We start from the raw sequence: 72,089 nt of genomic DNA, 5'->3' as shown, positions 1-72,089 counted from the left end.
ATCAGACGAAAGGTGTTAATAAGTATTTTAAAAGGGAATGGGCATTAGTTCTATGGGTGGACGCCTTTTCGAGATATCGCCATAAAGGTGGACCAGGGGTGACTCTAGAATTTGTTTGTACGATATGGGTATCAAATGAAAGGTGTTAATGAGTATTTTAAAAGGGAGTGGGCCTTAATTTTATAGGTGGACGCCTTTTCGAGATATCGCCATAAAGGTGGACCAGGGGTAACTCTAGAATTTGTTTGTACGATATGGGTTTCAAATGAAAGGTGTTAATGAGTATTTTAAAAGGGAGTGGGTCTTAGTTTTATAGGTGGACGCCTTTTCGAGATATCGCCATAAAGGTGGATCAGGGTTGACTCTAGAATTTGTTTGTACGACATGGGTATCAAATGAAAAGTGCTAATGAGTATTTGAAAAGGGAGTGGGCCTTAGTTCTATAGGTGGACGCCTTTTCGGAATATCGTTATAAAGGTGGACCAGGGGTGACTATAGAATGCTTTTGTACAATATGGGTATCAAACGAAAGTGTTAATAAGTATTTTAAAAGGGAATGGGCCTTAGTTCTATGGGTGGACGCCTTTTCGGTATATAAACATAAACGTGGACCAGGGGTGACTCTAGAATTCGTTTGTACAATATGGATATCAAATGAAAAGTGTTAATGAGTATTTTAAAAGGGAGTGGATCTTAGTTCTATAGGTGGACGCCTTTTCGAGATATCGCCATAAAGTTGGACCAGGGGTGACTCTAGAATGCGTTTGTGCAATATGGGTATCAAACGAAAAGTTTTGATGAGTATTTTAAAACGGAGTGGGCGTTAGTTCTATGGGTGGACACCTTTTCGAGATATCGCCATAAAGGTGGACCAGGGCTGACTCTAGAATTTGTTTGTACGATATGGGTACCAAACGAAAGGTGATAATGAGTATTTTAAAAGGGAGTGGGCCTTAGTTCTATAGGTGGACGCCTTGTCGAGATATCGCCATAAAGGTGGACCAGGCTGACTCTGAAATGTGTTTGTACGATATGGGTATCAAATTAAAGGTATTATTGAGGGTTTAAAAAGGAGTGGTGGTAGTTGTATATGTGAAGGCATTTTCGAGATATCGACCAAAATGTGGACCAGGGTGATCTAGAACATCATCTGTCGGGTACCGCTAATTTATTTATATATGTAATACCACGAACAGTTATCCTTCCAAGATTCCAATGGCTTTTGATTTCGCCCTGCAAAACTTTTTCATTTTCTTCTACTTAATATGTATGGTAAGTGTCACACCCATTTTACAAAGTTTTTTTCTAAAGTTATATTTTGCGTCAATAGACCAATCCAATTACCATGTTTCATACCTTTTCTCGTATTTAGTATATTATTATGGCATTATTTCATTTTTAGTAGTTTTCGATATCGAAAAAGTGGGCGTGGTCATAGTCGGATTTCGGCCATTTTTTACACCAATATAAAGTGAGTTCAGATAAGTACGTGAACTGAGTTTAGTAAAGATATATCGATTTTTGATGAAGTTATCGTGTTAACGGCCGAGCGGAAGGACAGACGGTCGACTGTGTATAAAAACTGGGCGTGGCTTCAACCGATTTCGCCCTTTTTCACAGAAAACAGTTATCGTCCTAGAATGTAAGCCTTTACCAAATTTCTCAAGGATTGGTAAAATCTTGTTCGACATATGGCATTAAAAGTATCCTAGACAAATTAAATGAAAAAGGGTGGAGCCACGCCCATTTTGAAAATTTCTTTTATTTTTGTATTTTGTTGCACCATATCATTACTGGTGTTGAATGTTGACATAATTTACTTATATTCTGTAAAGATATTAAATTTTCTTTTAAAATTTGACTTTAAAAATTTTTTTTGCAAAAAGTGGGCGTGGTCGTTCTACAATTTTGCTAATTTTTATTAAGCATACATATAGTAATAAGAGTAATGTTCCTGCCAAATTTTATCATGATATCTTCAACGACTGCCAAATTACAGCTTGCAAAACTTCTAAATTACCTTCTTTTAAAAGTGGGCGGTGCCACGCCCATTATCCAAAATTTTACTAGTTTTCTATTCTGCGTCATAAGTTCAAAAGTTCAACTCACCTACCAAGTTTCATCGCTTTATCCGTATTTGGTAATGAATTATCGCACTTTTTCGATTTTTCGAAATTTTCGATATCGAAAAAGTGGGCGTGGTTATAGTCCGATATCGTTCATTTTAAATAGCGATCTGAGAAGAGTGCCCAGGAACCTACATAACAAATCTCATCAAGATACCTCAAATTTTACTCAAGTTATCGTGTTAAAGGGCGGATGGATGGACGGACGGACGGACATGGCTCAATTGAATTTTTTTCGATACTGATGATTTTGATATATGGAAGTCTATATCTATCTCGATTCCTTTATACCTGTACAACCAACCGTTATACAATCAAAGTTAATATACTCTGTGAGCTCTGCTCAACTGAGTATAAAAGTGATCGAGTTGAGTTGGCTAAGCGCTTTCAGTTGAAATTGTCGACCTGATTGATAGTATTGTATAGTGTTGCATATTCAAAAATAGGGCACTATTGTGAACGAGCAAATGAAATGAACATACGAATGTGCAGATAAACAAAAATAACAAAATAACAGCGTGGCGGCAGGGTGACATACATACAAACAAACACACGCATTTCATGTATTTTGTTTTTGTAATTCTCTGGTTGAGTGTCAAAAACCAGGCATGCTTAACCAACGAACCGATATCATTTCGTTACGATAATTAACGTTAATGAACGAAACCAGAGAATTTATACACAATGAGAAGGAGTCTTTGCTAGATTCCAACTTTTTTGCATGTGAACACGTCTTGCACTTCACCACACATAATCCAATTTCAATGTTAACCAGTTAACAGCAGAAAATTCTCTCTCAACAGTTTCAGCTGGTGTATAAATTCTCTGGATTTTCTCTTAAGATGATTTCTTTGTGGGAATATAGGTATTTAGTAGGATTAATTATATTTAAATTTTACTATTTGTAGCAATATATTTGCATGTTTTATGATTTAATATGAATTTGAATTTAATTAATATAATTTAGAAGTTTTAAAAAAGGTAAAAAAAGCTTAATTTAAATGGTAAATGGAGGGTTGAAAATGGCCTTGTGGCGTTGCAAATTCGTATATACGGTCTAAGTAGCAGATAAGACAAAAAGAAAATTATAGCACGTTTGGCGCACCTGTTAGGCACTCGTTTAAGGCTGAAAGTACTTCAGGTTCAAGCCCAAAATAAAGTTTTTTTTTGTTTTTTTTTTTTTTGATGGAAAATCCCATTAAAATATCGAATTATGAATTTTCGGTAGGCAAAGGCCGAAAAGTCGATGTCATTTGTGTGTGTGTGTGTGTGTGTGTGTGTATGCAGCAATGCTTTGTGTAGGTATATTTAAATGTGTTATGAATAAATAAGTTAATACATATACATATGTATAATTAACTTCAAAAAAAGTTACAAATTTCGGAAGATCGAGGAAGTTGAAAGAGTACAGGCACAAATTGTAAATATGAACTTTTCAAGTTTAATAAATGTAATAATTACAAAAGATGTTTTTCATAAATATATACACACATATCGCATAAGTGGCATCATCGACATTCATGCTCACTGTGAATTTCTACGTATGTATGTATGAATTTACAATGTTCGTGAACGAGAAGAGAGAAAGAATAACATTAGATAAAACGAACTAAAAGAACAAATAGAACCGAAATCGAAGATCTAGTTCACTTGTTCAGTTGAGAGACCCGGTCAATTGAACAAGTTCAGAACGAAACGACCCAACTCTATACATTGCGCTTGCAAGTGCGAACGACCTCAAAAATTATTCGCTTTTGCTATTTTGTTTGTTGGTCAGGTGAAGGCGGCGAGGAAAAAGATTTTTTTCTCCTCATTCGAAGCTTCGAAATATCAGAACAGAAATGGAAATATGAAGTTTTGTATGGTATAGCCTCATGCGTAAAAGGAATAGCATATGTGCGTACGAAAGCCAAAAAACTATTTTCATACATTTCACACACGCGCCAATTTTTATGAGCGCCTGGTAATATAACAAGTAAGGAAGGCTAAGTTCGGGTGTAACCGAACATTACATACTCAGTTGAGAGCTATGGAGACAAAATAAGGAAAATCACCATGTAGGAAAATGAACCTAGGGCAACCCTGGAATGTATGACATGTGTATCAAATGGAAGGTATTAAAGAGTATTTTAAGAGAGAGTAGGCCATAGTTCTATGGATGGACGCCATTTAGGGATATCGCCATAAAAGTGGACCAGGGATGACTCTAGAATGTGTTACGATATGGGTATCAAATGAAAGGTGATAATGAGTATTTTAAAAGGGAATGGGCTTTAGTTCTATAGGTGCATGCCTTTTCGAGAAATCGCCATAAAGGTGGACCAGGGGTGACTCTAGAATATGTTTGTACGATATGGGTATCAAATGAAAGCTGTTAATGAGTATTTTGAAAAGGAGTGATCCTTAGTTCCATAGGTGGACGCCGTCTCGAGATATCGCCATAAAGGTGGAACAGGGGTGTCTCTAGTTGTACGATATGGGAATCAAATGAAAGGTGTTACTGAGCATTTTAAGAGGGAGTGGGCATTAGGTCTATAGGTGGACGCCTTTTCGAAATGTCGCCATTAGGGTGGGCCAGGGGTGACTCTAGAATGTGTTTGTATGATATGATGGTAATGAGTATTTTAAAAGGGAGTAATCCTTAGTTCTATAGGTGGACGCCTTTACGAGATATCGCCATAAAGGTGGACCAAGGGTGACTCTAGAATGTTTGTACGATATGGGTATCAAACGAAAGGTGTTACTGAGCATTTTAAGAGGGAGTGGGCATGAGGTCTATAGGTGGACGCCTTTTCGAGATATCGTCATTAGGGTGGGCCAGGGGTGACTCTAGAATGTGTTTGTACGATATGGGTATCAAACGAAAGGTGTTACTGAGCATTTTAAGAGGGAGTGGGCATTAGGTCTATAGGTGGACGCCTTTTCGAGATATCGCCATTAGGGTGGGCCAGGGGTGACTCTAGAATGTTTCTGTACGATATGGGTATCAAATGAAAGGTGGTAATGAGTATTTTAAAAGGGAGTAATCCTTAGTTCTATAGGTGGACGCCTTTTCGAGATATCGCCATAAAGGTGGACCAAGGGTGACTCTAGAATGTTTGTACGATATGGGTATCAAACGAAAGGTGTTACTGAGCATTTTAAGAGGGAGTGGGCATTAGGTCTATAGGTGGACGCCTTTTCGAGATATCGCCATTAGGGTGGGCCAGGGGTGACTCTAGAATGTTTGTACGATATGGGTATCAAGCGAAAGGTGTTACTGAGCATTTTAAGAGGGAGTGGGCGTTAGGTCTATAGGTGGACGCCTTTTCGAGATATCGCCTTTAGGGTGGGCCAGGGGTGACTCTAGAATGATTGTACGATATGGGTATCAAACGAAAGGTGTTACTGAGCATTTTAAGAGGGAGTGGGCATTAGGTCTATAGGTGGACGCCTTTTCGAGATATCGCCATTAGGGTGGGCCAGGCGTGATTCTAGAATGTTTGTACGATATGGGTATCAAACGAAAGGTGTTACTGAGCATTTTAAGAGGGAGTGGACATTAGGTCTATAGGTGGACGCCTTTTCGAGATATCGCCATTAGGGTGGGCCAGAGGTGACTCTAGAATGTTTGTACGATATGGGTATCAAACGAAAGGTGTTACTGAGCATTTTAAGAGGGAGTGGGCATTAGGTCTATAGGTGGACGCCTTTTCAAAATATCGCAATTAGGGTGGGCCAGGGTGACTCTAGAATGTGTTTGTACGATATGGGTATCAAATGAAAGGTGGTAATGAGTATTTTAAAAGGAAGTAATCCTTAGTTCTATAGGTGGACGACTTTTCGAGATATCGCCATAAAGTTGGACCAAGGGTGACTCTAGAATGTTTGTACGATATGGGTATCAAACGAAAGGTGTTACTGAGCATTTTAAGAGGGAGTGGGCATTAGGTCTATAGGTGGACGCCTTTTCGAGATATCGCCATTAGGGTGGGCCAGGGGTGACTCTAGAATGTTTGTACGATGTGGGTATCAAACGAAATGTGTTACTGAGCATTTTAAGAGGGAGTGGACATTAGGTCTATAGGTGGACACCTTTTCGAGATATCGCCATTAGGGTGGGCCAGGGGTGACTCTAGAATGTTTGTACGATATGGGTATCAAACGAAAGATGTTACTGAGCATTTTAAGAGGGATTAGGTCTGTAGGTGGACGCCTTTTCGAGATATCGCCATTAGGGTGGGCCAGGGTGACTCTAGAATGTATTTGTACGATATGGATATCAAATTAAAAGTATTAGTGAGGGTTTTAAAAGCGACTGGCCCTTAGATGTATATGTGAAGGCGTTCTCGCGATATCGACCAAAATGTGGACCAGGTGATCCAGAAAATTATCTATCGGGTACTGCTAATTTATTTATATATGCAATACCACTAACAGTATTCCTGCCAAGATTCCAAGGGCTGTTGATTTCGCCTTGCAGAACTTTTTCATTTTCTTCTACTTAATATGGTAGGTGTCACACCCATTTTACAAAGTTTTTTCCAAAGTTATATTTTGCGTCAATAAACCAATCCAGTTACCATGTTTCATCCCTTTTTTCGTAGTTGGTATAGAATTATGGCATTTTTTTCATTTTTCGTAATTTTCGATATCGATAAAGTGGGCGTGGTTATGGTCGGATTTCGGCCATTTTTTATACCAAGATAAAGTGAGTGTAGATAAGTATGTGGGCTAAGTTTAGTAAAGATATATCGGTTTTTGCTCAAGTTATTGTGTTAACGGCCGAGCAGAAGGACAGACGGTGGACTGTGTATAAAAACTGGGCGTGGCTTCCACCGATTTCGCCCATTTTCACACAGAACAGTTACCGTCACAGAGTCTATGCTTCTATCAAATTTGAGAAGGATTGGTAAATTTTTGTTCGACTTATAGCATTAAAAGTATTCTAGACAAACTAAATGAAAATGGGCGGAGCCACGCCCATTTTGAAATTTTCTTTTATTTTTGTATTTTGTTGCATCATATCATTACTGGAGTTGAATTTTGACTTAATTTACTTATATACAGTAAAGATATTAAATTTTTTGTTAAAATTTGAATTAAAAAAAATTTTTTTTAAAAAGTGGGCGTGTTCTTCATCCAATTTTGCTAATTTTTATTTAGCACATATATAGTAATAGTAATAACGTTCCTGCCAAATTTCATCATGATATCTTCAACGACTGCCAAATTACAGCTTGCAAAACTTTTAAATTACCTTCTTGTAAAAGTGGGCGGTGCCACGCCCATTGTACAAAATCTTACTAATTTTCTACTCTGCGTCATAACGTCAACCCATCTACCAAGTTTCATCGCTTTAACCACCTTTGGCAATGAATTATCGCATTTTTTCAGTTTTTCGAAATTTTCGATATCGAAAAAGTGGGCGTGGTTATAGTCCGATATCGTTCATTTTAAATAGCGATCTGAGATGAGTGCTCAGGAACCTACATACCAAATTTCACCAAGATACCTCAAAATTTACTCAAGTTATCGTGTTAACGGACGGACGGACATGGCTCAATCAAATTTTTTTTCGATCCTGATTATTTTGATATATGGAAGTCTATATCTATCTCGATTCCTTTATATATGTACAACCAACCGTTATCCAATCAAACTTAATATACTCTGTGAGCTCTGCTCAACTGAGTATAAAAATGTTTTTGCCCAATGAATCTTCTTACACTTTGAAGACAAGGCAAGATGGATTTTTACAATGTCTTTGAAAAAATTAATTCTATAAGTTTGCTTTTGGACAAGGTGTAGAAGGCGGGAAAGGAAGTTTTTCTCTTAGGTTGTAGTAGTTTTGGGCTATATGTACGAGGCCAGACAGAAACTTTGAATGTGTTAGTAAGCGGAATCAAGTAGAAATAAAAATTTTGTCTGACTTCGATTTTTTGTTCTTCCTCTTATGTTTGTGATTTTGTTGTTGAGACGTAAGCAGGAATGTAAGATTTCCTCGCCAAAATCTAAGGTTGTGTTAGTTTTGGCCTATATGTACGAGGCCGGACGAAATGTTTGAATGTGTTGGTAATAAGAATCGACACAAAATCAAAATTTAAGATTTTGTCTCTTGTTTGACTTTTGTGCTTGAGGATGAAGCGAAAGCGGGTATGGAAGTTAGGAAAAATGTTTGCATATTTTTAGCGACATTTGCTATTTTGTATGGTCGCCTATTACCATGCCAGCTTTCAATGGTCTTGAAATGCCCTTTTTAGCTTTGAGAACAATTTCCAACAATTAAAAGTAATTCAACAATTGTTTGAATTTGGTTAGCTTTTAATTTTGTCAAATGGTTTAAGCACATTTTTATATATTCTTGCAAAAAATTTTGCTTTGATATTGCATTGTAAGAAAACGCGCTTATCGACAAAATTTTGCTATTTTGGCGCATTATCAGCATTTTTCAAATTTCAGCAAAAAATAAAAAATAAAGCTAACTGGAGATGGCTTCGAACCCATGAAATCCTACAACAATTCACTTGCCCACACAGCTGCGCTATAATAGCTTGTCACGTTTGACAGTCTAACAGGCAGTTATAACCATGAGTTTCAATCTAGTGAGTGGTGAGTGGTGAGTGAATGCGTGGGACATATATATAACTAACGGTAATTTCTAACTTGGAAACATATTTATATGTTGTACAAAGGAGATAGCCCTATTATCCTCTATGGTTCGTATAGTACTTTTTTCTTAGCAGCATTCATTAGAGATGCCAAATGCAATTTATATTATCCAGTAACCCTACACATTTTTATGATGGCCTGGTGAATCGGGCTCTTTTTCAAATTTTCTGCCTTCCTCTGTAGCTTATAAAAAGAAACTTTTTATTGATTTTTGATTGATTTTCAACCACCAAGGCAGAAAAAATACAAAAATACAAAATCATGGAGTCGACGCGGTAGTCGAACTCAGAGTTTATAAAAGTTGTGCGCTCAGCATAAGACACTTAACCACATACCATATGATTTCAATAATTGGCTGAAGGGGCGTTAGGGAGGAAGAGGGAAAAATAAAATTGTATGCAGATGAGGAAGATGACAAGACAATATGGAAATGAGTAAATTCGACATTAATAAAATTGTATCAGATTGTATGCAAATGAGTAAGACGGTAACATGAATTGTCTGCAGGTGAGGAAAATGGCATCATGGAAATTCGATATTCGAAAGTTAGTAGAAGTTGGGGAATTTGTGGTAATATTATTCGAGCAGATATGTTGTTCCCTTTTTCTGATGGCCTGGTAAAATCGGCTGTTTTGGGAAAAATGGGCACCTTTCCTGAGTCATTTCAAATGGATGGAACCAATCAATATATAAATAATAAAACAACGAGCGGCATTTGAACCACAAGTTGGAAAAAGAAAAAATAAATTAATACAAGTGCTTTACACCTGCACCAAATATGCTATTAAATAATTGCCTCCTAAGACCTTACTTAATGGGGCAAGTCAATTTACAATGAAACAATACCAATCATCATAATTTATTTACAAAAAATCAGAGAATTAAAATTTGCAATATATTTGCTCTGATCAGAGAATTTTTTGGTAACAGACGAACAGAGAAAATCGTTAAGAGAATTTTATGTTACGTCTTGCACCCTGTTAAGTTAACATGAATTTGGGGAATATTGGTGAAGTGCAAGACGTGTCACATGCAAATGGATCGTAAGAAGTGGATGCCAAAAAAACTCCTTTTCATTGTGTTTAAATTTTCTGACGAAACAAAGTCATATTGTTTCGTTTATTAACGTTAAAAACGTCAAATTAACGAAATGATTTTGTTTCGTTTTCTGCCATATCAAAACGAAATCAAATCGTTTATGTTTGCAATGTTCACGTTAGTTTGGTTGTAGACAAAATGGGATGATTTTTATTATTCTTCTTCACATATACATATTACACACATATTAGCAAATGTCAATCAATAGGAAGTGTTCGGATAGTATATTACACGGTGTTCATATTGTATGCAATTTGGTATTAATATCCAACAACCCCTTTCTTAAGCTTTGTATACCTACTTATTATACATTACATTTTGGAATTCATGAAATTTTTAAACTTGTATATATATATACTTATGTATATCCTTATATACTTAGTATTTTAAGTGAATGAAAATTAAAAGTATTAGATATCCATTTCAACTATACCAGATTGAATGTTACGTTAATGAATACAATAAAGAATATAATTTTGTTATTTTTTTCGCATTGCCTCTATGGCTTTCTGCTTGCTACTTCTTATAGGCATTTGCCTAGCTTCGTTTTCCACCTCCTCTTGAGGTTCACTTGATACGGGTTCGCCATGATCCTCCATGCTGCCCGACTTAACTTGAGCAGGGCTAGCCGGTAATTCAACACCCGGTTCGTTGCGAGAAGCCTCTTCCCCACACCCGAGGTCGGCATTGCGGATCTGGTCGAGGTGTCGTTTTATTGAGCGGTTTTCGTTCGCTAGCATTACTATGTAATTACGCGGACCTAACTTTTTCTGTACGGTGCCTGGTGACCAACCAGCCTTGTTAGGATTCGAGTAATTTCTCACTATTACGTTCTGGCCTACGGTGAACGTGGTATCGCGCTTACCTCTACAGTTGTTAACAGCGGTTTGTTGGTTCGTTTTTATGACGTCTCTTACCAATGGTGGTTTGAGAGCGCTAAATCTCGATTTTAGCTCCCTTCCTAACATCAATTTTGCGGGGGACTCATTTGTTGTACAATGTTTAGAAATCCTATAGTCGAACAGAAACCTGTTCAATACATCATCAAGGCTAAAGTTAGCCTTGCCTGTAAAACTTGCTACTAAAGATTTTTTTAACGTTTTTACGAAGTTCTCCGCTTGCCCATTAGTGGCTGGGTGGCCAGGTGCCGTTAGCACATGTTTAATGTAGTTTTTACTCATGAAAGTTTTAAACTCCAATGACGTAAACTGCGTTCCGTTATCGCTAACTAGCGTGTCCACCAAACCAAACCTACAAAACACTTCGCGCAATTTACAGATTGTGAAAGCACTAGTCATTTCTTTTGTTTTAAAAACCTCCACCCATTTCGAAAAGGAATCTACTATTATTAACAGCTGAAAGCCTCGCACTGGTCCCGCAAAATCCACGTGTATACGCTGCCATGCCGACTCCGCTGCCGCCCAGGGCATCAAACTACTTTTTTCAGGACTGGACAGTACTGATTGACACGATTGGCAAGACTTTATAAGAGCCTCCACGTCATTATCTATACGCGGCCACCATATATACGAGCGAACCAACGCTTTCGTCTTTACGATGCCAAGGTGTGATTGATGAAAGGATTCCAGAATTTGCTTCTGCAACTTTTTTGGTATTACCGTCCTGTAACCCCATAAAACGCACCCTGCCTCAACACTTAGCTCTATCCCTTTTGTCCGAAATGCCTCAAACTCTTTGCCTTTTAAACCTGAAACCGTACCCTCTTGAACACTTTGCATCACTTTTGACAGCACCGGGTCTCTCCGTGTCTCAATTGCCACCTGTTTGTAATTTAACTCCGCTGAACTACAATAATTAATAAAAGTTGACTCTGATGACACCGCTGAAACACTCGTTTGCGAAATTCGCGATAAATTATCTGCGTAATTAATAGACCCCTTGACGTATTTAATTTTATAGTCAAATCCTGATAATATCAACGCCCAGCGCTGTATTCTGGCCGCAGCTATGGACGGAATACCCTTATTCTCGCCAAACAATGTAAGTAACGGTCTATGGTCTGTTTCCAACGTAAATGATACTCCCAGCAAGTATTGTCTTAACTTGGTCACACTAAAAACAATAGCTAGGGCTTCCTTTTCCATAGCACTGTAGTTTAATTCAGCCCTGTTTAAAGCCCGTGAAATAAAAGCTATGGGTCTCCTCACTCCGCTGTCATATACGTGCGATAACACGCCTGCTACCGCGGTGTTACAGGCATCTGTGGTCAAAATAATTGGCAACTTAGGATTAAAATGCACCAGCACTTTATCTGACCCGATCTCTGTCTTTAGCGTATCGTACGCTTCTTGACACTTCTTGTTCCAAATAAAGGGAACGTTTTTCTGTAAAAGCTTATATAGCGGAACCATCTTCTGTGCGAAATTGGGTATAAACCTTGAATGGTAGTTCACTAAACCAATAAAAGCGCGTAATTGAGGCACTGAATTAGGTTTCGGGGCGTCGAGAACGCATTGCACGCGTTCTTTATTTTCTTTTAAACCGTCCGCGTCAATATCGAAACCTAAATATGAAATTTTACTTTTAAAAAACTCGCATTTGTCAACATTTAGTCGCAATCCTGCCGCCTGAAGTTTCCCCAATACGCGTTTAAGAGTCAGAACATGTTCTGCGAAGTCTTTGCCGGTAACGGTAATATCGTCGAGATAACAAAGTACATTCGGAATACCTCTTAACAGACCCTCTATAGTTTTCTGAAAAATGGCCGCCGCGGTTTTTATGCCAAACGGCAACCGCGTCATCTTAAAAATACCTTTATGCGTGCTCCAAGTACAAATCTTTTGTGACTCTTCATCCAGGACTAGCTGATTGTACGCATTAGACATATCTAGCTTAGTAAAAAGTTTCCCACCCTGCATTGACGCAAAAATTTGGTCTATCCGGGGTAATGGGTACTTAAAATCTTTAAGGAAACGGTTTACGGTAGTTTTGTAATCCCCACAAATTCTTATTTGACCGTTCTGCTTTAATATAGGGACCAACGGCGTACCCCAATCGGCACTATCAACTGGTATCAAAACACCCTTTCCGACTAAATCTGCTAATTGCTTTTCAATGGACTCACGCCAAGCCAGTGGAACTGCTCTAGGCTTGCAAAATACCGGGTTGCACCCTCTTTCCACCTGTAACTTGACTACGGTTAAATTACACTTGCCCAACTCGCGACTGAAAACTTCAGCATATTCGCTTTTCAACTGGTCCAAAACTCTATTACACGGCTCTACATAATTAACGTTATTAGGCTCGGTAACCGAACTACGCACTTTCAACTCTAAACCAAAACTACGCAAAAAATCTCGTCCTAACAAGGTTGGTCGATTTGTGTTGGTCACTATAAATTTTCCGTTTACACTCCGCTCTCTATAACGAACTGTAGTAAGAAACTCACCGATAACATCGACCAATTCACCACCGTATCCCGTGTATGAGGTTGAGCATTTCCGCAGCCATTTGCGATCGAAAAATTTATCAAAAATTTTGATTGACATCAAGGAACACGGCGCACCCGTATCGCACAGGACGACAAGCCGATAACCACCTACTTCGATTGCAACTTCGTACTGGTTACCACCTTCTCTCCGATCTATATGTGAAATATTAAAAACAGAGTCGAAAGTATCATAATCTTCTTTTACATTTACAAATTGTACGTTATTTTTATTAACCTGGCATACATTCGCCAAATGGCCCACCTTGTTGCAGGAGTGGCACACGCTATTACGATATCTGCATTTGCTTGATTGGTGATTTTTCCAACCACAATGCGCACATGGTGTCTTCTTCATACTTCCAACGTTGTTGTTTTTGCTGCTGGAATTCGCACCGGTTCTTTTTCCGCTACGCCTGCCTGGAATGTTGCTGCTGTTGTCGTTGTTGTTGTTGTAGTTACGGGAATTTTGCACTTGTGACTTCACGAAATTAACCTCATTTTTTACAGCTAATTGCTGAGTAATCTTCGACTCCATCACCAACGCCTTCCTTAGCGCCTTTTCTATCGTTATCTCTTCGTCCTCTTCGCAAAATTTCTCGAAAATTTTTTCTGGTAGCTCAACGACAAATTTATCTAGAATGATTTTTTCTAGGGCCGCCCCGAATTTGCATTGCAACGCCAATTTTTTAACTTGTGCGTACCATGCTGCTACCGTTTCGGTGTCGGCTCTTCTTGCGGCGTAAAATTTACGTCTTTCATGAAATAAAATGACGGGGGGAGTAAAATGGCGCTCCAAAATTGTGCACAACTCCTCGTACGTTTTTTCGCTGGGAAGCTTCGGGCTGCAAACGCTATGCAAAATTCCGTATACTTCCCCGCTAATATTCCTCAGTAGGGCCGAAATCTTCCCCGTTTCTTTCGTGCACTCAATTTCTAACAAGTGCAACTCTAACCTTTCCCGCCATATTCGCCAATTGTCTGCTACCGAAAACTCCACGATATTCGGAGTATAAATCATTTTGGTGGTGGTTGCCGTCATTGCTGCCCCTCCAGTCATATTTCAAACACTTGAATTGGGTTTTCTCCCGTTTTCTTAGTTTAAATAAAATTTTAAGTCCAATTTTAGCTTTTTTTCTTTTTTCGTTTTTTTTTCCTCGTCGCCACTGCAATGTTCACGTTAGTTTGGTTGTAGACAAAATGGGATGATTTTTATTATTCTTCTTCACATATACATATTACACACATATTAGCAAATGTCAATCAATAGGAAGTGTTCGGATAGTATATTACACGGTGTTCATATTGTATGCAATTTGGTATTAATTGTTGGATGTTGATTATTAATTTCAAACTATGCTGGCAAAGCTGATTGATGGCGGAGTCATTAAAGGTGAAAGCATTAGCCAAGCTGATTGCAACTTTTCTCATGAATTTCGAAAGTACGAACATTTCTCAGAGTATTTTTGACGTTACCACCAACGAATTACACAAACAAATTACATGGAATTTGTGTGTGTATGTCCGCTCGCTGTTACCACCTTACGGCTTCACCATGGCTATAGCATTGCCAGCACAATTCAAACATAAAATATCACGGTTTTGTTAACGTTTTTAACGTTAACGAAAGCTTTTCGTTTCGGTTAAAAACGAGATACAATCTATCTTGATAATTTCTTTATCGATAATATTTCGAAGTGTTTCAACGGAAACGGTGGAAATTTTTTGATAAACGATTAGCTTAACGTTAAGATGCATCCCTGTCAAAAACATACTGCGCTAGAAGTAGAAATGTCATAGCAGCGAAAAAAGTAACAATTAGCTGATAAACCTCCAACATCTGTATGGTTTTGGCATAATGAAACTGTTTAGCTAGTTGAAGTGTTTTCTTCAAGCTCGCTTGAAAAAAAATACACCTAATACAAATATACTCTTTATCCCTTCATACAATAGCAATATCAGAGATCAAGCAATAACATGATAACGTTTATATAAGAACATGTAAACATGTTTTAACAACCTCATCGCAAACTAAACTATATATAGAAATAGAATAAATAGATGTAAGCATAAAAATATAGAACTAATTCTGAAAAAGACGAATCAAATAAAGGAGCTCTTGCGCGGAGAAAATACATGTTCTATTATTTTCCACGCAGATGCTTAACTCGGGCGAAGAAAGCACATGTTCCTTTGTTGATGGTAAAATCTAGATAAACATTCCACGTGTAATCCCTAGGTATTTTGCTATCAATGAAAACCGGGGAGGTTCTGGATTGGATAGTCTTATTTTTCATGTAAAAGGCATTAGGACAGTTTTGTTAAGTTTGATAGACACCCTTCGCTATCACATCACCTTTCTATGATGCGCCAGGCTTCTTGTATGCGATTGGATATTGCTTCTTCGTGCATCCCTGTTACGCAAAGTCATCAATAACCCTAGTGCTCCACATCCTTGGGTTTTCTATGACTAGGGTTCAGCGTCCAGCGAATGTTAATTGGGCTTATACCCTTTCCAAACATAGCTTATTCGATAGCTCTTTGTGTCGTGTTATCGAAAGCCCTGAGGTGTAAAAACAATTTCAGAGGATTCTTTTTTAGACTCCAAAGCCTTCCCAATGTGCGAGGATATGATTAGATGTCTCCGCGGATTTTCTTGTCTGATAGGAAATTGATTTCTACACAGAACAATTTTTTCCCAAATTCCATATCCTTTAGAATAAACGAAATGAGGCTAATTGATCGTTAAGATGGGAGCATTTTCCCTGGATTTATTACGAATACTATATAAACTTCTGTTCACCTGTTTGTAATGTAGTAGTACTAGGAGTAGAGACGGGTGGTTACAACAAACTAAATTGGGTTACGACGTTCGATAAGGATCTACATTTTGGTGAGCATGCAGCCGCAATTATACCGAAAATCCAGAGCCGCAATAAAATGCTCAAATCTCTTGCTGGCACTACTTGGGGCAAAGATAAAAAAAAAAAACGCTCATTACCACTTACAAAGCAATTGGCCAGCCGATTGCATGCTACGCGTCCCCGATATGGTCGCCAAGCCTAAAGACTTCTCACTGGAAGAAGCTACAGGTCTGCCAAAATACCGCCCTCAGAACCGCAACGGGTTGTCTTCTTATGTCCCAGAACACCATCTACATAATGAGGCGAAAAATACTCCCCACTAGGGAGAGAAATTAAATACTAACTAAACAGTTTCTGTCTGATTGATGAGCCTACACCGCTCAGGGGCTTAAGGAGTAACCTCGGTAAGCATTATGGGGAAATACGGCACCTGAGAACACAGCCGTATGAAGCTAAAAAACACAAGAAGGTCCTTAGTGAACTCCACAAACAGGTGCCGGACCTCTATGCCAGAAATTGCCCGCTGAATCCTGTACTCAAAGAACAATATCCAAAACTATCAGAGGAGGAACGTATTCTCCCTAGAGAAACGCGAGTCACTCGAGCTCACCTTCGATCTGGATACTGTAACAGGTTAAACTCTTACCTATCCAGAATAAACCCCGACATACAAACATATGTCCTGCTTGTAATGTGTCCCCACATTACACCAACCATCCGTTTAACTGTATTATGGAATCAACGCCACTAATACCTCATTATGGTCCACCCTGTTGAAACAGCAAGTTTCCTTGGACTGCCGTTAGAGGACATTGCTGACAATTTGTGATCGGTGGCACCTATCGGATGGGGCGAAGCACTGCTATAACAGCAACAACAACAACAAGGAGTAGAGATGCCTTATAAAGGTTGGATCAGGCTGGGGCCATATGGTTTATTCACTACTTTAACGACAGGAATAGACCCAAGCCGGTACTGGTGACTTGATTGGAATTAAAGTAGACATAGCCCGTTGCACTCCCTAGACATTGTGGAGATTTGTTGCTAAGCTTTATTATCTATGATCAATGAGACTGTTGATAGCCTGGTATACCGTCCGGGAAGTGATTTTTAATATGTTTTTCCAGCTGGTTAGCGTAATTTCCATTTGTCATTTTCATTCAATAACATTTCTTTTTATACCTTTCATGAAATGAAATGGTATATTAATTTCGTCACGAAACCGAAAATTGTAAGTCCTTAAAGGAAAATACATAGACCCACCATTAAGTATACCGAAATAATCAGGTTGAAGAGCTGAGTTGATTTAGCCATGTCCGTCTGTCCGTCTATCCGTCTGTCTGTTTGTATGCAAACTAGTCCCTCAATTTTTGAGATATCTTGATAAAATTTGGTGAGCGGGTGTATTTGGATATCCGATTAGACATTTGTCGGAACCGACCGGATCGGACCACTATAGCATATATCCTCCATACAACCGATTTTTCAGAAAAAGAGGATTTTTGTAATATCTTACCCAATTTAACAGATTGAAGCTTCAAACTTCACCATATACTTTCGTATATTGCACGTATTGTTGCCTGAAAAAATTGATGAGATCGGTCGTATATATAGTATATATCTCATACAACCGATTGTTCAGATAAGAAACTTTGCGCAATTTCTGCGCCGTTTAACAGCTGCAAGCTTCAAATTTCACAAAATGCTTACGTATATATTATATACTTCATATAAACTGTCATTTTTGCCCCTTTTTTACGGCTAGAAGCTTCAAAATTCATCAAATTTCATCAAATAGTTACGTTTACGTCATATATTTTTGAAAGACGTTATTCGGACTCATAGTTTTTACATGCAGACCACAAAAAACGTGAAGCTTTGCATCCTCACACAGATTACCTACCTATTTTTATACCTTTCATGAAAATGAAATGGTATATTAATTTCGTCACGAAAACCAAAATTGTAAGTCCTTAAAGGAAAAAAGATAGACCCACCATTAAGTATAACGAAATACTCAGAATGAAGAGCTGAGTTGATTTAGCCATGTCCGTCTGTCTGTCTGTCCGTCTGTCCGTCTGTATGTTTATATGCAAACTAGTCCCTCAATTTTTGAGATATCTTGATAAAATTTGGTGAACAGGTGTATTTGGGTGTCCGATTAGACATTTGTCGGAACCGGCCGGATCGGACCACTATAGCATATATCCTCCACAGAACCGATTTTTCAGAAAAAGAGGATTTTTGTAATATCTTACTCAATTTAACAGATTGAAGCTTCAAACTACACCGTATACTTTCGTATATTGCACATATTGTTGCTTGAAAAAATTGATGAGATCGGTCGTATATATAATATATATCCCCCACAACCGATTGTTCAGATAAGAAACTTTTCGTAATTACTGCCCTATTTTAAGAGCTAGAGGCTTCAAATTTCAACGAATGCTTACGTATATAGCATATATTGTTGTCTGTAAAAATCATACAGATCGGTTGTATATATAGTATATATATGGTGGTATATATAGTATATATATATAGTATATATATATATATTTTCGCAATTTTAGCCCCATTTTAACAGCTAGAAGCTACAAATTTCACCGAACGCTTACGTATATGGCATATATTGTTGTCTGAAAAAATCATAGAGATCGGTTGTATATATAGTATATATCTCATACAACCGATTGCTCAGATAAGAAACTTTTCGCAATTGCTACCCCATTTTAACAGCTATAAGCTTCAAATTTCACCGATTGCTTACGTATATAGTATATATTGTTGTGTCAAAAAATCATAGAGATCGGTGATATATATAATATATATATGATGGTATATATAGTATATATATATTTTTTTTTTTGCGATTTCGGCCCCATTTTAACAGCTAGAAGCTTCAAATTTTACCAAAGGCTTACGTGTATAGCATATATTGATGTCTGAAAAAATCATTGAGATCGGGTGTATACATAGTATATATCTCATACAACCGATTGTTCAGATAAGAAACTTTGCGCAATTTCTGCCCCGTTTTAACAGCTAGAAGCTTCAAATTTCACCAAATGCTTACGTATATAGCATATATTGTTGTCTGAAAAAATCATAGAGATCGGTGGTATATATATCATATACTTCAGACAAACACTAATTTTTGCCCCTTTTTTACGGGTAGAAGCTTCAAAATTCATCAAGTTTCACCAACTAGTTACGTTTACTTCATATATTTTTGAAATACGTTTTTCGTAGTCGTAGTTTTTACATGCAGACCACAAAAAACGTGAAGCTTTGCATCCTCACACAAAGGACATACCGATTTTTTATTTTATATTTATCTTAAAAATCGTTTAGATATGTTCAAATTTCACCAAATGTTTACGTGTATAGCATATATTGTTGTCTGAAAAAATCATAGAGACCGGTGGTATATATAATCTCATACAACCGATTGTTCAGATAGGAAACTTTGCCCCATTTTAACAGCTAGAAGCTTCAAATTTCACCGAATACTTACGTATATAGCATATATTGTTGTCTGAAAAAATCATAGAGATCGGTTGTATATATAGTATATATCTCATACAACCGATTGTTCAGATAAGAAACTTTTCGCAATTTCTACCCCATTTTAACAGCTATAAGCTTCAAATTTCACCGATTGCTTACGTACATATATAGCATATATTGTTGTCTGCAAAAAGCATAGAGATCGGTTGTATATATAGTATATATCTCATACAACCGATTGTTCAGATAAGAAACTTTTCGCAATTTCTACCCCATTTTAACAGCTATAAGCTTCAAATTTCACGGATTGCTTACGTATATAGCATATATTGTTGTCTGAAAAAATCATAGAGATCGGTTGTATATATAGTATATATCTCATACAACCGATTGTTCAGATAAGAAGCTTTACGCAGTTTCTACCCCATTTTAACAGCTATAAGCTTCAAATTTCACCGATTGCTTACGTATATAGCATATATTGTTGTCTGAAAAAATCATAGAGATCGGTTGTATATATAGTATATATCTCATACAACCGATTGTTCAGATAAGAAACTTTGCGCAATTTCTGCCCCGTTTAACAGCTGCAAGCTTCAAATTTCACAAAATGTTTACGTATATAGCATATATTGTTGTCTGAAAAAATCATAGAGATCGGTGGTATATATATTATATACTTCATATAAACTGTCATTTTTGCCCCTTTTTTACGGCTAGGAGCTTCAAAATTCATCAAATTTCATCAAATAGTTACGTTTACGTCATATATTTTTGAAAGACGTGATTCGTACTCATAGTTTTTACATGCAGACCACAAAAAACGTGAAGCGTTGCATCCTCACACAGATTACCTACCTATTTTTATACCTTTCATGAAAATGAAATGGTATATTAATTTCGTCACGAAAACCAAAATTGTAAGTCCTTAAAGGAAAATAGATAGATCCACCATTAAGTATACCGAAATAATCAGAATGAAGAGCTGAGTTGATTTAGCCATGTCCGTCTGTCTGTCTGTCCGTCTGTCCGTCTGTCCGTCTGTCTGTTTGTATGCAAACTAGTCCCTCAATTTTTGAGATATCTTGATAAAATTTGGTAAACAGGTGTATTTGGGTGTCCGATTAGACATTTGTCTAAACAGGCCGGATCGGACCACTATAGCATATATCCTCCACAGAACCGATTTTTCAGAAAAAGAGGATTTTTGTAATATCTTACTCAATTTAACAGATTGAAGCTTCAAACTTCACCGTATCCTTTCGTATATTGCACATATTGTTGCCTGAAAAAATTGATGAGATCGGTCGTATATATAATATATATACCCCACAACCGATTGTTCAGATAAGAAACTTTTCATAATTACTGCCCTATTTTAAGAGCTAGAGGCTTCAAATTTCAACGAATGCTTACGTATATAGCATATATTGTTGTCTGTAAAAATCATACAGATCGGTTGTATATATAGTATATATATGGTGGTATATATAGTATATATATATAGTATATATATATAGTATATATATATATATTTTCGCAATTTTAGCCCCATTTTAACAGCTAGAAGCTTCAAATTTCACCGAACGCTTACGTATATGGCATATATTGTTGTCTGAAAAAATCATAGAGATCGGTTGTATATATAGTATATATCTCATACAACCGATTGCTCAGATAAGAAACTTTTCGCAATTGCTACCCCATTTTAACAGTTATAAGCTTCAAATTTCACCGATTGCTTACGTATATAGTATATATTGTTGTGTCAAAAAATCATAGAGATCGGTGAAATATATAATATATATATGATGGTATATATAGTATATATATATATATATTTTTTTTTTGCGATTTCGGCCCCATTTTAACAGCTATAAGCTTCAAATTTTACCAAAGGCTTACGTGTATAGCATATATTGATGTCTGAAAAAATCATTGAGATCGATGTATACATAGTATATATCTCATACAACCGATTGTTCAGATAAGAAACTTTGCGCAATTTCTGCCCCGTTTTAACAGCTAAAAGCTTCAAGTTTCACCAAATGCTTACGTATATAGCATATATTGTTGTCTGAAAAAATCATAGAGATCGGTGGTACATATATTATATACCCCATATAAACTGTATTTTTTTGCCCCTTTTTTACGGCTAGAAACTTCAAAAGTCAAAACATTTCATCAAATAGTTACGTTTACGTCATATATTGTTGAAATACGTGATTCGTAGTCCCAGTTTTTACACGCAGACCACAAAAAACCTGAAACTTTGCATCCTCACACAAAGTACCTACCTATTTTTATACCTTTCATGAAAATGAAATGGTATATTAATTTCGTCACGAAACCGAAATAATCAGGTTGAAGAGCTGAGTTGATTTAGCCATGTCCGTCTGTCCGTCTGTCTGTTTGTATGCAAACTAGTCCCTCAATTTTTGAGATATCTTGATAAAATTTGGTGAGCGGGTGTATTTGGGTGTCCGATTAGACATTTGTCGGAACCGACCGGATCGGACCACTATAGCATATATCCTCCATACAACCGATTTTTAAGAAAAAGAGGATTTTTGTAATATCTTACCCAATTTAACAGATTGAAGCTTCACACTTCACCATATACTTTCGTATATTACACATATTGTTGCCTGAAAAAATTTATGAGATCGGTCGTATATATAGTATATATCCCCCACAACCGATTGTTCAGATAAGGAACTTTTCGTAATTACTGCCCTATTTTAAGAGCTAGAGGCTTCAAATTTCAACGAATGCTTACGTATATAGCATATATTGTTGTCTGAAAAAATCATGAAGATCGGTGGCATATATAGTATATATATTTTTGTATTTATTTTGTATTTATTTATTACGGCTTTCCTAAGCCTAACTTAAATCTATTTTACATGTTTATAATTGTCTTCTGGACTATGCAATCTAGAATAGTTACATCTATGTCCTACCTTGGAGTACTATGGATGGGAGACTTCCAGATCATGCGAACAAAGCGTTGTGCTTGTGTAGTATGTAGGCATTTTACGCATGTTAGTAAAGCGCGAAGGCAACATCTGCACGGCGATGCACTGAGTTAATCGAGTGATGCGCCTCAGTATGTGCTTCGGCAACCTTTTTTGTATGCGTACAAGAGCTTGGAAGTCTTGGCGCTACATAGCAATATAGAGTATAGTTTCGCTGCACTTCTATCGATGCTATGGAAGTCCGCCTGTCCAGCACTAAATTGGTAGTGTTCTGCAATAATTGTACAATTTTTGTGGTGGTATATATAGTATATATATATAGTATATATATATATATATATTTTTGCAAATGTTAGCCCCATTTTAACAGCTAGAAGCTTCAAATTTCACCGAATATTTACGTATATAGCATATATTGTTGTCTGAAAAAATCATAGAGATCGGTTGTATATATGGTATATATCTCATACAACCGATTGTTCAGATAAGAAACTTTTCGCAATTTCTACCCCATTTTAACAGCTATAAGCTTCAAATTTCACCGATTGCTTACGTATATAGTATATATTGTTGTGTCAAAAAATCATAGAGATCGGTTGTATATATAGTATATATCTCATACAACCGATTGTTCAGATAAGAAACTTTTCGCAATTTCTACCCCATTTTAACAGCTATAAGCTTCAAATTTCACTGATTGCTTACGTATATAGCATATATTGTTGTCTGAAAAAATCATAGAGATCGGTTGTATACATAGTATACATGTCATACAACCGATTGATCAGATAAGAAACTTTTCGCAATTTCTACCCCATTTTAACAGTTATAAGCTTCAAATTTCACCGATTGCTTATATAGTATGTATTGTTGTGTCAAAAAATCATAGAGATCGGTGATATATATAATATATATATGATGGTATATATAGTATATATATATAGTATATATATATTTTTTTAACGATTTCGGCCCCATTTTAACAGCTAGAAGCTTCAAATTTCACCAAATGCATATATTAATGTCTGAAAATATCATTGAGATCGGTGGTATACATAGTATATATCTCATACAACCGATTGTTCAGATAAGAAACTTTGCGCAATTTCTGCCCCGTTTTAACAGCTAGAAGCTTCAAATTTCACAAAATGCTTACGTATATAGCATATATTGTTGTCTGAAAAAATCATAGAGATCGGTGGTATATATATTATATACTTCATATAAACTGCCATTTTGACCCCTTTTTTACGGCTAGAAGCTTCAAAATTCATCAAATTTCATCAAATAGTTACGTTTACGTCATATATTTTTGAAATACGTGATTCGTAGTCATAGTTTTTACATGCAGACCACAAAAAACGTGAAGCTTTGCATCCTCACACAGATTACCTACCTATTTTTATACCTTTCATGAAAATGAAATGGTATATTAATTTCGTCACGAAACCGAAAATTGTAAGTCCTTAAAGGAAAATAGATAGACCCACCATTAAGTATACCGAAATAATCAGGTTGAAGAGCTGAGTTGATTTAGCCATGTCCGTCTGTCCGTCTGTCTGTTTGTATGCAAACTAGTCCCTCAATTTTTGAGATATCTTGATAAAATTTGGTGAGCGGGTATATTTGGGTGTCCGATTAGACATTTGTCGGAACCGACCGGATCCGACCACTATAGCATATATCCTCCATACAACCGATTTTTCAGACAAAGAGGTTTTTTGTAATATCTTACCCAATTTAACAGATTGAAGCTTCAAACTTCCCCATATACTTTCGTATATTGCACGTATTGTTGCCTGAAAAAATTGATGAGATCGGTCGTATATATAGTATATGTCCCCCACAGCCGATTGTTCAGATAAGGAACTTTTCGTAATTACTGCCCTATTTTATGAGCTAGAGGCTTCAAATTTCAACGAATGCTTACGTATATAGCATATATTGTTGTCTGAAAAAATCATAAAGATCGGTTGTATATATAGTATATATATGGTTGTATATATAGTATATATATATAGTATATTTATATATTTTCGCAAATTTTAGCCCCATTTTAACAGCTAGAAGCTTCAACTTTCACCGAATATTTACGTATATAGCATATATTGTTGTCTGAAAAAATCATAGAGATCGGTTGTATATATAGTATATATCTCATACAACCGATTGTTCAGATAAGAAACTTTTCGCAATTTCTACCCCATTTTAACAGCAATAAGCTTCAAATTTCACCGATTTCTTACGTATATAGCATATATTGTTGTCTGAAAAAATCATAGAGATCGGTTGTATATATAGTATATATCTCATACAACCGATTGTTCAGATAAGAAACTTTTCGCAATTTCTGCCCCATTTTAACAGCTATAAGCTTCAAATTTCACTGATTGCTTACGTATATAGCATATATTGTTGTCTGAAAAAATCATACAGATCGGTGGCATATATAGTATATATATGGTTGTATATATAGTATATATATATAGTATATATATATATAAATTTTCGCAAATTTTAGCCTCATTTTAACAGCTATAAGCTTCAAATTTCACCGAATATTTACGTATATAGCATATATTGTTGTCTGAAAAAATCATAGAGATCATAGAACCGATTGTTCAGATAAGAAACTTTTCGCAATTTCTACCCCATTTTAACAGCTATAAGCTTCAAATTTCACTGATTGCTTACGCATATAGCATATATTATTGTCTGAAAAAATCATAGAGATCGGTTGTATATATAGTATATATCTCATACAACCGATTGTTCAGATAAGAAACTTTTCGCAATTTCTACCCCATTTTAACAGCTATAAGCTTCAAATTTCACTGATTGCTTACGTATATAGCATATATTGTTGTCTGAAAAAATCATACAGATCGGTTGTATATATAGTATATATCTCATACAACCGATTGTTCAGATAAGAAACTTTTCGCAATTTCTACCCCATTTTAACAGTTATAAGCTTCAAATTTCACCGATTGCTTACGCATATAGTATGTATTGTTGTGTCAAAAAATCATAGAGATCGGTGATATATATAATATATATATGATGGCATATATGTTATATATATATAGTATATATATATTTTTTTTACGATTTCGGCCCCATTTTAACAGCTAGAAGCTTCAAATTTCACCAAATGCTTACGTGTATAGCATATATTAATGTCTGAAAATATCATTAAGATCGATGGTATACATAGTATATATCTCATACAACCGATTGTTCAGATAAGAAACTTTGCGCAATTTCTGCCCCGTTTTAACAGCTAGAAGCTTCAAATTTCACAAAATGCTTACGTATATAGCATATATTGTTGTCTGAAAAAATCATAGAGATCGGTGGTATATATATTATATACTTCATATAAACTGTCATTTTGACCCCTTTTTTACGGCTAGAAGCTTCAAAATTCATCAAATTTCATCAAATAGTTACGTTTACGTTATATATTTTTGAAATACGTGATTCGTAGTCATAGTTTTTACATGCAGACCACAAAAAACGTGAAGCTTTGCATCCTCACACAGATTACCTACCTATTTTTTATTTTATATTTATCTTAAAAATCGTTTAGATATGTTCAAATTTCACCAAATGCTTACGTTATAGCATATATTGTTGTGTGAGAAAATCATAGATACCGGTGGTATATATAGTATATATCCCATACAACCGATTGTTCAGATAAGAAACTTTGCGCAATTTCTTCCCCATTTTAACGGCTAGAAGCTTCAAATTTCACCAAATGCTTACGTGTATAGCATATATTGTTGTCTGAAAAAATCATTGAGATCGGTGGTATATATAGTATATATCTCATACAACCGATTGTTCAGTTAAGAAACTTTGCGCAATTTCTGCCCCTTTTTAACAGCTAGACGCTTCAAATTTCACTGTATGCTTACGTATATAGCATATATTGTTGTCTGAAAAAATCATAGAGATCGGTGGTATATATATTATATATCCCATATAAACTCTAATTTTTGCCCCCTTTTTACGGCTAGAAGCTTCAAAATTCATCAAATTTCATCAAATAATTACGTTTACGTCATATATTGTTGAAATACGTGATTCGTAGTCATAGTTTTTACACGCAGACCACAAAAAACCTGAAACTCTGCATCCTCACACAAAGTACCTAACTGTTTTTATACTCAGTTGAGCAGAGCTCACAGAGTATATTAACTTTGATTGGATAACGGTTGGTTGTACAGGTATAAAGGAATCGAGATAGATATAGACTTCCATATATCAAAATCATCAGTATCGAAAAAAAATTTGATTGAGCCATGTCCGTCCGTCCGTCTGTCCGTTAACACGATAACTTGAGTAAATTTTGAGGTATCTTGATGAAATTTGGTGTGTAGATTCCAGGGCGCTCATCTCAGTTCGCTATTTAAAATGAACGATATCGGACTATAACCACGCCCACTATTTCGATATCGAAAATTTCGAAAAACCGAAAAAATGCGATAATTCATTGCCAAAGGCGGTTAAAGCGATGAAACTTGGTAGATGGGTTGACGTTATGACGCAGAATAGAAAATTAGTAAGATTTTGGACAATGGGCGTGGCACCGCCCATTTTTACAAGAAGGTAATTTAAAAGTTTTGCAAGCTGTAATTTGGCATTCGTTGAAGATATCATGATGAAATTTGGCGGGAACGTTACTACTATTACTATATATGTGCTAAATAAAAATTAGCAAAATATGATGAAGACCACGCCCACATTTTAAAAAAATTTTTTTTAAATTCAAATTTTAACAAAAAATTTAATATCTTTACTGTATATAAGTAAATTTAGTCAAAATTCAACTCCAGTAATGATATGATGCAACAAAATACAAAAATAAAAGAAAATTTCAAAATGGGCGTGGCTCCGCCCATTTTCATTTAGTTTGTCTAGAATACTTTTAATGCCATAAGTCGAACAAAAATTTACCAATCCTTCTTAAATTTGGTAGGGGCATAGATTCTATGACGGTAACTGATCTGTGTGAAAATGGGCGGAAATGGGTGGAAGCCACGCCCAGTTTTTATACACAGTCCACCGTCTGTCCTTCCGCTCGGCCGTTAATACAATAACTTGAGCAAAAACCAATATATCTTTACTAAACTTAGCCCACGTACTTATCTGAACTCACTTTATCTTGGTATAAAAAATGGCCGAAATCGAACTATGACCACGCCCACTTTTTCGATATCGAAAATTACGAAAAACGAAAAAATTGCCATAGTTCTATACCAAATACGAAAAAAGGGATGAAACATGGTAACTGGATTGGTTTATTGACGCAAAATATAACTTTGGAAAAAACTTTGTAAAATGGGTGTGACACCTACCATATTAAGTAGAAGAAAATGAAAAAGTTCTACAAGGCGAAATCAACAGCCCTTGGAATATTGGCAGGAATACTGTTAGTGGTATTGCATATATAAATAAATTAGCAGTACCCGATAGATAATTTTCTGGATCACCTGGTCCACATTTTGGTCGATATCGCGAGAACGCCTTCACATATACATCTAAGGGCCACTCGCTTTTAAAACCCTCATTAATACCTTTAATTTGATATCCATATCGTACAAACACATTCTAGAGTCACCCCTGGCCCACCCCAATGGCGATATCTCGAAAAGGCGACCACCTGTGGAACTAGGGATCACTCCTTTTCAAAATACTCATTAACAGCTTTCATTTAATACCCATATCGTACAAACATATTCTAGAGTCACCCCTGGTCCACCTTTATGGCGATTTCTCGAAAAGGCGTTCACCTATAGGACTAAGGATTACTCCCTTTTAAAATACTCATTACCACCTTTCATTTGATACCCATATCGTACAAACATATTCTAGAGTCACCACTGGTCCACCTTTATGGCGATTTCTCGAAAAGGCGTTCACCTATAGAACTAAGGATTACTCCCTTTTAAAATAATCATTACCATCTTTCATTTAATACCCATATCATACAAACACATTCTAGAGTCACCCCTGGCCCACCCTAATGGCGACATTTTGAAAAGGCGTCCACCTATAGACCTAATGCCCACTCCCTCCTAAAATGCTCAGTAACACCTTTCATTTGATTCCCATATCGTACAAACACATTCTAGAGACACCCCTGGCCCACCTTTATGGCGATATCTCGAAACGGCGTCCACCTATGGAACTAGGGATCACTCCTTTCCAAAATACTCATTAACAGCTTTCATTTGATACCCATATCGTACAAACATATTCTAGAGTCACCCCTGGTCCACCTTTATGGCGATTTCTCGAAAAGGCGTTCACCTATAGGACTAAGGATTACTCCCTTTTAAAATACTCATTACCACCTTTCGTTTGATACCCATATCGTACAAACATTCTAGAGTCACCCCTGGCCCACCCTAATGGCGATATCTCGAAAAGGCGTCCACCTATAGACCTAATGCCCACTCCCTCTTAAAATGCTCAGTAACACCTTTCATTTGATTCCCATATCGTACAAACACATTCTAGAGACACCCCTGGTCCACCTTTATGGCGATATCTCGAAACGGCGTCCACCTATGGAACTAGGGATCACTCCTTTTCAAAATACTCATTAACAGCTTTCATTTGATACCCATATCGTACAAACATATTCTAGAGTCACCCCTGGTCCACCTTTATGGCGATTTCTCGAAAAGACGTCCACCTATAGAACTAAGGATTACTCCCTCTTAAAATGCTCAGTAACACCTTTCATTTGATACCCATATCGTACAAACAAATTCTAGAGTCAGCCCTGGTCCACCTTTATGGCGATATCCCTAAATGGCGTTCATCCATAGAACTATGGCCTACTCTTTCTTAAAATACTCTTTAATACCTTCCATTTGATACACATGTCATACAACCACATTCCAGGGTTACCCTAGGTTCATTTTCTTACATGGTGATTTTCCTTATTTTGTCTCCATAGCTCTCAACTGAGTATGTAATGTTCGGTTACACCCGAACTTAGCCTTCCTTACTTGTTTATTTTATATTTATCTTAAAAATCGTTAAGGTATGTAGATCTGTTCACTATATATTTCTTATCTTATACATTCGGAGATTACGAACGGGATAAGATTATTGTTCAGCCCCATTCATGAAAGGTATGAAGTCTTCGGCACAGCCGAAGACAGTCCCGTTCTTACTTGTTTATTTTATATTTATCTTAAAAATCGTTTAGGTATATAGATCTGTTCACTAGTTATTTCTTATCTTATACATCTGATTATTCGGAGATTACGAAAGGGATAAGATTATTGTTCAGCCCCATTCATGAAAGGTATGAAGTCTTCGGCATAGCCGAAGACAGTCCCGTCCTTACTTGTTTATTTTATTTTTTTTTAATAACATTTCTGTGATCTCTAAAGAGGCTTTTTGGAGTTGCACCTCTGTTGCAAGATCATTAATACTGTCACAATGTTCTCGCGTCTCCAAAGGAAGCCCTCAAGGATCTCCAAAGTTTTTTGTTGTATGATTTTAGAGCGATTATGTACGGATCCCAATCGGCTGTAGCTCTTCTTCTAAGAAACAGCTTCCTACCTTGGTACCTCAACTGTCCAGTTGTCTCACTACTGCAAATCAGGTTGAATACGCATATTTTATTGGGACAACTCTCATTGAAAGCAGTTTTAATATCTGAGTGGAGATGGTCAGCTTCCTTCGCAAGCTCCTGCGCCGAGGTTATGAGTCGCTGTGAACTATTTCCGGCTTCTTGAAGGATAAATCGGAGGTTAGGTTGGCTTGAACTGGCCGGTCTATGAGACCCTCACATAGACTGAATGAGTCCGCAATGTTAAATATCCTATAATATTCTATTAATATGATTTCGCTTTACTGAATGAAATTACAATATTATAATATCAATATGCTCATCACAGAATGCACCCTCCAACACGTCCTTTGGAATTAATTTGTCTGTAAAGCACTGTGCCTTGTTTTTTTTGATTGTGACATACCCAAATTATGGCACATAACTATCAGAATGTATACCAAGAGGCGAAGCACAGAATAATATTTTCTTGCAAAAATTTAAATGTACAACGATGGAGCGATTTCTTGACAATTCACAACTGAATAAATGTGACTCTTGATTGGATATTTTTAATGCCAATAGACATATAAACAATGCTAACTAAAAAGCTAAAATCAAAGAAAATCAGTCTTGCCATTGTAAGAGTAGGTCACTTGTGTAGCTGCTCTGACCATAACAAAATATTTGGTCAGTATGTAAATGAATGCGTATAAAGACAATACTACGTGACGTGATACTACACGAATTACATGTCTTACTCAATGGTTTATTTCCAGTGAAATCTGTTTAACGACCAAACTGAAAAAACCCTTTCAAAAACTATGACCTATGTTATAAATCACCCCCGTCTTCTTGGCAAATACTAGAAGCTTTCTAGATTTGACAGCCCTGTCAATCCTAATGCCTGGAGCCTTAGCCTGTCAAGCGCAGGGCACGAGCACAAAACGTGCTCGATCCTTTCCTCCGTCCACCTGCACTTCCTACATCTGCTATCACTGACTAATCCTAATTTAAAGGCATGTGACGGCAGAAGACAATATCCAGTCAGTATACACTTATTGAGTCTACAATCCTCCTTTTTAATGATAGGAGTAACTTTGTTAGGTCGGTGATGTACACCCTCACCTTCTCTTCATCTTGCCGAATATTATTTGGACATCTACGGAGCAAGCTTTAAGAGATGCGCCCATATCCGGTAGTACATCCGCTTTTTCATTCCAATTTATTCCCATATGGCCTGGAACGCAATTAAGATGCATGCTTCTTCCTGTCCCGATTCTTTCCAGGAACTGCTTACACTATAACACACTTTTAGATGCTATGCTAAGCGAGATTATTGCTTTAATTACTGCTTGGCTGTGAGTATAAAAGTATAAAAAAGCGCGGCTGCTCTCTAAGATAATATTTTCTAGTGTTTCTACTGCTTTAGTAATAGCTACTATTTCCGCCTGGAAAGCGCTACAGTAAGCTGGCAGCTTGTAGGGTCTGTTTGTTTTCGGATCAGCACAGTATACAGCATACCCCACTCCTTCCAATACTGTGGAAACATCGGTGTACACGTGTGTAGCCTCGTCCGACATTTGAGCACCCTTACGCCAACCGTCCACCTCTATTGTGACTTTAAGAGACCCTTCGAAGTGGATATACGGAATCAGTTATTCTGTTCGCCCAGTAATTGATGACGCTGCGCTACTAGTTCCAGTTCTTAATGCTTTCTTCTTTGCCACCAGGTTCACAGATGGAAGGTGCAGAATGGCACACAGTGCGGCCGTTGGGGTTGTTTTCAGGGCTCCCGTAATGCTAATCTAATTTTTCAGGAAGTTTTCTTTTTTGTGGCTGTCTACCAAACAATTACTCCATAGTAGAAGATAAACTTTACAATCGCTGTAAAAACCCAATGAAATAGAGAAGGAAATAAGCCCCACGTTCACCCCAGCATTCGTTTACATGCCCTCGAGGCCTTCTTCACTCTCTCTTCCACGTTAAGCTTCCACGACTACTTGTTGTCTAGAATTATTCTTAGAAATCCAAAAATACACATTTATAATTTAACTTAAAAATTACTTTCTTTCAATTTCCCAACCTCTTCCCTATTTACAGGAACCCTGCACTTACCGAGCTCACCCCAGCACTGAGAAAGTCCTTCACACTTTGGTGCTCGAGCAGGCACAGCTAAGCGGTGGAACAGCCAGGTACATACGCCACAACAACGGACCACGTAAGAAGTGGGGCGTAAAATTTGACGGAGGCAAATATTCCCTTGGCTTCATCGAAAGTGTCGAGGAGCTGGCAGTGAAATCGACCGGAACTCCGTCAAAAGAGCATTACCAGAACTTCTGAAGGACAAAGCGCAAGTGTGGGATGGGTTTAAAAAAGACTTCTTAAAATTCTTCATAACTCCCCATGTTTTAAGCAGTTGAAAGTGAAATCCGGATGGGCGTGCAAAACCGGGTGAGAATTTTAAAGATTATGTTCTCGCAATACAGGGACTCATGCGCCATGCGACCTACGCGGAAGAGCAAAAACTAAGTCGGATTTACAGAAAAACAGAAGAGAATACCAGTTTTACATTAAATGAAGCGAAGTCGGCAGTGAGGAGCTGGTAATTTTAGCGGAAGACTTCGGAAATATCACCCCAGGAAGAGAATCAATGCGGCCAAATTCGAGACCATTTATACGTAGGCTTCCGGAACAACGATACCAGAACCTACAGGTAGAAGACAGAAGGAAAGAGGAATTTCCCAAGTACAAAGATAGGAGCGTACTCACACGTGATTGTTGCTGCAAATCGCAAAAAAACGATCAGATACCACATTGGCATCGAGGGATAGAGTCCTACGAAGCGGTAAAACTAACATTACAACATACAAAGGACCCGCGCAAGAATCGTTGAACAAAAAAGAGCCGGTGGCTGCGATCGACAAAGAGCAACTAGGACCTTTGTTAGTGAATCAATGGCAAATAGATTGAAGACAGGAAGAGTTAAGGAAGTGAATAACAGAGTGATAGTGGGCGACGGCAAACCCAAAACGATCTTGGATGCAATAGATGCAGAGGAGAAAATGGGTATCAAAGTACAAAATGTTGAAATGTTAATCTTACCATGACTGGTCGACGAGGTGGTAATCGGGACAGACTATTTGGCGAAAATAAATCTGGTGTTCAGTTGCGGTGGTGAAGAACTTCCCATGAGAACAAAGGAAAGGGAGCAAAAAGTAGTACCACAGTGGTCGATACGACAAGCGGTGGCATCAGAGAGCACAGTCTGACCACTCCGAACCACTTAGAAATACATATGCAATGGTGAGTGTTAAGGGGAGCTGGAAATACAAAATTTACCTTCCTTTTCTGGTGTATGTGGCTGCTACTGATGGACACAGCTGCTGCGGTTGCGGCGGTGATGTCGATGATGTGGTGGTGATATGGTGAGGATGATGGTATGATGGAGTACGATGGCGGCGACAGGGGCAATAGACCCTTTGGTGATCAATACAAATTTTAACCACTTGGTTACGCTTTGGGTGAAACGAAATTTGATCGAACTTCACTTCGATTTGCCCGACTTGGACTTATATATGCCAAAAGAGGTTAAATAAAGAGTTGCACAGGTTTAATAATTCACACACTTCTTAAATATTTTATTAAATGGTATTTTTTCTAATTTCCTTATAAAAAAGGGTTTAAAAAGAGAAATGGCACAACCGAGATGGTTAAAAGATGTCGAATTAAAAATGTGTAAAAGCAAATGTCAAAAACAATAATAAATATATGTATGTGTGTACATATTCACATCTGTCAACCCATTGTTGGGGTTGCCAGAGAGGTGAAATACGCTTGCGTGTTAGCGTACAATACAAACATTTCAAATACTTAAATTTAATAAAGAATATGTACGTAATATAGGATATTACGTATTTGTACGTGCAAATAATTCAGGATGCGTACTTATACGTAAAAGGTACATATGGAAATAAATTCAATATAAAATTCAGGTAAAATTCAAGTTTAGGTTTTTAACTAGCTATAAATTATGTTGATGCAGTTGGCTGTTGATGACTGTGTAATAGTCGCTCAGCCATCGTTCCCGCCCTAGACGCGTTCAGCGGCTAGAACCTCTTGTAGTTCCTTAAGGGTCCGCAACGCATCTCGCACGAGGATTTCGGATACTTTTCCTCTGGCGTTGGTGGTCTGCAGCCCTTGTACGGTGTATCGAATGGTGCGTCGGGCGATGCTTGGTGCTGCTGAGGGAATGTTGTTTCCCGGGCGAGAACGATGTCGCCCGGTGGCGGCGGGGGGTGCCGGTACGGCTGATCGATCAGGCCGGGATGCCTGGGCGGCGCGTGCGGGTGCCGGAGTTGGTACGGCGGATCTGCCAGGATGGGGTGCCTGGATGGCGCGTTGGGCGTTTGGGGTAGCGTCCCGCCGATGGAGCAGGGAGTGCTGTCGGGCTCCACAGATCCGGCATCTGTCATAAGAACTGCACTCGCTGGTGACGTGGGATAATGCCAAGCAATTTAGACAGAACTTATGGGCTCGTGCAAGCATCCATCTCTGGGGTGGTTTCATTTTTTTGAATATGACGCAGTTCCGAAGAGCGTGCTGACGGGTGCATATGCGGCAACGTCGGTAATCAGTTAATAGCGTCGAGCTGCGTGATTCATTGGCGCGGTTGGGAGCAACGATCTCCGATCGGTTTTGCATTTTCCAAGCATGCTTTTTCGCGAGGAAAATATCGGGTTTGCGTTAACGTCACAAGTTTATTTTTCGTTTTGCGGAGATCTTCATGAGACAGAGAGGGAGTGTAAGCGGGTTTAATGCCTCGAATTCGGTTCTTGAGATTATTAATGAACCTAAGGGCATGTGCCATGACCCTGAGGGCGCGAGGAAAAGAGGAAAATCGATCCAGTACATCAGGGTCATCTTCAGCTGAGTGTAGTGCTTCGACTCGGCGCATTTCAGGGGGATAATGCTGCGGGTAGATGGTTTTGGCCAGGCTTCGGGGGGCTGGGTTAGCCACGCAGGGCCATTCCACCACAGCGAAGAATTTGCCAAGTCCATGGGTTTGCATTCTCTTGTGCCCATATCTGCTGGATTGTCGCGACTGCCTACATGCTTCCAGGAGGCACTTCCGACGAGATCCATAATTTCAGCTGTTCGTTTGGATATGAAAGTTTTCCAAGCGTGGGGACCCTATCGAGCCATGCTAACACAATTTCCGAGTCAGACAACATGTAAAGATTTTTTAGAGAGAGCTCAAGATGGGATTGTACGACGGCGATTAGTCGGGCAAGGAGTAGAGCTGCACATAGTTCTAGTCTTGGAAGACTGGTAGTGGGGCAACCTTGCCTTTAGCGACCAGAAGCTGGGACGACGTGGTGGCACCGTGGGTTGTTCGCAGATATATAGTGGCGCAATATGCCTTTTCTGACGCATCGCAGGAACTATGCAATTCAACCTGCTGGTTCGGCATGTAGTCAACCCATCGAGGTATCTTTATATTTGAGATGTTGGGTAAATTTTTTGCGAACTGCGTCCATTTAATGAAGCGGAGTGGCTTCACTAGTTCGTCCCAGCCAGTTCCGTCTATCCATAACTCTTGGAGTAAAATCTTGGCCTGAATCATAATCGGCGTAAGCCACCCTGCGGGGTCAAAAAGTTTTGCGACCGAGGAGAGAATTTGTCATTTCGTACTAGCGGACGAGAGGGGTATTGAGTCCACAGTATACGAAAACGTGTACGTGCAAACATTTCTCAGTAAAGAATTAAGTGGTCGTAGAGATGTCAAGTGTTTCCAACGTAGCCACGCACAAGATAGGGATGAGAGACGACCGCCCGATAAAACAAGGGTATAGTACCTACCCGAATAATCCAAAGATGCAGGAGAAATTTCAAGAATACGTGATCGAAGAAGGAAAGCTAAACGTGGTGGCAGATGCACTTCCCGATGGAGGAGCATCTGGTAGCATTCACGGTGGAACATGACAAGGGCGAGTGCAGATGGCTAAATACAACGATGGGAGACGTAAGAAAGTATTCGGAGAAATTTCCAGAATAAGTGATCGAAGAAGAATAGCTGTATAGAAGAATTGAAAGTAAATTGAATGGCGAAGACGCAGTGCCATGGAAACACTGTATACCGACACAACAAACACGAAGGGTGCTAGAGGAGATTCATGACACATCAAGCGCAGGACACATGGGTATACGAAAAGCAATTGCATGGGCAACGACTCGTTATTACTGGCATGGGATGTTGAGAGATGTAAGGAAATACGTACAACAGTGTCACGCATGTCGGATATATAAACCTAGTCAGCAGCAAGCCGCGTGTAAGATGCTAAGAGAAATTTTAGAAGAACATTGGGCAACAGTGTGCGTAGACTTTTTGGCCCAATGCCGTGATCGAAGCAGGGAAATGCGGTGAAATCAAGGCGAAATCATCGCAGAGAATCAGGTAAAAACCATTGGAGAAAATTTAATACAATCCATGTCAGAGAATCAAGTAGGAATCTCACAAGAAAATCCGTTACAGATCTTCAAAGGTCAAAGTTAAGAATCAAGTTTGGAAATGGCTATGCAGTTCGTCAGGAGAAATTTGAGTTATCACGCAGTCCGACACAAACAGGGAGCCACGAACTACTACATACGTAGGATTATTTTTCATTCAAAAACGCACAAGTAGTAATGGACATACACAATCGGAAAGTTGTTACATAATATACGAGGAAATATCGTTTCGAGGATCATCAGACCACCTTAGAGTACCTTTACCAGAAGTAGCCAGCCGTGGTAATAAGGTCATGAGCACTAGGAAATGACTCGACAAGTAAACTTGCAGAAGCTACGAAGAAACAACAATATTGCACAGAAAATCACAAGGAAATACTTTCAAGAAACCAATTTCGTAGAAATTATTTAACACGTGGTGGCCATACCGTGCTATGAAATTCACTTCTCTTCCCAAGCAGTTTTATTCGGCAACAACGAAGCGCAAAGGGCTGAAGGGTGAAAATGAAGCAATACGGGTGAGAGTCAGAAACAGTGTAAATAAATCATATAAGCTCTAAGCAACCACAAGGAACAGAAATAGTACAACGATAGTTTCGGTATAAAACCGGTTCAAGAAGAAAAAATCACCAACTAAGAATATTCAAGTTTCACAATGGTGACAGTAAGACTCCAAAAGTTGAGGACTTTTTATTAATCCTCGCAACACACATATTTTGTCTTGTATATATATTTATTTTCGAAACAATGAATTATTTTAATAATTGCATAATTTGAATTATTAGTCATAAAAATATACATACATATTTACATATAAATTTGAAATATTTTCATTTCGCACCTAAAAAAGTCAGTTAAAGAAGTCAGTTAACTGTCTTCGGGTGCAGACCTTTTTGCTCCTCGCGCTGTGAAGATAATTTCTTTTAATATATTAATATTGTATTAGCACTGCTGCTATGTCTTTCTGCCTTAAATGCAAGACGAAATGTTTGGCTGATGACAAAATCACCTGCGGTGTGTGTTCTCTATATCTACATCTTAAATGTGCTAAGATAAATACTAGCTGTGCGAATCTATTAATTAATAATAAGAATGTTTTCTTTAAATGTGACAATTGCATAAATCGGCTATCGCCTTTTACTCCTGCCAAGTTAAATGAGACCATTACAAACTTAAATAGTATAAGCGAATTCGTTCAAACAATTTCAAATATATATTTGCCGTGTGTCGAGTCTTCACCTACTACCAACAACAACTCGACAAGCAATAGCAATGCAAATAACAATAGCTCGAAAAACAACAACTTTGCTCAACCTAGCGACATAATTACCAGTTCCAAAGCTAAGTTCGATGCACCTGCCTGCAGTCTTAGCTCTCACTCACCATTATTCACCAACAAAAACAATGATAAAACCAATGCTAATTCTTCCTCTAATGGATATCAACCGTTGCCTACTCCGACATCAAACACAAAAACATTTAGAAGGGAGCCCGGCTCAAAAAAATCGACTCTCACAGTTGATGTTGATCCGGAAATTGTTTGCATAAATGAAAATCAAAATCAAAACACAGATGACGATAACCATAGTTCTCGGCGTGCTGCTGATGCCAGAGAAAACAACAACGGGAATATGTCTTCTCTCACATATTCCACTGTCACCGCCGCCGCTGCTCACGATTTCTCGCATGCTCAATCTACTCAGCATAGCAGAACTACTAATGCTTTAATGAAGTCTGCTATTGTTTTTGGTTCGAGCACTAATACTGATCTTAGCGTTGCTGCTCGCAATTCATGGTTTCACCTCTCTTCTTTTATGCCTTCGGTTACAGAGGATGACATAATAAAGTATGTATCTAAACACGCAGGCATCAATGTTGATGAACTATGTTGCAACAAATTATTAAAGAAAAATGACCCAAGTGGAATGAGCAATCGTAAGCACATACATTTTAAACTTGGTGTCCCATCAAAATTTAATGATAAAGTTCTCGATGCTTCGGTGTGGCCGAGGGATGTAAAAATCAAACCTTTTCAATTTTTTTCACCGGCGGAGGCCCACAACGCCAAAAACCGAAATTTCAATACCACTCCAACTGATCTATACTATATGCAGCGATCTCATGATAAGCCCTGTGGTCTAAAAATATACTTTCAAAACATATCTGGTTTAAGGACAAAATCTGATATTGTTAGTTCATTTAGTGCACAAGTGGACTATGACATATTTGTCATCGTGGAGACCTGGTTGCATTCTGGCTTTCATGACAGTGAGTTCTTTCACCCTAATCTTTTCGATGTCTTCCGTAAGGACAGGGATCCTTCTAAAACAGGCGCTTGTAGAGGAGGAGGAGTTCTTCTTATTGCTGTACGCCATAAATTTCGCGCATACGTCGTCACCCCTATGAATGAAAATTCTTTATTGGATCAATTGTGTGTATATATAAGTACGTCCTCAAAAGTGACTCGTATATTGTAGCATCCTACATTCCACCCAATAGTGAGTTTGAATTGTATAAAATGCATGCGGATAATATTGTATCTCTTGGGGTTAATAATAATCCGGACGGTCATCTTTGTATTTTTGGTGATTTTAACTTAAGTAGTGTCCGTTGGACTTCCAGTTTTTGTAATTTAGATCTTACTCCATCTAATGTCACGACTTCTTACGAGTCCTACTTTATTGATTCTATTCTCAGTCTATACTTGAAACAAATAAACAAATTTGTTAATTAAACAAAATCTTAGATCTCGTATTTGTAAGCGATAATTTTAATTACAGTATATTTAATTGTTTATCTCCTATAACTCCGTGTGACAAACATCATGTTCCCTTAGTTGTAAGCATTGATTACTATAATTATTTGCCTATTTGTGAAGCCAATAATGATAAAATCGTATTTAATTTCTCAAAATGTGACTTTCTAAGTTTAAATAGCTCGTTGCTTGAGATTAATTGGGATTCTTTCTTATCTGACATGTCAACATCTAAATCTTTTCTGAAATTCAAGAAAGCTGCAAATGAGCTTTGTTTAAAGTATTTACCTTTAAAAAAAAATGCCATACAGAGTGCCATGGTACACGAAAGGTTTAAAAAAGCTAAAAAATCTTAGAAATAAATATTATAAAAAATTTCTGAAATCTAAATGCCAGAATTTTTTTGTCATGTATCAGCGGTACTCAAAAGAATTCACAAGGGTAGATAAACATCTTCGAAAAAATTACACTCGATCTGCTGAGTCCAGCATTAAATATAATCCTAAATTCTTTTGGACTTATGTCAAATCCAAGAGATTGTGTTCAAAAATCTCTAAATCGGTTTTCTTAGATGATAATTTCTCTCTTCGCTGATTTTTTTATGTCCAACTTCGTATCGGATGATACCGATGCTTTACCAAGCTTTTCTTCTGACGAAAACACGTGCCTCAACTTCGGTTCCCTCACACTTTCTTCTGAAGATATCTCCAACGGGCTATCGTTGCTAAAGCCCTCTTCGGAAACTGATGTCGATGGTCTGTCTGCGGTCCTCTTTAAAAGTTGTCCAGCTTTTGTTGAGCCTTTGAAAATCTTGTTTAACAAGTCGCTGGCGTCTGGTAGCTTCACTGATGACTGGAAAGTCACTTACATAACTCCCATTCTAAAAAGTGGTAAGAAAAATGATGTTAGAAATTATCGTCCCATATCAAAACTTTCAACTCTATCTAAACTTTTTGAGTGTGTAGTAAAAGAGAAGCTTTATTTTGCTACAAAGTCCATTATATCTCATAACCAACATGGCTTTGTTCCCGGAAGGTCTACAGTTTCGAACTTAGCGGCTTTTAGTGACATGCGCATAACAGCGTTTTCTGATGGTCATCAAGTAGATTGTATATACACAGACTTTTCAAAAGCTTTCGATAATGTCTCGCATAAAATTCTAGTTAAAAAACTGGCTTGTTTAGGTTTTCATTCCTACTTCTTGGAATGGATCAAATCCTATTTATCGAATAGACGCTGTGTTGTTACTATTGACGGCATGTGTTCCGAATCTTTCGTGGCCACATCAGGCGTACCGCAAGGAAGCATTCTTGGACCTCTACTGTTTGTCTTATTTATTAATGACATTGGAAGTTGTTTTTCATTCGCCAAGTGTTTGCTTTATGCAGACGATCTTAAGTTATTTGCTGTAGTCAAAGATTCTCTCGATGAAGCAAGGCTGCAGCAGGATGTTAATGCTCTTTATCTATGGTGTAGTAAATCACATTTATCTATGGTGTAGTAAATCACATTTATCTAAAAATATAGAGAGACGTTTCAAAATGACTTTTGCGAAAATTTTTAATGTACTTAGTACGTCTTACAGCATTTCAAATGTTACTCTGCTAAATGTTAATGAAGTTAAAAACTGAGGAGTTATATTTGACACAAAACTCTCTTTCAACAGCCACATTAATTTCATTATCGCGACGGCATACTCAGTTCTGGGGTTTGTACGTCGTAACAGCACTAATTTCTCAGACCCATATACCTTGAAACTTTTATTTACAAGCTTTGTGCGCTCGCATCTTGAGTATGCTGTCTTCGTGTGGAGGCCCTATAATCAACTTCCGATTAAGAGGATTGAGCGTGCACAAAAGGTTTTCCTTAAATTTGCCTTACGGTTTCTGAATTTCGTATTTTCGTTATGTAGTCTGTAAGAAACATTGTATTTCAAAGATTACTATATTAAATAAATAATAATAATAATAAAATATTATACATACATATCAAACAAAAGGCAACACGGAGGCTGGCGACTGAAACTACCATGCGCATGACGCAGGTTCGATTCCAGGTCTTTAATTTAACCCAGATAAACCCGACAAATTTTTTTTTTTTTGATTTTTCGAATTGTATGGTATTGTAGACTCGCACCAAATAATTAACACATTTTATGCTAAATTAAACTATATTTATTTTGTGATAACAATAGGGAAAATGTAAATTTTATGAATTCGATGTCTCAACGCGCACTTCTCGGTCTGACGAAAACGAATAGAAGAATAACGAGAAAGTGCGAAGAAAAAGAATAAAAGCAATGTCATATCGCAGTGCTGTATTTTCGATGTACTATTTTTATTATACTTATTTGCTGAGCTTGTTCAGCTGAGTGCGCCACATCACTCCCCCCTTAACGGAAAGCGAAATTTAACTCTACGTCCGGATCGTGTCCGATACTCTTCGGGTGCCGGTAGTGACGGCGGTGTCTCATTTTCATTGATAACATATGCTGCTTTCAGTCGATCGATGCTGACGTTCACATGTTTGCCATGAACATTGACTTTAAAATACTTTTCGTATCGTTTTATTACCGGAAAAGGGCCTTCATATGGTGGTTGAAGTGGTCGACGAACCGAATCTGTTCTTATAAAAACAGCTGACGTAGTAGTCAAATCAGTCTCGATGAATGGAGATGATCGCGTATGATTTGTCGTTTGCGAAGGCCTCAGCTGACGCATTTTGCAACGAAGGTGGTTTGTAAACTCATGTTCGGAGGTCATCTCATTGCTTCCCTGGGATGGTTGCAAAAATTCTCCTGGTAGACGAAGAGAGTCTCCATAGACCATCTCCGCCGGTGTAGATTTAAAATCTTCTTTGTATGTCGATCGATAACCTAGCAGGATTATGGGCAAAACATCGACCCATTTTTCCGTCTGGTGAGATTTGATGCTTGTCTTTAGCGTTCTGTGCCAACGTTCTATTATGCCGTTTGCTATCGGATGGTACGCCGTGATTCTTAGATGTTGTATTCCCAAAATATTGTTGAGTTCACGGAATAAGGATGATTCGAATTGCCGCCCTTGATCCGTAGTGACTCGGAGGGGAACACCAAATCTGCTGATCCAATTCGAATTAAATTTATGGGCTATAGATTCACCCGAAATATTTTCAATAGGATACGCTTCTACCCATCTCGTATAACGATCGATGCACGCAAGGCAATAACGGAATCCTCTGCAAGGTGGTAAAGGTCCGACTATGTCGATGTTCACATGTTCGAAACGCTTATTTGCAAGTGTGTACGTAGATAATTGGGCTTTATTATGTCGAAATACTTTTGCTTTTTGGCATGCGATGCACGCTTTGGTCCACTGGCGGCAGTCTTTTCTGAGGTTAGGCCATATGAACCTTTCCGCGACGAGTTTGATGGTTTTTGCCGCTCCACTATGACATATGTTGTGCATTGACAAAAAACCTATTTTGCGAAATGGCTGGGTTAGAAATGGTCGAATCTTACCTGTGCTAACGTCACAATAAATTTCGGTATTTACATCAAATGATGAAAATGGCTTAAGGACTAAGCTTGACGTATTATGGTGAAGTAGTTTCTGTAGCTCTTCATCGTTACGTTGACTTTCTGCCAATTTATGGCAATCAATGTGACTATTGACATGTACTGCTTCAATGCGTGATAAGGCATCGGCGATGACGTTGTCTTTTCCTGGTAGATGCCGAATATCTGTAGTAAATTGGCTTAAAAAATCGAGGTATCGTATTTGTCTTGGCGATGCTTTTTCCAGCTTTTGCTGGAATACGAACTGGAGCGGCTTATGATCCGTGAATAAACAAAAACTTTGACCTTCAAACATGTGTAGAAAATATTTAACTGCTTTGTACGCGCCTAATAATTCACGGTCATATGTACTGTAGCGTTGCTGCGTCGCTGTAAAGCGTTCAGAATAGAACCCGAGTGGCTGCCATTCGTTGCCATTTTTTTGTTGTAAAACGGCGCCGACAGTGTGGCTAGAGGCGTCTACTGTAAGTGATAGAGGTGCACCTGGCTTCTGAAAAACTAACGAAGTTGCTTCAGAAAGCTCTTTTTTGCACTGCTCAAAAGCACTAACTGTGGTTTTATTCCATATAATTCTCGTAGTGTCATTTTTTTTGTTGCCTTTTATTAGCCCTGAAAGTACGCCTTGACTTACTGCTGCCTTTGGCAAAAAACGTCGAAAGTAGTTGAGCATACCCAAAAATCGCCTAAGAACGCAGATTCGTTTGGGCAACTAAAACTCGTTGATAGCCTTCACTCTCTCAGCTGGTGGCGTAACCCCGTCTTTGCTGACAACGTAACCCAAAAATAATATTTCTGGCTTGCCCCAAATGCATTTAGATGGGTTTATTATAACATTATACTCACGCAATCTTTTAAGTACGGTGCAAAGGTGTTGCCGATGCTGCTCTTCGTCCTTAGATGCAACTAGGATGTCGTCTAAGTAAGCCCATGCAAAATCCAAGTCTCTTAGTATGCGGTCCATAAACCGTTGAAACGTTTGACTCGCATTGTGAAGCCCAAAGCACATGAAAACAAATTCGAATAACCCAAAAGGTGTCGTGATCGCCGTTTTGGGAATGTCTGCTGGCTCCACTGCCAGTTGATGGTATGCACGGCGTAAGTCTAATATCGAAAAAAAATTGCAACCGTGCAAGTTGTGCGTGAAATCGTGCAGATGCGGAACCGGGTAACGATCAGGCTCCGTTATACTGTTCAACCGCCTAAAGTCTCCACACGGCCTTCACTCGCCATTCTTCTTTCGCACCATATGGAGCGGACTTGCCCAGAGGCTTCTTGATGGGCGACAAATACCTTTATCCGGTGCTAAACCTCGAGGTTTGGAAAACACTGGGGGTCCTATAGTTACAATATGATGCGTGACGTCGTGTTTTATATTCATAGGCGTTCTACTTGCATGCGCAAGGTCTTTAAATTCTGCCAATATGTCCTGAAAAGGCATATCGCTTTTGATGAATGATAACCGGCCTGTGTACCCGTTTAATATTTTGACGGAGCAAAGTTGCGATACGTTCGTTGTGCTGTCGATAAGTTTACGCTGATGCAAGTCGACGAGAAGCTTAAAATGTGCTAGAAAATCAGCTCCTAATATGGGCTGAGAAATGTCAGCTACAATAACATTCCATTGAAATTTCCTCCGTAAACATAGATTTAAACATACAATACGTTCACCAAAAGTTTGTATTGCCGTATTGTTGGCTGCGTATAGAAACGTTTTATCGTGCGGATTTTTACGTTGCAAAGATGTTGGAGGTATTACGCTAACTTCTTCCCCGGTTCCTACCAAAAATTGCAGTTTACTCTCTCGGTCGACAATTAAAAGGCAGCGGTTTTTCGAAGGGGCCCTGTCACATACCGCCGTTTGTGCCAGGGTTTTCAGTTTAACGACTGCGAGCAAGGTGCTCGGCATTTGGTTGCTTTTTCACCGAATGTTTTATGGTACCAGCAAATCGTATAGCCTTTGTGAGGGGTACTCGAGCGCTTCCGCGAGACCGACCGTCGTGTTTGCCTGCCACGTTGCTTTATCTGTGCCTTCAATTCAGCAACCTCTTTTGTTAATGCCGCCATTTTGCGGGTCATGTCCGAGCGGCCATCATCGTTGTGTTCTGCGACTGCATGTATTTGCGGGCCGTCGCTAACCTCAATTATTTTGTCGGCTAACAGAGCGACTTTGTCGAGTGGCTCGCTGCTAATTGAAATGATAGAGCGCACATTCTGTGGTAACCTGTTCAGCCAAACTGATCTCAACATGCTGTCATTCATTTCAGATCCTGCCAAATGGCGCATTTCACGTAGCAAATGTGACGGTTTCATGTCGCCCAGCTCAATATCTTGTAGTAATTTTTTTATTCGTTTTTGTTCCGAATCGGCAAACTGCTCAAAAATGCGCGTTTTAACGTTCGGTACATGTCATTAGCCGGTGGGCGCAATATTAAATCGCTTATTTGGGCGAGTACATTACTCTCGATAGCGGCTACCACGGTATGATATTTTGATCTATCGCTGCCGATTCCCGCTGCAACAAATTGTGATTCCACCTGTGCTAACCACAACTCGGGCTTTGCATGCCATAATGGTGGAATTTTCACAGTAACACGTGATATTTCGTTTCCATTAGCTACAGGGGGTGCCGTTGCCGGGGAGAGTGTAGAGTTTTGGGATGTCGTCTTTTCGGTGCTTTCCTTTGATTCATCAGTAGGCATTTTGATTGTCGGGGTCACCAATATGTAGACTCGCACCAAATAATTAACACATTTTATGCTAAATTAAACTATATTTATTTTGTGATAACAATAGGGAAAATGTAAATTTTATGAATTCGATGTCTCAACGCGCACTTCTCGGTCTAACGAAAACGAATAGAATAATACCGAGAAAGTGCAAAGAAAAAGAATAAAAGCAATGTCATATCGCAGTTCTGTATTTTCGATGTACTATTTTTATTATACTTATTTGCTGAGCTTGTTCAGCTGAGTGCGCCACAGTATAATTCTTTTTAAATAACCTTCAAATAAAGTGGAAATCAAGTTTATTATGTTTTTGTCCCCACCCTTGTGTCATAGGGCCCCATCCTTCTGGAAGGTCTTTGGGATGATACCACAATAATTTGTAAAAACAGTTTTCCTACACAATTTGGTTTAGAAAATCCATTACTTAATTTAGTGTTTATTTTTTAGAAAAAACAGTGGTATAAATTAATTTTTTTGTTAAAATTTACATGTTGTACGAAAGTAATTGTTAATTGATTCATAGATATATGTATAGCATGGAAAAAGGAAGTAAATAATACTAATAGGTGGTAATTGATAAAACAAACCACATATAAAGGAACATTGCATTTGATGCATTTCGTTGTTGGATTTTTGGAACATTTTCGGCAAACCAGTTGCTGCTTTTTACCTGTTTGCAGCAAAGGTAAGCTGCTTATAAAATGATCCTTATCATCATACCGCGCTCGACCGCGCTGTACAATTATTCTTTTTTTGACTCCAAAATGAAGCAAGCCAATATTCGCCGAAACGCTAAATGGTCTATATTGTCTTCATATAAGTTGTAAAGCTGCCAGGCGTTTTGCTCACTTACGTCAATAAGATGGGAAAGAAGGGGAAAGTACCACTTTTTGCCTCTCTGTTCACATCTATACAGTGAAATGTTTTCGGTCGGCTCTGTCGATGCCTCCCATATATTGAACTTGAGGATCTCAGATCCTTTCACTTAAAAAAATTAAGGAACCAACTCGCTCCAAACAAAGAATTTGAAATTAGTAAGCACTCAACTTTAAAGTTAACAAAATTTATTTTATTCAAAAATGGTTGTATATAACTAACGATTTAGTCGTACGGATCCCCGACAGCAACTTCCCAAACGCTCTTGGCGGTTTGCCAAAGAAACCTCAGTGCCGGCAGCAGCGGCGCAACCCTTTCGCAAGTGTGTTAGAATTCAGGTGAGAATGACCGTGGCCTTAATTTCCCACAAGCGTTGCGTTATGAAATTATTGGTATTTCATGATGAAATACAAATATGCTTACGCTGCAGCGCATGCAACGATCAATGGGAAACAAAATGTGCTGACGTTGCGGCGCGTGTGTTGATCGAACGTGGGAATGGTATGAATGGGCAGTGGCTGAGCGTGTTAACTCCTCCCCCTTTAAAGATCTACGTCCCGTAGATTAGGTGTTTGGGGTGAGTCCTCGCGCCTGTGTCCGCGGAAGCTCTTTTTCAATGCCGAAATATTCAAGGTAGGTATGTTTAATTTTGCTGTAATTCTCTTCCTTGTCTAGCAGGTTGCTGTTGACCACCCCTGCTTTAGCCATCTGACAGGCTTGAACCAATTCGTTGACATCGTCCCTCTGAATTGTTTCCTTGTGTAGGATTGCCTGTGATATCTTGTATTATTGATTGTTATTGGATATTAAGGAATCCTGTACTTGTAAGACTATATCCCAGTCCGAAGCGTCAGGGGAACCGGCAAACCATTTCCAAGCCGATCCTATCCAATTAATTGAGCGTCTAGCCGTTTATCTTTCGGGTCTTTTAGTTCACTGAGCTGAGCTTGGACTTTCTCCAAGTGGTAGGAGAGAACATCTGTAAAATCTTTGGTTTCGTTTAGTTTTAATGGTTCGAGGTTCAGGCGAGTTGCTCCTTCCTCATATCGAGATAGGTTGATCATATGAATTAGTTTGAAGTATCCATTTGTTATCCAGCCGTACCCATCGCGGATTGAAACGATTGGAGAATGGATCTTGAAGACATCATACGTGTGCGCGGTTGCGCAGAGACAGATGCTGCGGGGATTAGATTTATTTTAATTATACTTAATTCTATGAATTACCCCGCTTAGTAAAAAATTTAATTTAATTGTATTAAAAAATATTAAAGATAAGAATTTACAAGTCAACTTACGTCTAAAATAGTTAATAGTAGTAACTTTGAGGTAACAAGAAATTTGAAATTATTAAAATTTGTTTCTTTTTTTGTTTTACAATACTTACATTAGTTTTGATTTGTTTGAAAAATTTTGAAAAGTTTAAATTATGAAATAGTGGTTTTACATGGAATATTTTTTATTCAAATCTTTTAATTACATAAGTTGATAAAAATTCTGAATGTGATGTGAGTAGTGGGCCACATAGAATATACCCAATTCCCATTAATAACCTAAATACCTAGTATTAGAAAGTGAGTTGCTGCTGGGGAATTTGGGGAATTTTGAAGACAAAGGAAAGAATTATTTGGACCGCTTGTGAAAGTGTTGATGGTTAGTATTTTGGAAAACTTTTTTTTTTGCTTTTTTCTTGTTAGGTCATATTTATTATTTATATTGGAGTATAGGCGTTTTCCCAGCTGACATTGGAAGATGCGTGTGATCCTTTATAGTCATAAGCGTTGACAATACTGGTCGACGGCCAAAATTTACCAGAGACGCCGTTATGAAATTCGCATGTAAAACCACCCTCTGATTTTGAAAATCGAGTTCATTTTTGATTCTATGGTACCGTTTTTGAGATATTTGGAATTTACCGTTATTCGAAAAAACCAAAAAGAAGGCTTCCTTTAATTACGTATATCTGACGAACGGGTCAAGCAATTATGGGCTCGTGCAAGCATCCATCTCTGGGGTGGTTTCATTTTTTTGAATATGACGCAGTTCCGAAGAGCGTGCTGACGGGTGCATATGCGGCACCGTCGGTAATCAGTTAATAGCGTCGAGCTGCGTGATTCATTGGCGCGGTTGGGAGCAACGATCTCCGACCGCACTGGCCTTCGTGACGACGATCGATGTGCACGATCCATATCGATCTGTAATTACAGTTGTAAAAGTATTTTAGTGGAGAGAAATACTGATACAGGGGATTTCAGCTGGCATTATGTTGCGAAATACGACATATTAGTGACGGTGATGTGGTAAGAGTGGACAGAGGTGGTTTGAGAGTAGCTACGAATTCTCCGCGTTTGCCCGAGATGGTGGGCTTTCAGTCTGAGGGAGGAAACAGAGCTTAACAAGTGGTCGTGTGAGGGTGCCGGTTTGCGTACGAACGTCAACAACACGTATATGGCCGTCAGGTCCTGGATGTATTTTTCAATACGTCCAAGGCGCCATTCAGTGGGGGGAAGTGAGTCGTCGTGAATGCAGACACACTCATCGACCTTGGGTTCGGGTTGTCGATTTTACCACTTCTGCCTTTTCTGGAGATCCTTTAGGTAGTCTTCCTTCCACCTTTTGCTGAATTGATGATGTAAGCTTTTTACCCTGTCCCATCGGTTTATAAGAGGTGGGGGTCAGGGCGGTAAACTCGGTGTGATCTTGGGATAAAGGTGAGATAGGACGAGAATTCAACACGGCTTCTATTCTTACCAAGAGGGTGGTAAATTCGTCAAATGTGAACTTGTGGGCTCCTGCAGTCTTTTTGAACTGCAGTTTGAAACTCTTCACTGCAGACTCCCACAAGCCGCCCATGTGGGGAGCTCCGGGCGGAATGAATTTCCAATTGATGCCCTGGGGAGAGTATTTTGCGATTATTTCTTGAGAGGCAGTTTTCGTGAAGTCAACGAACTCCTTTTCGGCCGCTCTTTTAGCTCCAATAAACGTTTTGCCGTTGTCACTCATTATTGTGGCAGGATATCCACGACGTCCGACGAAGCGAGCAAATGCTTCGAGAAAGGCATTAGTTGCTAAGTCCGAGCACAGCTCAAGATGGATAGCGTTTGTCACAAAACAGACAAAGTAAAAGTGTGAGACCTTAGCAAGGAGGCTTTTATTTGAAAAGGCCCCGCAAAGTCTACACCGGTGGTGGTAAAAGGCGGAGCGTATGTGCATCGTTCCGGGGGCAAAGACGCTATGATGGCATTTGCTGCTTGTGGAGGTTTGCACTGATGTATGCATCTCTTTATGAGGGGTTTGAGTCGTGGAATATAGAGATCCTGTCTGAGGCATTGCTGCATGAGACGTATTTCGGCGTGGAGGAGAAGTTCGTGGAGGTACTGTATATAGAGGACAGCGAATCTAGATTTTTCTGATATAATAACGGGATGTTTTTCATTGTAAGTCCCTGTCGAATGAACTAATCTACCATGAACCCTGAGGAGCCCGTTTTCATCGAGGTGTGAGTTGAGGGTTATTAGAGAGCTTCTTTTATAAATGGGTTTTGCATTTTCCAAGCATGCTTTTTCGCGAGGAAAATATTGGGTTTGCGTTAACGTCACAAGTTTATTTTTCGTTTTGCGGAGATCTTCATGAGACGGAGTAGGAGTCTAAGCGGGTTTAAAGCCTCGAATTCGGTCCTTGAGATTATTAATGAACCTGATGGCATGTGCCAAGACCCTGAGGGCGCGAGGAAAAGAGGAAAATCGATCCAATACATCAGCGTCATCTTCAGCTGAGTGTAGTGCTTCGACTCGGCGCATTTCAGGCGGGTTGATGCTGCGGGTAGATGGTTTTGGCCAGGCTTCGGGGGGCTAGATTAGCCGCGCAGGGCCATTCCACCACAGCGAAGAATTTGCCAAGTCCATGGGTTTGCATCCTCTTGTGCCCATATCTGCTGGATTGTCGCGACTGCCTACATGCTTCCAGGAGGCGCTTCCGACGAGATCCATATTTTCAGCTGTTCGATTGGATACGAAAGTTTTCCAAGCGTGGGGACCCTTTCGAGCCATGCTAACACAATTTCCGAGTCAGACCACATGTAAAGATTTTTAAGAGAGAGCTCGAGATGGGATTGTATGACGGCGATTAGTCGGGCAAGGAGTAGAGCTGTACATAGTTCTAGTTTTGGAAGACTGGTAGTGCGAAGAGGGGCAACCTCGCCTTTAGCGACCAGAAGGTGGGACGACGTGGTGGCACCGTGGGTTGTTCGCAGATATATAGTGGCGCAATATGCCTTTTCTGACGCATCGCAGGAGCCATGCAATTCAACCTGCTGGTTCGGCATGTAGTCAACCCATCGAGGTATCTTTATATTTGAGATGTTGGGTAAATTTTTTGCGAACTGCGTCCATTTAATGAAGCGGAGTGGCTTCACTAGTTCGTCCCAGCCAGTTCCGTCTATCCATAACTCTTGGAGTAAAATCTTGGCCTGAATCATAATCGACGTAAACCACCCTGCGGGGTCAAAAAGTTTTGCGACCGAGGAGAGAATTTGTCGTTTCGTACTAGCGGACGAGAGGGGTATTGAGTCCACTGTATACGAAAACGTGTACGTGCAAAAATTTCTCAGCAAAGAATTAAGTATTCGCAGAGATGTCAGGTGTTTCCAACGTAGCCACGCACAAGATGGTGATGAGAGACGACCACCCGATAAAACAAGGGTATAGTACCTACCCGAACAATTCAAAGATGCAGGAGAAATTTCAAGAATACGTGATCGAAGAAGGAAAGCTAAACGTGGTGGCAGACGCACTTCCCAATGGAGGAGCATCTGGTAGCATTCACGGTGGAACATGACAAGGGCGAGTGCAGATGGCTAAATACAACGATAGTAGACGTAAGAAAGTATTCGGAGATTTTTCCAGAGTACGTGATCGAAGAAGAAAAGTTGTATAGAAGAATTGAAAGTAAATTGAACGGCGAAGACGCAGTGCCATGGAAACTCTGTATACCGACACAATAAAGACAAAGGGTGCTAGAGGAGATTCATGACACATCAAGCGCAGGACACATGGGTATACGAAAAGCAATTGCACGGGCAACGGCTCGTTATTACTGGCATGGGATGTTGAGAGATGTAAGGAAATACGTACAACAGTGTTACGCTTGTCGGATATATAAACTTAGTCAGCAGCAAGCCGCGGGTAAGATGCTAAGAGAAACTTCAGAAGAACATTGGGCAACAGTGTGCGTAGACTTTTGGCCCAATGCCGTGATCGAAGCAGGGAAATGCGGTGAAATCAAGGCGAAATCATCGCAGAGAATCAGGTAAAATCCATTGGAGAAAATTTAACACAATCCATGTCAGAGAATCAAGTAGGAATCTCACAAGAAAATCCGTTACAGATCTTCAAAGGTCAAAGTTAAGAATCAAGTTTGGAAATTGCTATGCAGTTCGCCAGGAGAAATTTGAGTTATCACGCAGTCCAACACAACCAGGGAGCCACGAACTACTACGTAGGATTATTTTTCATTCCAAATCGCACAAGTAGTAATGGACATACACAATCGGAAAGTTGTTACATAATATACGAGGAAATATCGTTTCGGGGATCATCAGACCACCAGATTACCTTTACCGGAAGTAACCAGCCGTGGTAATAAGGTCATGAGCACTAGGAAATGACTCGACATGTAAACTTGCCAAAGGTACGAAGAAACAACAACAATGCGCAGAAAATCACAAGGAAATACTTTCAAGAAACCAATTTCGTAGAAATTATTTAACACGTGGTGGCCATACCGTGCTATGAAATTCACTTCTCTTCCCAAGCAGTTCTATTCGGCAACAACGAAGCGCAAAGGGCTGGAAGGGTGAAAATGAAGCAATACGGGTGAGAGTCAGAAACAGTGTAAATAAATCATATAAGCTCTAAGCATCCACAAGGAACAGAAATAGTACAACGATAGTTACGGTATAAAACAGGCTCAAGAAGAAAAAATTGCCAACTAAGAATATTCAAGTTTCACAATGGTGACAGTAAAACCCCAAAAGTTGAGGACTTTTTATTAATCCTCACAACACACATATTTTTTCTTGTATATATATTTATTTTCGAAACAATTGCATAATCTGAATTATTAGTCATAAAAATATACATACATATTTACATATAAATTTGAAATATTTTCATTTCGCACTTAAAATATTATACATACATATCAAACAAAAAGCAACACGGAGGCTGGCGACTGAAACTACCATGCGTATGGCGCAGTTTCGATTCCAGGTCTTTAATTTAACCCAGATAAATCCGACAAATTTTTTTTTTTTGATTTTTCGAATTGTATGGTATTGTTATGAAAGTATGCCACCGTACTACTATCCCCATTCAATTACACAATTTGCGACGACCCTGATTATGCATATAACAGTGACTTTGCACACGCAGTCAGAGAGAGGTTGAAAAACAATAGTGACGCAAGCAGAACAGCGGCAAAGCCAAGCAGAAAAATTACCTATAGCACAACAGCAATAATGCAAAACACCGATTGGAATGCGAGGATAACGGAATACTTTTTATTTTGATTTGTCTATAAAAGACCACTTTTGTCATATACTGAGTGAGTTGTTAAACGACATCACAATTTGTAATTAATAAAAACCCTCTCGGGAACCGCATACACCAAGTGTTGATTCTTATTACAACACTGGTGTCAGGTGTGGGGTGCATATTAGTGCACCAAATCGAACAGGCTAGCGTTCTAGTCTATAAGCGTACCATGCCGTATAAATCTAAGGAGCTGAACCAGCTCCAACGTCAAATCCAGAAGGACATCCAAGAGCAGTTTGCTGCTTTCTCAGAAGCGATATATGACCACCTTACCTCATTCTTGCAGACACAGCCTGCTGGTCAGCAACGTGAGATTCAGCAGTTAAGATCGGAGGTAAAATCGCTGTCAGACAGTTTCGAAGAACGGTTGGCATCATTACAATTCTCCATTGACCGCCTGGCTGCTAAATTTGAACAACACATTTATCCACAAGCATCGATGGCGAATTTTGGTACTTCGACAACAATGGCCTGCCGTCTACCAAGCGTCAGTTATCCTGGGCAATCGCAAACTATATCCGCAGTTACCGCAAGCGGAGCGTATCCGAGGGGTCCTAACGCGGCAGCGTCAACACCACCAATTACTACGTCTAGTGTTCTAGATTCCAGGATGATTTCCGCATCAGTCGCTCATGCTTCCGGCATAGTTAACGAAGAAGCACAGCAACAACATCTATTAAGGCAGTCAAACACCACCACTAATGGTGTTCTTCAAAGCGACGCACACATTTCACGCCGCTCGTTTTGTCAATACGACGTATCACCTTATGACGGCACAACATCTTGGTCTGACTATAAGTGTTTAGTGGAGCATACCGCCAACTTCTACGGGTGGACCACTGCCGAGAAAGTGATGGCGGTGATCGCAAATCTGCGCGGCGAAGCATTACGCCTTATAAGGGCACTGCCTTTAAACCCACCGCCCTCATGGGAGCAACTGAGTCAGCTTTTCACCGAGAAATTTACGGTGCCAGCACAGGTTAGTTATCAAGAATTCAAGCGACGCGTCCAGGGCCCAAGGGAAGGACTGACCGAATTTGCCACCGCTTTAGAACTTTTGGCCACCGCCGCTTTTCCAAACTCACCTACATCTTTCGTTACTGAAGCACTTAAAATTCAATTTATCGATGGTTTACGCGATCTAGATTTAATGCGTTTAGTCGTTGCAGGACAGCCTTCAACAATTAAAGCGGCATTGATTGCGGCTCAAGAAATTTCATCGCGCACTGATCGAAACCGATCATGAAACGTTTTCAGTGTCAACCAGCGTCATCGTGAGCAGCAGGAAAACCAGAACTCGTCGACTATGTGGAGCGAAAGTCGACGAAATTAAATGTAATCGCTCCAAATGAGGTAATTAATGAAAATCAACGACCATTACAGGAACACAACCGAGAAACATCAGGAGATGGAGCGCTCACCTCAGATTTAAATATCAGGGTAATCAACAGTGATGGTCTGCTCATACATGCTGTGGTGAATGGCGTAAGTACATTATTATCGTAGACACCGGCGCAGCCGCGTCCCTTATTCCGTATAACAGTGTGCCGGCAGGAGCTACGATACAACCTGCCCACTGCAAACTCCTCGCTGCAGGAAATGGTGAATTCTTTTCAAAAGGAAAAGTCCCACTGGAGTTTAAGTTGGGTCAATTAAAGTTTCAGCATTTATTTTTGGTGATCGGTGCACATACCCCTGCTATATTAGGATTGGACTTTCTGTACCAACAACGTGCGACAATCAACCTTAGAGATTTTCAACTTGAGCTGGAGAATGGATCAGTTCCCCTGGCGGGACCATCATTCCTTCAGGAGGAAAAAGTAATTTTGAAGTCCGCCGTTTGCCTGCCAACACGATCTGACACATTTCTTATGGTACCAGCTAATAGAAATGACGTAATGCAATCTGTTCTAATTTCAGCTGCAGTCGAAATTAAACTTCCTGAAGGTGTTTTCATGGGGCGCACGTTAGTACATTCAGAGCAGATAGCCTGGCCAATACGGCTGATCAACACGAACTCATCTTTGGTGAAGCTACCTGCAGACACCGTAATAGGAAAAGGAACCCAAGTTGAAGTGATGCCCGCAAACGACGATGGTACCCAATACGCTTCCATGTGCTCTGAAACCCGTTTCCCCTTTGATGAGGATGTGCCAGCCGCCATTCGTGAAGAGTTTCAAAGGTTAGTTTCTGACTTTAGCGATATATTTTGTAGTCATTCTAGTGACTTTGGACGCACTCACTTGGTGAAACATGAAATACATACCGGAGATGCCACACCAATACGGCAAGCACCCCGACGAGAGCCACTCTCAAGGCGAGGAATTGTAACGGAACTAGTAGGCGACATGCAAGCGAGAGGCATTATCGAAAAATCGTCCAGCCCATGGTCATCTCCAGTTGTCCTTGTGAGGAAAAAGGATGGCTCATTCAGGTTTTGTGTCGACTATAGACAACTTAATGATGTCACTCAGAAAGATTCCTACCCATTGCCCCGCATGGATGATATACTGGCGACTTTGAGCGGCTCTCAGTGGTTCTCCACCATGGATCTACAAAGCGGGTACTGGCAGGTGGAAATGCACCCAGATTCTAAATCCAAGACAGCTTTTTCTTGTGGAGCAGGTATATGGCAGTTCAACGTCATGCCTTTCGGGCTCTGTAATGCCCCCGCCACTTTCGAGAGATTAATGGATAATGTATTAGCTGGCCTTCCTTGGACAACAACACTGGTATATTTAGATGACATTATAGTCCATTCGCGTTCCTCGGAAGGTCATGTTGCCGCTCTTAGGGAAGTGTTTCTCCGCTTACGGAAATCTGGGCTGAAACTTAGTCCAACAAAATGTAATTTCTTTAAAGAACGTGCACACTATTTAGGTCATATAGTTAGCAGAAAGGGGCTGGAAGCAGATCCGGGTAAGACAAACAAGGTGGTGAATTGGCCTGTCCCAGCATCCAAAACGGACGTTAAATCGTTCCTGGGCTTATGTTCCTACTACCGGAAGTTCGTGAAGGGATTCTCCATTATTAGCCGTCCATTGGCTGAACTCACAGAGTTAAGACGACCATTCGCATGGTCTGAAGATGCACAGCATGCCTTCGACGCCTTGAAGCAACACCTCACCTCGGCCCCAATATTAGCATTTCCTGATGAGAATTCTCAGTTTATTTTAGATACTGACGCTTCAAACTGTGGTATAGGAGCTGCCCTTAATCAGGTACAAAATGGAGAGGAAAAGGTAATTGAATACTACAGTCGCAGCTTAGATAAGGCAGAACGTACTTACTGCGTTACGCGAAAAGAACTTTTAGCTGTTGTTGTTGCTACCTCTCATTTCAGACACTATTTACTTGGAAGAGAATGCATACTCCGAACGGATCACGCTTCCTTACGCTGGTTGTATAACTTTCGGACACGAGAGGGACAAATAGCTCGCTGGCTCGAGCGTTTGCAGGAATACGGTTTCTCTATTCATCACCGATCTGGTAGCAAACACAATAATGCTGATGCTTTGTCGCGCAGGCCCTGCGGCGATTGTCGAAACTGTTCTCGACTTGAACAACGAGATGGTCTTCAGGTTTTGGCTGTAGGTTTAGTGTACGAAAACTTATCTGCCGCCCAAAAGGAGGATAGATGTTTGCAGAAAGTACTTCAGTGGATGCAACAACGATCGCGACCTACTAGAGACGAAATCATCTCTGAAGAACCGGAAGTCAAATCTTATTGGGCTATCTACGATCAACTCAAACTGACTAATGACACTCTTGTTCGAATATGGTTAGAAGGCGAAGAAGAACGTTCTTTGCCCATACTTCCTAAAGACAGCAGAGTTAAGGTATTCGAACAACTACACAACAGTACTACCGGTGGACATTTGGGCATACGGAAGACACTAGGTAAACTAAAACAGCGTTATTATTGGGTAGGCATGTCAACTGACGTACAGCGATGGTGTGCTGAATGCCATACTTGTAGCGCTCGGAAGGGCACCGGCCGTACGACCGTAGGGAAGCTACAACCTTCCTTAGTTGGAGCTCCATTCGAACGGATCGCCATCGATATTCTTGGGCCGCTGCCCAGGACTGACCGCGGAAATCGTTACATAGCCGTCGTTATGGATTATTTCACCAAATGGTCCGAATGCCTTGCTCTTCCCGACCAAACTGCGGAAGTCGTTGCACACGCACTAGCTAGCGAAGTTTTCGCGCGATATGGGGTCCCACATATCATCCACTCTGACCAAGGTCGGAACTTCGAATCGGAGGTATTCCAGAGCGCCATGGAGTTGCTCGGAGCGGACAAAACTCGCACAACACCATTAAGACCGCAATCCGATGGAATGGTTGAGCGCTTTAACCGAACACTACTAGACTATTTGGCCAAGTTTATAGACAAGAATCAGCGTAATTGGGATAAGCTCCTACCATTCGCTTTAATGGCTTATCGCTCATCAGAGCATGCCTCCACCAAATCTTCGCCAGCACAGTTACTCTTTGGTAAAGAGCTGCGTTTACCGGTGGATCTTATTTACGGAGCCCCTTTGTTTGAACGGCAGGAGCTTCCTGGGTATGTAGAAAACTTAAAACTTTTTTTGCAGGCGACTCACAGGTTGGCACGAAATCACCTTAAGCTGGCAGCTGAAGCAATGAAGCAACGCTATGATCTTCGTTCAAAGATACGAGAGTTTGAGCCCGGACAACCAGTATGGGTATATGCGCCAACTAGGGTTAAAGGGCGCTGCCCAAAACTACAAAGCGATTGGGTCGGTCCCGCTCTTACTATCAAAAGGGTATCTGACTTAGTGTATCAGGTACGCTTACCTGGACGGAAAACACCTCGAACCCTTCACGTGAATCGTTTGGCTCCCTACACTTGTTCTGAAAATTTCAGCCAGGAGGCGTGAAACTAAAACGAGGGGGCAGTGTTATGAAAGTATACCACCCTACTACTATCCCAATTCAATTACACAATTTGCGACGACCCTGATTATGCATATAACAGTGACTTTGCACACGCAGTCAGAGAGAGGTTGAAAAACAATAGTGACGCAAGCAGAACAGCGGCAAAGCCAAGCAGAAAAATTACCTATAGCACAACAGCAATAATGCAAAACACCGATTGGAATGCGAGGATAACGGAATACTTTTTATTTTGATTTGTCTATAAAAGACCACTTTTGTCATATACTGAGTGAGTTGTTAAACGACATCACAATTTGTAATTAATAAAAACCCTCTCGGGAACCGCATACACCAAGTGTTGATTCTTATTACAACAGTATAATTCTTTTTAAATAACCTTCAAATAAAGTGGAAATCATGTTTATTATGTTTTTGTCCCCACCCTTGTGTCATAGGGCCCCATCTTTCTGGAAGGTCTTTGGGATGATACCACTATAATTTGTAACAACAGTTTTCCTACACAATTTGGTTTAGAAAATCCATTACTTTATGTAGTGTTTATTTAAAAAAAAAAACAGTAGTATAAATTATTTTTTTTGTTAAAATTTACATGTTGTACTAAAGTAATTGTTAATTGATTCCTAGATATATGTATAGAATGGAAAAAGGAAGTAAATAATTATAATTGGTGGTAATTGATAAAACAATCCACATATAAAGGAACATTGCATTTAATGCATTTCGTTGTTGGTTTTTTGGAACATTTTCGGCAAACCAGTTGCTGCTTTTTACCTGTTTGCAGCAAAGATAAGCTGCTTATAAAATGATCCTTACCATCATACCGGATATCAATCAAAGCTGCCTAACTTGCTCGACCGCGCTGTACAATTATTCTTTTTTTGACTCCAATATGAAGCAAGCCAATCTTCGCCGAAAGGCTAAGTTGCAAAGCTGCTAGGCGTTTTGCTCACTTACGTCAATAAGATGGGAAAGAAGGGGAAAGTACCACTTTTTGCCTCTCTGTCCGCATCTATACAGTTAAATCTTTTGGTCGGCTCTGTCGATGCCTCCCATATATTGAACTTGAGGATCTCAGATCCTTTCACTTAAAAAAAATAAGGAGCCAACTCGCTCCAAACAAACTAAGAAGTTGAAATTAGAAAGCACTCAAATTTAAAGTTAACAAAATCTACTTTATTCAAAAATGGTTTTATATAACTAACAAATCGACTTAGTCGTACGGATCCCCGACAGCAACTTCCCAAACGTTCTTGGCGGTTTGCGAAAGAAACCTCAGCGCCGGCGGCAGCGGCGCAACCCTTTCGCAAGTGTGTTAGAATTCAGGTGAGAATGACCGTGGCCTTGATTTCCCACAAGCGTTGCGTTATGAAATTATTGGTATTTCATGATGAAATACAAATATGCTTACGCTGCAGCGCATGCAACGATCAATGGGAAACAAAATGTGCTGACGTTGCGGCGCGTGTGTTGATCGAACGTGGGAATGGTATGAATGGGCAGTGGCTGAGCGTGTTAACTCCTCCCCCTTTACAGATCTACGTCCCGTAGATTAGGTGTTTGGGGTGAGTCCTCGCGCGCCTGTGTCCGCGGAAGCTCTTGTTCAATGCCGAAATACTCAAGGTAGGCATGTTTAATTTTGCTGTAATTCTCTTCCTTTTCTAGCAGGTTGCTGTTGACCACCCCTGCTTTAGCCATCTGACAGGCTTGAACCAATTCGTTTACATCGTCCCTCTGAATTGTTTCCTTGTGTAGGATTGCCTGTGATATCTTGTATTATTGATTGTTATCGGATATTAAGGAATCCTGTACTTGTAAGACTATATCCCAGTCCGAGGCGTCAGGGGAATCGGCAAACCATTTCCAATCCGATCCTATCCAATTAATTGAGCGTCTGGGCCGTTTATCTTTCGGGCCTTTTAGTTCACTGAGCTGAGCTTGGACTTTCTCCGCGTGGTAGGAGAGAACATCTGTAAAATCTTTGGTTTCGTTTAGTTTTAATGGTTCGAGGTTCAGGCGAGTTGCTCCTTCCGCATATCGAGATAGGTTGATCATATGAATTAGTTTGAAGTATCCATTTGTTATCCAGCCGTACCCATCGTGGATTGAAACGATAGGAGAATCGATCTTGAAGACATCATACGTGTGCGTGGTTGCGCAGAGACAGATGCTGCGGGGATTAGATTTATTTTAATTATATTTAATTCTATGAATTACCCCGCTTAGTAAAAAATTTAATTTAATTGTATTAAAAAATATTAAAGATAAGAATTTACAAGTCAACTTACGTCTAAAATAGTTAATAGTAGTAACTTTGAGGTAACAAGAAATTTGAAATTATTAAAATTTGTTTCCTTTTTTTGTTTTACAATACTTACATTTGTTTTGATTTGTTTGAAAAATTTTGAAAAGTTTAAATTATGAAATAGTGGTTTTACATGGAATATTTTTTATTCAAATCTTTTAATTACATAAGTTGATAAAAATTCTGAATGTGATGTGAGTAGTGGACCACATAGAATATACCCAATTCCCATTAATAACCTAAATACCTAGTATTAGAAAGTGAGTTGCTGCTGGGGAATTTGGGGAATTTTGAAGACAAAGGAAAGAATTATTTGGACCGCTTGTGAAAGTGTTGATGGTTAGTATTTTGGAAAACTTTTTTTTTGCTTTTTTCTTGTTAGTTCATAGTTAGATGTTAGTGGTTAATGGTTTAGTATTCTATTTTTTTATTTCGTGTTAGTATCGCTCTAGTAAGCTCTAGTAAGAGAATTCCTTTCTCCTTTTTTTTTCGTTTGTTTATATGAGAGCGTTTTTTTTTTTTCTTTCACCGATTTGGTGTTTATAATATGTGTACAATTTATGTGCACTGGGGCGCACACTGTTGATTCAAAATTATTTTTGTTAAATTTGCATTGGAATATAGGCGTTTTCCCAGATGACATTGGAAGATGCGTGTGATCCTTTATAGTCATAAGCGTTGATAACACTGGTCGACGGCCAAAATTTACCAGAGACGCCGTTATGAAATTCGTATGTAAAATCACCCTCTGATTTTGAAAATCGAGTTATTTTTGATTCTATAATCCGTTTTTGAGATAGTAAGTTATAGGCAATCAAATAAAAATACCCAGGTTGCGCAATTTCAACGTATACCTCAAAAAGTATGTATGGTATAAAGAAGAGTAGAATATCTAGCTATGCTCTGTTTCTATTTAGTTAAGAGTTCAATTTATGAATTACCCATATTTTTAACTTTTTTTTTAAATTTATTTACGTTTATACTATATTCTAACAATATTTATCTTAATTTGATTTTACTATGTAGTCGAAATAATTATGTGTTCTACTTTGACGCTTATTCAGTTTAGGATCGGTTTCTCTTATGAGAAACCAGCAGTAATCACCCATCATTGCGACGTCCCAGAGTCCTTGATATCGATTCTCAATTAATTTCATTTGCTGATGAAACCTTTCGCCATGTTCGTCACTTTCGTAGCCAAGATTTGCCGGAAAAAAGTTCAAATGTGAGTGCAGAAAGTGAATTTTTAAGGACATATTTACGCCTGGAAAGAAAATATTACTTAGGTAAACAAGTTATAGAATTTTGGGAAATTAATTTTAATAAGCCTTTAACATTTACCCATTTTCGCATAATTATTGATTAAGTCGTTCACTATCTGCTCGTAGTTAGGGCTTTTGTGTCTACCGAGAAAAGAAGCAACGACCTTTTCAAAGGATTCCCACGCTGCTGCCTCAACTGATGAGAGTAGTCCTTTGAATTGATTATTGTTGATTAACTTTTTTATTTGTGGTCCAACAAAAATACCTTCCTTTATCTTGGCTTGAGAAATATCTGGAAAAATTGTTTTAAAATAGTCGAATGCTTCGCCTTCTTTGTCCAAAGCCTTAACAAAGTTTTTAATGAGACTGAGCTTGATGTGTAAGGGATTTTCTCTTTCTTCACAAGAGGCGTGTATTTGATGTTATCCACACCAACGGTAAACTCGACTCTTTCCGGGCAATCCTTTCTGACGCAGTGGTCCTTATGAGCTCGGCTATCCCACTTGCAGAGGAAGCAGCAGTGCTTGGTGTAGCCACTTTGTAGACCGCATAGCATTGCAACGACTTTGAGATCAGAACATATTTTCTAATCATGCTCTTCATATTTAATAAATTTGAGTAGTTTTTGCATTTCCTCGTAGGTTTCCTTTGTATTTACTGCATGTGCGATCGGGATAGAAGGCTTTTTGTTACCAATATGCAATAATACAACCTTCAAACTCAGTTTATTGCTGTCTATGAACAATCGCCACTCTTGTGAATCATATGTTTGACCAAACTCTTTGAATAAACCAGGAATGTCGTTGCAGTAGCATATACTGTCTTTCTTGGTATAGTGTTTGGAAAATGGTTCGTGACGAGTTCTACAATATATCACCTTAACATCGGATGACACAAATTTAAATTGTTGCATACGAGAAGTGTGGATCTCGGCCTTTTCTTTGGATAGTTCCAAATCTCTTATCCAATCATTAAGTTGTGCTTGTGAAAGAACTTTTCTCTCGTTTCCTATGCGAAATTCAGTACAACTTGATTCCCCGCCCTCAGATATTACTGTTAACAATGGAACTGGATCCGCAAATGCCATTGAATGTAGTACTGGTAATGTCACTGTAGGTACACTGGCATAGGTTACTCTTCTTGATCTTCCAACGCCAAGTACTTTTGTTTGACAAATATAACACTCTATAGGTTCTGTTCATATCATTGGTGTATCAAATTTTATTTGTTGTCCTGATTCCAACTGAATCAATTCTACTCGACACGATGTACACAAAGTGTTCGGTGTCCATGGTTTTTCAGCATTTTTAGGCTCAATGCCAAAATACTTGGAGTATAAAGTTTTCATATGATCTCAGAACACTCGTCGTCGCCTTATGATAGTATATTGGCCACAGTGTATTGACACAGAACATACTTGGATCGTTATTACACTCAAATTCTCGCGTCCTTTTACTCATTTTATTTTTTTTAAATAAATCACGGTTTTGAAATTTTACTTATGAACTGAACTATCTCCGGCGAGCCTTGCAGATGTTATGAAGTTTCAGGGCGCATTAACTCATATTTATACTCGGATCAAGAATAAAATTGAAAAAATCAAATCTTACCTAGACAGAAATGTTCCTTTTTATACGAAGCCGGGAAAAGAAAATACTACCTGCTTTAGATGTAGGCTTTAAAAATTTTCTGTGTCTTATAATTTTGAAAATCTACCTGCATACTTACCCATAAGTGACGGAAATACATGTTTATAACTACATGCCTACAGCAGGTTTCGAACTCAACAACTCTTCCTTTCGATGCAACCACTTTACCTACCAAAAACAATTCGAGTACTAAAAGTACTATTTGATTTATTTAAATAAAAAGTATTACCATTGTTATGGTGTTATTCGTTTATCCGGATAATATCCCATTTGCACTTTATACCTTTAATATATGTATGTATACATACATTGAAGTTGCGCAACCTGGGTATTTTTATTTGATCGCTTATAACTTACGTAGTTTTGCATCGATTTTCTTCGATGATAGCTTATCTTTTTTTCTAATTAAACAGAGCTTTACGTAAAGAAAAAATATCTGGAAAGAAGTTGTCGTTTTGGAATGCTGCCCTCGCAAAAGTAATTTTTTTCATATTTTTTCATAAAAAAAACAAAAATCTGAAATGATAAGCTAATATCTCGAAAACTATCTGGCTGAGCAAAAAACAATGTATGATGCATATATAGCAAATTTTATCGTCTTTCCGATTCTGTAAACCTTTTTGCAATTGCGTTCGTGAGATATACGTAATTAAAGGGAGCCATCTTTTTGGTTTTTTTGAATAACGGTAAATTGCAAATATCTCAAAAACGGTACCATAGACTCAAAAATGAACTCAATTTTCGAAATCAGGGGGTGATTTTACATACGAATTTCATAACGGCGTTTCTGGTAAAGAGAAAAAGTTGAAATTCGTGGTCCAGTGTAATTGCAAATGACCTACTAAGGGCACGAGTGGCTTCACGTCAATTAAAGCATAGCCCTCGCGGTGGAGTTGAACCATACCGATTGTCGTCAGTCGAGCCATCGAGTTATTTGAAATTGAACCAATATCTGACTAGATCGGCTGCAAGTTAATTGCACCCAAAACCCTGGGTCACAAAGATCTAAGCATAAGCGTTTTTGACGTCACTTTTGTGGAATTTTTTCCACTTTCGGTAACAATAGTTACGTTTCTGTCTTCAGCGACAGTTTCTTCTTTATAAAGAGGCTTTTGTTTTGCCTTTATTTGTTTGTTGGCAATCAACAATTTTTCCCCTGTTTCAAAGGAACGCGGTGTTCTGCGTTTAGCGTTCAACCTCGCATTCCTGACCTCCTGCTCCTTCTCCAGTAAGGCCTTTATATCCTCCACATTTTTTTCTCGGAAATTCACCAATTCCTGATAATTTATTCTTGAGGTCCGGTTGAGGAACACATCCGCTGGTTTTCGTTTGATAAAAGAGTGGACAGAATTGTTGTATCTGTCCACTGCAATAGAAATGCGTTCTTTTGGAGTAAGTCTGTTATATTCAACCGAAATACAGCGGTATTTTTCAATCAACGTTGAGTGCAGACGCTCAACCTGACCGTTAGTTTCGCTTCGTTGTGTAGGAGTTTGGTAAATTTCTATACCAAGGGATCGAATATGATTTAGGACAAGGGGGTTAAAAATCCCCTCTCGTTGTCCATAACTAATATTTTCGGCACGGAGAAATAGTTCGGAGGTGAACGGAAGATTTGTTCTTTATTGGGAAAAGCTTGGCAAATTTCGTGAATTTATCAATTGCACTAATATACTTTTACTTCTCTATTTCGAAGAGGTCGACGTGTAGAATTTCGCAGGGATAATTTGGTATTGGGTTATATTGGAGAGACGCTTTCGCCGGATGCCTATCGTACTTGTTTAATTTGCAAGTATTACATTGCCTAACGTAATCTCTGATTTGCCTGGATATTGCGGGAAAATAAAATTGCTCGAGTATTTGTGCTTTATTCTCACGGGGATGTCTGTGGGCTCGTTTGTGCTCCCTCTCGATTATTTCGTAGATCCTGCCCGGAACCGTAGCATCCTCCAACACCCTCTGGGTTATTCTAATTCGGTACCTCTGGAAGTTGTTAATGAACGCCTTTTGGAGTGAAGCGAGGAATATCTCAGGAATTTTTATCCCATTTGGGTTGAGGCACTCCCTTAAAATAGTAGCCAATGCGGCCGTATCCGACTCAGGAAATGACACATAGTGTCTGCTATAGCCCGGATAAGGATGTTCCAGGCATTGTGGCCGATTATCGTCTCTGAAGATTATTTGGTTTTTAAAAACGTTAAGGGGTGCCTCTACATGTGGTATTAAATCCGAATTATCCTGATCAGCTGAATGCATTGTGCATTGAGTGACAGTGTCAATTTCGGGTTCTGTTTCGAGTCCAGTACTTGTGGGATCATGTCCTGAAACAGATGGAGGCTGGACAATGATAGAATCGGTTAGCACATTAACTTCGGGTTTGATACGAGAGAGAACATCGGCGACTAAATTCGATTTTCCTGGTTTGTAGATTATTTCACAATTTTACTCCTCTATCCTGGCCTTCCAGCGTTTCAGTTTAGCACTTTAGTTTCTGCAACTCACAGAAAACGTTAGTGGTTGGTGATCGGTGTATATCTTAATTTTCTTGGCACCGTATAGGTACGACCGCAGATTATCGAGAGCCCAAATTATAGCGAGGAGCTCTTTCTCGTTAGTAGCATAGATTTCTTTGCATTTATTCAAGGATCGTGGAATGAAAGCTATAGGTTTGCCCTCGCCTGGTAGAGGACTGCCCCGATGGCGAAGTTCGAGGCATCCGTAGTCAGGTTAAATGGTTTTTCGAAATCTGGAAAGGCAACGACATCAGCAGATACAAGAAGCTGTTTTAAATCATGAAAAGCCTGAAGGGCCCTGTCGTCAAGTTCAATTTTTACTTTTTTGGAACAATTTGCTTTCACCTGAACATTCTCGCCTCGGGTGGGATTGGTTAGAGGTTTTGCCACTCTTGCGTTGTCTCTTATAAGCTTCCGCTAATAGCCAGTCATACCTAAAAAGCTTTTCAAATCCTTAAGATTTTCTGGTGGTGAAATAAGTTTAATCGCTTCGACTTTGCTTGAGTCAGCGCGAACGCCATCGGGAGTGATGTTGTACCCAAGGAATTCTACTTCGTTTTCGAAGAAGCAGGTCTTCTCCAGATTTACCTTAAGGTTTGCTTCGCGAAGCTTTGCAATTATCTTTTCGATATTCAGTAAGTGTTCTTTCGGGTCCTTTCCAAAAACAATTATGTCGTCAATGTAGACATAACAAATTTTCCCTATATATTGCTTGAGGACGTCGTCAATCATCCTTTGGAAAATGGCGGGAGCATTTTTTAAACCAAAGGGTAAGCGTAGGAATTCGTATTTCCCATTACTTGTTGAGAACGCTGTCTTGGGTATATCCGACGCTTTCATAGGTATCTGGTGAAAGCCAGACGTTAAGTCAATAGTTGTGAAGAAATTGGTCTGCCCTAAACTGGGCAAGGTGGAGTTTATGTCTGGGATAGGGTACGTATCGGCGATAGTGACAGCATTTAATCACTTATAGTCAATCACCATTCTATATTGTTTTTCCCCATTTGGCTTTGGTTTTTTGGGCACCACCCATATTGGGGAGTTGTAAGGACTTTTGGAAGGTCTAATAACTCCCTCATTAAGCAATTCGGTTATTTGCCTGTCTACTTCTTCCCTCATACATACCGGATAAGGGTAGCTTTTACTATATATAGGTTCAGGGGTGGTGGTCCGTATTTCGGCTCGCACATTTGTATCCACGAGCTCACTGCCATTAAGAGGGAGGAAAAGTTCGGAGTATTTTTCCAGTACTTCATCAACGTGCTGTTTTATATCAGCGGATACGTCCTTTCCCATTGAGTAATTAACCTGATTCGAGATTTTGGCCTTTAGTGGCAAATTGGAATTATTTATCCTTAAGAAATGTTTCTTCCTGTCGACTACTGCCCCTAACATTCTCAACGTACCATCGCCGATAACACCGGCGAAGGATTTCAGTCCCAGAAGGACAAAGAATGCTATTTTTGAAGGGAAGCCCACACTCCTGAACAATTTTAAACCTATCTTTTTACTCATTTGCACCTCTCCTCTAGATGAGTGGACATTAAAAACTTTCTCAACGGGATCACCTCCAGCTGCAATTTCTTCGCTAATGAAATTTTTGTTGGCCCCTGTGTCAATCAGGAAGTCGAGGGTGCGGCCATCTGAGAGTGTGTACTCTAAGTACGCTAGATGGCCCTCCGATAGAAAATCCCCTTCTTCCTCGTTCTTGGTCGATTTTTCTTCCTTGGTGTTATCCTCATCAGTTCCGGTCGTTGAATGGAAAAGCCTTTGTTGTTTCCTCGGGAGGTTTTCCGATCTTGCTTCACGTTTGAATGGATTAGGGCGATTGATATAATTTACAGCTCGTGATTGGGTAGAGCGGTGCACATAAATTTTTTCGACGGGAGGATTCGTTACTTGAAAAACGCTCCCTCCTATCGAACGGAGCCCTGCGATCCTGTTGACGCCAGGTAGGCTTCGGTGGAATTACAGGTGGTCTCCTTTCGAAGGAAGGTTTAATCTAAAATTGTTAATAGGGACCACTATACGATTATTACCGGGAGATGGGTGAAGCGATACGTTTCTGAAGTTGACATTCTGCAACTCCAGGCAAGCTGAATAAGCCTCTGGAAGAGTCTTGGGGCGTTGAACGAGGAGCATCCTTGAGAGCTCCCCATTTAGACCGCGGATGAATACATCCAACGCCTTTCTCTGGAGGTGTCAATAAGGACCTTCGTGGTTTCGTCAGTGTACGATTCGGTTTGTAACTTATTAAGAATCAAGTTGTATAGGTGGTTCACTCGAGCGTAGAACTCGTCGACAGTGCCACCTTTCTGTTACAATTGATGCAACATCCCGCTTTTCTGCGTAATGCAGAGCCAGGCACTCCTTTCTTTTGGACCAATTGTTGTCAAAAATATTGTAGGAAATCAGAGCGTTATCCGCCCTACCGCGGACTTTTTGTCGAATGTGCTGTAATATAGCACGGTATAAGGGTTTTCCCTTGATGACTGAGAAGTCAGCAAGGATGGTTTCTACGGAGTGTACCCAGGACACGAAGTGTATAGGGCTTCCATAAAAAATTTGAAGCTCTTATACGCAATCAGGCAGACGACATATTTCGCGAATTTCGGCCTCAGTCATGGGGGCTTGTGCCACCACTTCCTCTGTTGCCTCGCTACGCGGAGGACCACTGAAGGTATTATTGGTCCGGTCCAACTCCGTCACACGTCTCTCTAAAGTTTTCATCTTCTCCAGCAGGGCATTAACGGCACCTGTTAAATTGGTTACGTTCACTTTAAGTCTTTGTTACCGTTGGAAAAAAGGTATATTTAATTATTGGTTAAGTTCTATACTTACAGCACCACTAGGTTCATAAGTGGTGTTATATCGTGTACACTGTTTGTTCCTAAGAAGAGCTAGCTTCTACATATTTTTGGTTGCTTGTTTGCTTTTTGTAATATGAGGTTCTTTACCCGTTATAGCTTTTCAGTTTTTAAATTTTTTTGTATTATATTTTTATTTTCTTATTTCAATGTAAGCTTCTTTCTCACTTCACAGCTTTTTTCCTACTTGATCCTTAAAGGATATTCACTTTCACAAGCGGTTCCTGCTCGGACGCCACTTAAGGACCTCAGATCCTTTCACTGAAAAAAATTAAGGAGCCAACTCGCTCCCAACAAACTAAGAAGTTGAAATTAGTAAGCACTCAAATTTAAAGTTAACAAAATCTACTTTACTCAAAAATGGTTGTATATAACTAGCAAATCGACTTAGTCGTACGAATCCCCCACAGCAACTGCCCAAACGTTCTTGGCGGTTTACCAAAGAAACCTCAGCGCCGGCGGCAGCGGCGCAACCCTTACGCAAGTGTGTTAGAATGCAGGTGAGAATAACCGTGGCCTCGATTTCCCACTAGCGTTGCGTTATGAAATTATTGGTATTGCATTTCATGATGCGCATGCAACTATCGATGGGAAACAAAATGTGCTGACGTTGCGGCGCGTGTGTTGATCGAACGTGGGAATGGTATGAATGGGCAGTGGCTGACCGTGTTAACTTTGATTATATTTATGTAAAACTTTTGGTTGAGCTACTAAGCTGTTGCCCTTTTTGGCTCTAGGAAATCTCCTGACATTTTTTACCCGATGAACGGAATCAAAATTTGTTGCGATCGTGACTATGCTATTGTCGTTCCATTTTTTTAGTGCTATTCCTGAGTTTTGGTCGATGGCATACTCGTAAGATCCCCTTTCCGTCTTTTTCATGACATCAATATTGGTTAAAGTGCAGCTCTTATCAATTCGATTCGCACTAATCGTCCCAGTCGCCTCAATGTTTCTCTCTTTCAGATCAATTAGTAGATCGAAACTTGTGAACAGGTTGTCGAAGTATATCCTGAATGGGACTTGAGGAGGTAGTTGATCTACGTCAGTAACATCTTCAATACAATTTATCGGTGGTAAAACAGCCACATCTATTCTGTTATCAGGAATATCATCGTCGTCTGCGGTCTCAATGATGTCCAAAACTCATTTAGTGTAATCCTCCTTCTATAAAAAAATGTTCTTAAATGTAGTTGGATTCTCTCACAATCCTTCTGGAAGGATGTAAGTTTTTTCGAAGCCGCTGTGGTCAAATGTTAACCACAAAGTTTTTAGTAATCGAATAAGCACTTCTATTGAACATTTCTCCAGTATAAAACCACAGTTTGATATCTGGAAATTATTATAAAAAAGAATTAAACTTACCCGTCAACCAAACGGTCTAGCAATTCAGCCATAACGAATATAAGCACAATTTAAATGTTAACTGCTCACTTACCAAATGTAAATACTCAAAAATAAAGGCAGATAAATTATTTTTGGTATCATCTTTTTTTTAAAAAAATGCATAGCCTGTTAAAACAAATAAAAAAATTTAACTTAGCAAAAGGTGTTTTACATCCTTCTGGAAGGCGCACGGGCGTATCTGTGTTAAATTAAACAAGTAAGGAAGGCTAAGTTCGGGTGTAACCGAACATTACATACTCAGCTGAGAGTTTTGGAGGCAAAATAAGGGGATATCACCATTTAGGAAAATGCCTAGAGTAACCCTGGAATGTGTTTGTATGACATGGGTATCAAATGAAAGGTATTACAAAGCATTTTAAAAGGGAGTGGGCCATAGTTCTATAGGTGGACGCCATTTCGAGATATCGCCATAAAGGTGGACCAGGGGTTACTCTGGAATCTCTTTGTACTATATGGGTATCAATTGAAAGGTGTTAATGAGTATTTTAAAAGGGAGTGGGCCTTAGTTCTATAGATGGACGCCTTTTCGAGATATCGCCATAAAGGTGGACCAGAGGTGACTCTAGAATGTGTTTGTACGATATGGGTATCAAATGAAAGGTGTTAATGAGTATTTTAAAAGGGATTGGCCTTAGTTCTATAGCTGGGCGCCTTTTCGAGATATCGCCATAAAGGTGGACCAGGGGTGACTAGAATGCGTTTGTACGATATGGGTATCAAATAAAAGGTGTTAATGATTATTTAAAACGTAGTGGGCCTTAATTCTATAGGTGGACGCCTTTTCGAGATATCACCATAAAGGGCGACCAGGGGTGACTCTAGAAGGTGTTTGTACGTTATGGGTATCAAATTAAAGGTATTAATGGGGGTCTAAAAGGGAGTGGCCCTTAGATGTATATGTTAAGGCGTTTTCGAGATATCGACCAAAATGTGGACTAGGGTGACCCAGAACATCATCTGATGGGTACCGCTAATTTATTTATATATGTAATACCACGAACAGTATCCTTGCCAAGATTCCAAGGGGTTTTGATTTCGCCCTGCATAACTTTTTCATTATCTTCTACTTAATATGGTATGTGTGACACCCATTTTACAAATTTTTTTCTAAAGTTATATTTTGCGTCAATAAACCAATCCAATTACCATGTTTCATCCCTTTTTTCATATTGTCACGGATATTAGCATCACTAAGCTATACCATCACTAAGGCGATGCTAAGGCCATGCTAAGCGGTGTTTACGTCAATAATCAAATCATGTATACACATATATAAGGCAGCCGAGAGATGTCACACACAGATGCATTTACTTATACGCCTATGTGTGTGCGAGAGACTGTAAACTACAAACTCACATACATCTGAGAGACGCTGAAAAGTAGAAAATTGTAAACAAGTAGAAACTATATGAGAACTATAAGCACTCGAAATAATTGGTAAGTTCTGGAAATAGAAGAGCCTAGATGTATGCAGCGTAAACTATAAAAGCGGCACAAGCGAGTAAAAATAATTCAGTTTGAGTTGAGCTATCAATCAGTTATTGATTAAGCACGCGATCTGGCAGCCAATTGTAGAGTTTCATTTGAGTTATCAATCAGTTTGGTTATTAAGCCAGCGAGTAGCAAAGTATAAGTGTTATTGTGAAGTACTTTAATAAAGGCCATTTTTCCATTATTCAATATTGGAGTTATTTATTCAACAGTTTAGCGATACGAACTTAGCAGAGGGTTGCAAATTCGTTACAATATTTTATATAGAATTATGGCATTTTGTTTTCATTTTTCGTAATTTTCGATATCGAAAAAGTGGGAGTGGTTATATTCCGATTGCGTCCATTTTTGATATCAAGATAAAGTGAGTTCAGATAAGTACGTGAACTAAGTTTAATAAAGA

Source organism: Eurosta solidaginis, chromosome X (genome assembly GCF_040869045.1).
Source record: "Eurosta solidaginis isolate ZX-2024a chromosome X, ASM4086904v1, whole genome shotgun sequence".
In the NCBI taxonomy this organism is placed as follows: domain Eukaryota; kingdom Metazoa; phylum Arthropoda; class Insecta; order Diptera; family Tephritidae; genus Eurosta; species Eurosta solidaginis.
The sequence above is the reverse complement of the archived record's forward strand: the minus strand, read 5'-3'. Positions refer to the sequence as shown.